This window comes from Alexandromys fortis, unplaced genomic scaffold, assembly GCF_014885135.2.
Source record: "Alexandromys fortis isolate MF-2015 unplaced genomic scaffold, M_Fortis_MF-2015_v1.1 scaffold_82, whole genome shotgun sequence".
In the NCBI taxonomy this organism is placed as follows: domain Eukaryota; kingdom Metazoa; phylum Chordata; class Mammalia; order Rodentia; family Cricetidae; genus Alexandromys; species Alexandromys fortis.
The window spans coordinates 1,119,632-1,177,382 of NW_026067963.1; the positions used below are offsets into that span (position 1 = coordinate 1,119,632).

General features: G+C 43.6%; 1 pseudogene; it reads left to right on the top strand.

Moving 5' to 3' along the window:
• The first annotated feature begins 11,716 nt into the window (after nt 1-11,716).
• On the top strand, nt 11,717-33,227 carry LOC126508388 (B box and SPRY domain-containing protein-like; annotated as a pseudogene).
• The last annotated feature ends 24,524 nt before the right edge of the window (nt 33,228-57,751 follow it).

The window sequence follows — 57,751 nt, forward strand, 5'->3', positions numbered from 1 at the left end:
ATCTCCAGATACGAGATTTGCCTAGGGCATCAGGTCCTCTCTGGACTGCTGATTGCCAGGGGGACCACCTGGGGCTTCGCTCCAAGAAGCTCTAACCCCAATCCTTCAGCAGGCAAAAGCCAGCGCAGAGGCATTTTGTCACTACACGGCAGTCACTGCTGTGGACGTGGCATAAGAAAAAAAAAGTTTTGTCTCCCATTGCACTAGAACCAATCTTAATGCATTAGTATGGAGCTTTTTAGCTCCCCCCCCCCCCCACGATCGATTAACAGACCAACAGACAGCCATCAGCACTTGTCTATGATACCCACAAAACCCAGAAGGACACACCAGGCCAAAAAGCCTTCCTCAGTCCTTAGTGATGGTCTCTGGCTCTTGGCTTGGCTTCCCACACAGGGTAGTGTGTAATCTCAAACAGCAAAGGTTTCATGAGAGGAGTCCCTGTCCCCCTGCCCCTCTTCCCTCCCCTCTCCTTTAGAAACAACAAACAGAGGAGGAGAACACGATTCAGGGGGTGTGGGGCCAGGGACATGAAGACTAGAGCAGGGTACCGGAGATGGGTGAGAGAAATAAGCTAGGAAAGCTGAAAACCTCTTTTTCTTTTTCTTTTCTTTTCTTTTTTTCCGTTTGCAATGTTTCCAGATATCTGTCTAGATCTGCGGGAGATGATGATTGTACCCATCATAGTGACCTCCAATGAGATTGTACGTTCTGAAAAGAGCTGACTCTCTTGAGTTTCTTCTGGTCCTCGGTTCTTCAAAGAACAAGGAAAGAGGGTCTGTGTCCCCTTGACATGAAGGCTTGTTTTCTACTAAAAAAGAAAAAAAAAAAAAAACAACAAAAGGTGGAAGGGCTCAAGATTCCTCTGACCCCATTGTAAGAAAGCTACTTACTGGAGAATAATTATTTTTGGCTCCCTGGCTGAGGTCCATCGTGAGATTTCGCAGGCTCCTGGGAAGAACTACATATGGCTCAAGAGGTTCCTTAACAGAATCAAAGAAGGGGGATTAAAAAAAAAAAAAAAAGTTAGCCTACTGCCCACAAAGAACATCTCTGCTGTTTTATTCCACTTAAAACACCCTGGAGAAGTTTGTCGCTGTGGGTTATATCATTCCCAGATTACAGCAGGATCATATAGAACGTTCTTTCAACAAAAAAATGGAGTAAGTATTCTACCTCTGGAATAAAATTAATCAGTGCTTGTAGAGGAGTGGGGTCATCAATGGATCAGCCAATAAAATGTCTCCCATGCATGCATGATGACTAGAAACCAGTCCTCATCACCTAGGTAGAATCCAAGTGTGGGGATGCTCCTCTGTAACCCAGTGCTGGAGGTGAGGACGGAAACAGAAGGATCCCTGGAACTCATTGGCCAACCAGTCTGGCCAAAATCGATGAGCTCTGGGTTCAGGGAGAGATCATGATGAGACAGCTGACTTCCACTTTCACATGTATGCACATGTACATGTACATACACCCCCATGCACATGTGTGCACGCCCACAGGAACACACACATTAAAAAGGAAATGAACAGTATTAGAACAGAGGAAAGTTAGAGTAACATGGTTGTGCTACTTCAATAATATGGGGTTTTCTTTTCCTTTTACAGATAAGGTTTCATATGTAGGTAAACAGCACCAAGCATTGTATATAAATAGAGTAATTTCTTCTTCAGGCAGCCATAGGATTATCTAGGCTATATTTTTGCATGCCCAGTACTTGCTTCCCATTTATCCCTGGGACCCAAGAGATGTGCAACACTTAGAGCAGGAATTATTTATCCAGTGTATTTGGTGGGTTTGAATATTCATCTGCTCTTGAATAGCAGACTGATTGTGACATTGAAATCTTGCATAATTTTTTTTTTCAAGTAACTTAGCCAACTCATGTACTCGAAGCAGAACCCGGGTGGCAGGAACTCATTGCTTCCAATCTTGCTTCCTGCTTCAGTCCAGGCCAATGCTAGATCTGGCCTCTCTCGGCCCAGACGTGTCCAAACTCAGAACAAAACTCTCAGAGGGCCAGGGAATGTCTGAGCCCCTCGGTCAGGCTTTTCACCTCTCACACCAAATAGCATAGGCAGAGGGAAGCATTCATAAGACACCGGCAGTGTGCTCGCTCTGCTCTATGCTAATATAGCTCAATCTGTTCTTTTGCATTATTGCCCTCACATGGAGCCATTTTAGACATGTTTTTTCCAGTTACTCCACTCCCTCATCAAGTTTAAGAACAAGAGATTGCCTCTATGTCTGCTTTCTCACCATGTGAACATCTGCACTTTGTCCATAAATCTAAAATCTCTTTCGCCCCCTAGTATCCCATTTGCCCATCCTTCAGGGCACTCTCACCCTCGCTGAAAGTACTAGGTCATCTACACTGTGTATTTAACTTGAGTCAAGCAACAAGGTCATGATTTAAATGTCATTATGAATCAGACAGCCTGGGTTGAATTCAGTTCCAAGCACTACTATTTCCCACAGGTTTGATCATGGACAGGTAATGCAATTTTGCCTCAGTTTCCCCATCTATAAATGGGGACAATAAGAGTAATGATGATCCTACAAAGATCACAATGACAATTTAATCAGCTAATATAAAGTGTTTAAAATAGTTCTTAGTATATAGGAATCACTATACAATGGGTTGCTCTTTTATTAGCAACTCCAGAAAAATAAACATTAAGCTAAGTATTGGAAAGTACATCTTAATAAAGAGGAAGCCTTCCTTTGGAGAGAGAGGAAATGGCTGTTCCAAGTCCACCCCATTGGTAAAAACAGAAATTGAGGCTGAAAGCCAGAGCTTTAAGATATCAAAATAAGAATTTTCTGTCTATGACACCTTCATTGTATCTTGATAATCACAGATGACACCTCTGTCCAAAGCAGCTTTACATGGAATGCCAGCCGTGGATAAAATGTTCTCATGCCTTTACGTTCAAAGAACATGAACCTCATCCTTCAAATGCCACGAGCCAGTGCCTCTCTAGACAAGTAGTAGTGCTCTGCCTAGAAAAGATCGCTGAGTTCCTTCCTTTTGTCATGGGTCTTGTTTCAAAGTGCGAATCAAAACCCGAGACCAGACCCAAGTATGTGGGACTGTGATAGGCCTATCACCCTCGACCCTGGTCCTCGGTTTCGTTTATTCTCAGAGCCAAGCCATCTTTAGAGGTGGCAGTCTCCGCAGGCATAATCCCAGGACCGTGTAAGTCTGCATCTTTCCCACCCTTCCTCCCTAACAACATGAACTCAAGAGGAGCAAGCACACACCTTGTTCCACTGCTACAAAAAGGTAGCCCTGTCCCAGTGCCTTCATCTTTTGATGAGGACAAGCCAGACCATCTAAAGAGGAACAATATGCCCCCGTGCCAGCCTCCACCAGGAGCAGGGATGGGCAAGAAAAGACCTAGTCAGTTCCTAACGTAATAGTATGTTTCCTAACTTGGAAACATTGAGTGAAAACTAATGTCCTTAGAAAATGGCAATGATGATTGTATGCGTGTTTGATGTGAGGCAAAACAGTGCTTATGGCCGACAAATGTCTTACAGTGACAGCCAGTCATGTTTTATGTGAGCATTTTATAACAGTGGAGTAATTTATTTGTGGGTATTAGACTTTGTAAATTTATTCTATTGTGAATATACTCCCTTTGTTTTAAATTAATTTTAAAACTATGATTTTAATGGATGTTTATGTCCTCTCATAAGGGCAAGCTATCATTATTTAGTAATTTCTCTCTTGATGAAGAGTTAAAATGCTTCCCATTTTCACATTATATAGAATGCTACTAGCCATCAGGCCGCCTTATAAATCCTTTCTGTGTGACTTTCTAATTTTTCATAAATAAACTCATAGAAGCAGAAATACAGAGCCATGCTGGGAAAGTGTTTTCTTCTTTTTTAATTTATGTGCATTGGTGTTTCATCTACATGACTGTTTCAGGTCCCCTGGAACTGGAGTGACAGACAGTTGTGGCTGCCATGTGGGTGCTAGGAATTGAACCTGGGTCCTCTGGAAGAACAGGCAGTGCTCTTAACCACTGAGCCATCGCTCCAGCCCTGGGAAAATGTTTTTTCAAAGCTCTTAAACATGTCATCAAATTTCAGTGAAAAGATAATATCAGTACTTTGTCCCACCATGAATACCTAAAGAGGCACTCTGCCCTCTATCTGCCTCAGTTTCCTTATGTGAAAAATGCGATAATGGCGTGTATCTAATAAGGACACTGTGAAAAATCAATTGATTCAAATGTTTTAAATGCATCTATGTTCTTGGTACCTAAATGATCAATTTTCAAACGTTTGCTGATTCGCTGCATTAAAAGGATATTGATTTGTGAGTTGAGCCTGGTGGTGCACATCTTTAATCCCAGCACTCAGGAGAAACCCAGATATCTGTGAGATCAAGACAAGCCTGATATATGTAGCAAGCTCAAGGGTAGCCAGGGCTACATAGAGATATCCTCTGCCAAAAAAAAAATAACAAAAATATTGATTTGTTATATAAAAATTAACATATTGCTGCTTTAATTTGCATATCTGTTTATTATTGGTTGATTACTTCCATGAGCATTTCTTCTTCTCTGAAGTCTCTCTTGAAATGTCCTTTGCTCATAAATGGAGAACCCCTAAATATCTCCCATAATATCCTTTTTGAATCCTTAGGTTAAAGATTTTTAAAAACAGCTGCAAGCTTTTAAACATATCTCGGAGGTTCACAGATTCTAGCACATGCTAGTCTTGCATGATTGATCAGCTATCACTTTCCTGTAAAAGGGACACAGGCATCGGTTTGATCCGTGTGATGCTTCAGTCTTAGTCTTGCCTGACTCCTCCTGCACACCCTAGGCAAGCTCAAACTGGAGATGGGGAGGCTTTGTACCCAGGATCCCAGAGCATGGGTCTTCCCTCTGAGAATTCCTGGGACAGCTTTTTCAAAAGGTAGATTCTGAGATCCTCCTCAGACCTCCTAATTTAGGGTTACAACTACTGGACCCTAGCATCTGCCCATTTAACACACTCCTCTGATGTCCTAGTCACTGTTCTGTTGCTGTGAAGAGACACCATGGCCAAGGCAACTCTTCTAAAAGGAAACATTTAATTGGGGGATTGTTTATAGTTTTAACGAGCAGGATACACTTCATCGTGGAGCCTCAGATGATCAATGGATGCGGTAGTTTAAATGAGAAGGGCCCACATAGGCTCAAGTGTCTGAATGCTTGGTTCCCAGTTAGTGGAACTGGTTGAGAAGGATTAGGAGGTGTGGCCTTGTTGGGAAAAAAAAAAGTCACCATCAAAGCAGGCTTGCAGTCTGTTTTACAAAGAATAACTTAACTAGAAGCAGACATCCTTACAAAAGTTGGGGCAGTTAATTATCGACCTTGAAGCAATATGGTTTCTATCAGGCACCATCTCCCAGCAATTCATTCACTCATCCATGTGAATTTGCTGCCATTCCCTCCGACTACCTCTCCTTTCCTAGTCGTGACTTTAAAAGTACCTTGCGTTAACACACACAGCTATTAGAAACACCTGATTTTTGGCAAAGAAGATAAAAATATAAAATGGAAAAAAAGAAAGCATCTTCAACAAATGGTGCTGGCATAACTAGATGTCGACATGTAGAAGGATGTAAATAGATCCATATCTACTGCCATGCATAAAACTCAAGTCCAAATGGATCAGAGACCTCAACATAAAGCCACCACACTGAACCTCATAGAAGAGACAAATGCATTGGCACAGAAGACCACTTCCTAAATATAACCCCAGTAGCACAGACACTGAAAGCAACCATTAAGAAATGTGGTACATTTACACAATGGAATACTATTTGGAGGGAAAAAAAAAAACAATGACATCTTTAAATTTGCAGGCAAATGGACAGAACTAGAAAAACACCATCCTGAATGAGGTAACCCAGACCTAGAAAGACAAAAATAGAATGTACTCACTCATACGTGGATGCCTGACATAAAACAAAGGATAACCAGCCTACAGTCCACAACCCCAGAAAAGAACCCTCTTCCAGAAACAGACAGAAGCAGATGCAGAGATCCTCAACTAACCACTGGACAGAGCTCCAGGAGATGAGAAAGATGAGCAATAATATGAACAAAGGGGTCAAGACCATGATGGGGAAACCCACAGAATCAGCTGACCCGATCTAGTCAGATCACTGACTCTGGACTGACAACCTGCAAAGGACAAAACTAGGCTCCTGAATACAGGTGACAATGGAGTGGCCACTGGCAGTAGGACCAGGATCTAACTCTAATGCATGAACTGACTTTGTGGAGCCCATTCTCTATGGAGAGATACCTTGCTCAGACTAGACACAGTGGGGAAGAGTGGGCTTAGTTGACTTTCTGGGTGAGGTTTTACCCTCTCTGAGGAGTGGATGGGGCATGGGGTGGGGAAGGGGGAGGAGGAAGAGGAGAAGAAACTGGGATTGGCATGTAAAAAATAAACAAACAAATAAAGTTTTAAAATAAATAAATTATTGATGCTAAAAAAAAAAAAGCACACCTTGCATGTTAGAACTCAGAGCCTCTGGGTACTGCTACTGAGAACTGGCAGTTCATACCTAACTGCCCCCCAGGCAGCCTTTCTCTACAAGAAACTCTCACACAAAGGGCCAAATCCTCCTCCGCACCCCACCTCCATGCTGCCTGGAAATCTGAGGCTGGCTGAATGCCAGGCAAGTAGCACAGCCCACATATTAACTGAGTCTACTTCCTGTCTCTCCCACCCTCAGAAACCTTGAGTTTTCCTGGCAGGACTGAACCCTCTTCCTTCAGACCCCCACACACTGTGCTGCCTGATGCAGCATTAGCAAATCTCTTAATGGATGCATCAACTAAGGGCCTTTCTCCCAGACACCCCTTCATCTTCTCCCTCCCCTCAAAACCCAAAACTGCTGATCCTCAGTTTCATCTGCATGATGCCTGCCTCAAAAGATCACACTAAGGATTAAAAGGTATACTATACTAGAATATATAATATGTTAGAATATATATCATCTAACGCAGTCTCTAGCAATGGAAAAAATAGCAGTTATTACCTCTATTAGAGGAGAACTTACACAAATGAAAGGGAGAAGACATGGATCTCTGGAAACAGCTTATCATTACATACCAGTTCACAAGGTAATTTCAATAGGTCTTGTTTGACCTTGGAAGAAAGTCCCAGAGATAGGAAAGCTGAGACATGGTGCCATTTTTTCTAGGTTCTTGTCTCTATCAGAGAGGAAACAAAAAGTAAGGAATTTGGAGAAGTTTGTTTTATAATGGAAGTACCACTCACGTGGGCTTTTCAAGGGAACTGGAGGCAAAGGATTATGGATTTTGCGCATAGGAGAAGACTGGGTCTGGGAAGATGATGGCTCAGCTGTGAAAAGCACTTCATGTTCTTCCAGAGGACCCAGGTTCTAGTCCCAACACTCACAAGGTGACTACATGGTCTATAACTCCAGTTCCATGGGATCCAGCATGCAGTCCACACACATACATGCATGGAAAACTTCCAAACACATAAAATAAAATAAAAGTGAAAAAATTTTAAAGAGGAGAGGATTCTCCATAAATTAAGGTGGGGTAAAAGTGAGAAATCCCAGAAACATCTTGGGATTCTTTTCCTTAAATGTCTTTTGGTCATTTGAGATTCTTCTGTTGAGAATTCTCTGTTTAGATCTGTACCCCATTTTTTATTGGATTATTTGTTTTTCTGATGTCTAGTTTCTTGAGTTCTTTGTATATTTTGGAGATCAGTCCTCTATGGAGTTTGTGAAGACAAGCTATGTGTGCTTCAGAGGGCAGAGCCAGAGAAGTGACCCAAGCGCTTTGGAAGAGTTCAGAAGATTGGGAATGGATCCCAGGAATTGGATGGGCAGAATAATTTTGTTTTGCTTTGATTTGATTCTGACTGTGCCCTGGTTTTTCCCTCTTGAAGTAAGAAAGTATACGGGAGTCCATAGTTGAGAGACTTGAATTTTAAAAGACTTTGGGTTTTTAAAGAGACTGACTATTTTTAAGGAACTGAAATTTTAATGTGTTTGAACTTGTAAAGGCTGTGGGACTTCTAATGTTATTTAAGATCGTGGTGATGAATAAGGAAGGAAGGGCTGTGGCTTAATGGTGATGTGTTTGTGTGCCAAGTTGACAAGGGGTCGTTTGTGCTTGGTAGTTTTGTGTGTCAACTTGACACATGATAAAGAATTATCAGAAGAAGGAGCCTCAGCTGAGGAAATGCCTCCTTGAGATCCAGCTGTAAGGCATTTTCTCATTTAGGGATTGATGGGGGAGGGTCCAGCCTATGGAGGGAGGTGTCATCCCTGAGCTGCTGGCCCTGGGTTCTATAAGAAGATGGGCTAAGCAAGCCAGGGGAAAGAAGCCAGTAAGCAGCTCCCCTCCATGGCCTCTGTCTCGGTTCCTGCTTCTGGGATCCTGCCCTGTTTGCATTCCTATCCTGACTTCTTCAGTGATGAGCAGCAGTGTAAGCCTAATATACCCTTCCCTCCCCACCATGACTCTTGGTCACGGTGTTTCGTCACAACAATAGAAACCCTAAGTCAGGAACCTACCCCAAACACCTCAACTTACTTTCAAAGTTATCTACAGTGCAAAAGGAACCCTCAAACAACCAACAGCCGTTTCAAACCCTCCAGTCTACAAATGACACTTAGCTTACTTTTAATTACATCTCTTTACTTAGTGAATAGAATGGGGGTGCACACAGAAGCGTCAAAAGACAGCTTGGGGGGGTCAGTCTTCTCCTTCCACCATGTGCACCCTAGGGATCAAACACAGGTTGTCAGGCTTGGTAGCGAGTATCATTATGCCTGAGTCTTCTTGCTGCCCCTTCGTGATACTCAACACATCCTCTTGTAGGATGGAGAGATGGCTCAGCAGGAAAACACTTGTCACACAAGCCTCAGGGCCTAAATCCAATCCACATAAAGGTTTAAGGAGACAACTGGCCCACAATGCTGTCCTCTGAACTCCGCACACATGCTGTGGCACACGAGTATGTATACACACACACACACACACACACACACACACACACACGCACACTCTTTTCAATGTCTCCCTTAGGAAGCTCACAGCCTGTCGTTTACAGAGCTTCCAATTCACTCCTGCTCTCCTTCGAGCTCCCAGGGTTTTTCTCGACTGCATTGAAAGCGTTTCCATAATATCCCCAGTAAGATTGAGATCTAAATTATTAGAATCAAAATCCTCTGTCCTGAGGCACACGCTAATGAAAACAGATATTATTTTTATTCGGTTCCCTAAATTCCTGGTGTGGAAGGTGCTCTAGTCAGGACTGTTTTCTCTCGAAGTTTCTCAACCATGAAAAATGTTATCCAAAGAATCGTAACACTGAGATTATAAAAAGTGTATCACTCTTTACAGATCAATATTTCATCTGAATACAGGCTGGTTCCGTGCTCCTAGGTTTCTGTCAGGACCATTCATAGTTCAGCACTTCATAATTACATACAATTAACAGCTCGGAGGCTGAGTGCCTAGAAGCTCTGACAGCTACAAATCCGTTTTACAGGAGTGTATGGGGTTTTTTTTTTCCTCCATTGATTTTCTTTATTGTTATTTTGCCTGTTGCCTATTAACATGCCTCTGGGGACTCTTTCCACGATGTAATGTTAGCGAGTAAACACCGTGAGAGTGCCAGCCAGCCATTCCAGACGACTTTCTTTCTTTGCAAGGCACAGAAAGAGGGAGATGAACTGACACGCTGTTATGCGGCAAAACAGAATTATGCAAAAAATGCAAAATTATGCAAAATATCTATGCAGAGCACATCCCTGAAGAATAGAAGGCGTCATTGATTAAGACTGGGAAAGAAAGGAGGAATATATCTGAATATTACTGCCTACCAAAAAGTCTTGTTCGTACAAGGGCGCCATAGGTATTTCAATGCAAAAGACAGGAGTGTCTGTCCTGGGACCAAATGAAAGGACAAGGCACTGGGGGATACAAGAAATAGAAATTTGCAAGGAATGTACGGATACAAAGATCCGTCTGGCTCAAGACTCACTACAGTCTTGTAATAATAAAGTCACAAAACCAACAACAACATGAACACAGCTAACATTTACTGAATGTACCATGGCACAGCATTGTTCTGAACACTTCTAGTTTGTTTTCTATTTCTGTGATTAAAAACACTGACCAAAGCTTGCTTGGGGAGGAAAGGTTTTATTTGCCTTATACTTCCAAATAACATTGAGGGAAGTCATGGCAGAAATTCAAGCAGGAACCTGGAAACAGGAGCCGAAGCAGAGAACATGGAGGAATGCTGCTTGCTGGCTGGCTCTCTTCGGCTTGTTCAGCCTGCTTCCTTAACACAGTCTAGGACCATCTGCCCAAAGGCGGCACTCCCCACAGTAGGACTGGTCTTCCCATATCAATCATTAGCTAAGAAAATGCCCCACATACATGACCATTGTCTGGAGACAATTCCTACTTGCCATCCTTCTTCCAGGCAACTCTAGTCTACAGCCACAAAAAAAAATTAACCAGCACAATCTTGCATACACTTGTTCATTGAATTCTCAGGACCAGTTTGTGAAGCAGCCAACATCCTCATCTCATTCACAGTCAAAGATACTAAAGCTCAGAGAAGAGAAGTTCTCTGCCTGTGGTCACACCGTGAATAAATGAGCAAGTAAGAATCGTAATTTGAGCCTTGAAGGCTGTCTCTGAAGCTCCTGCCTTTCAGCTGCTAAAGAACGGGACTCAGGCTGGTGAGACGGGTCAGTGAGTGGAAACGTTTGCCTCACCAGCTGGATGACCTGAGTTCAACCCCTGCCACACAAAGACAGAAGTGGAGAACCAAATCCACAATGTTGTCTGTTCTCTGACTGCCACATGCACCAACACAGGCATCATGCATGCACACAACAATAAATAAACTAACAACAAAAAAAAAAGGTCTCCACCATTGGGAAATTTTAGAACAAGATTCTAAATTTCTGGGCTCATCCAGTCTTTTAAGGTAAATAAAAACAATGGGCATCTCTCCTTACGGAAAATTACCTAAACTGATTTCAAACTTGGCAAATAATGTCAAAGGCACAAGGAACTCCTTGAGGTACATCCTTGGATCCCTATTCTAAATGAAACAGGGATTAAAAATGACCATTGGGACTGATTCTAGAAACTCACAGATGCAATAAATGACAACCACCCTGTTTAGGGTGTGGTGTGACACAGGACACGCACACCAGCCCACCTGCTAGCAAGAGGATCTGATAATGTGCCCTTTTTTGTTCTCTGACTTACACTAAGATTGTGAACTTAATATTACATTTCGTTCATACGTTTCTAATTCGTACAATTAGTTCTCGTTGAATGCTTCCCCTGGCTACCCAAGAGCAGTCAGTTATAGCGACCGCTATGGACAGATGGGAGACAGAAAGTTGGCTCTGTGCACACAGCCTTATTGTGGAGCTCTCCCATTCCCCTGGGCTCCCTACAAAGTGCAAGCTGCATTGTTTCGTTTTGTTCAGAAATCAGAAGAATAGGTACTCATATAAGAGAACAATGCTTGCGCTAAAAAGTGATAGTTATTTTGGCAGTTTACCAGTATTTACAATGAGGTCATACTAGTAGAGTTAGCAGATTCTACCATGACGGAATCTGAGATGCCAAGTTCAGTGTGCCAAAATTCTGCCCCTTACTCACAACCTGAAACTACCATGGGGGAAGAAGCAAGCTGTATGAAGGAATTCATCTCGCCAGGTCTGGGAACAGTTTCAGAAGATGCCGGGATGTGGTCAGGTACTGATGAAGGGTAAGTGAATAGAGAAAGAGAACTGTGTAAGAAACAGAACTATCCCTATTTCAGGCCGAAGAATTCGAACACCACCCTTTATGCCCTTGGTTCCCAAACTTCAGAGTGCACATCACTCATTTCAGTACTTGCCAAAATTCCAGCTCGCCAGAACCTTTTCAGAAACACTAAGCCAATTGACACATGCTAGCTAAGCTGGTGACATAAATGCTAGTGTGTGTACAAAGAGCATCCTTGGGCAGAGACATAACGGAAAGAGTGCCAGGCAAGCTGACGGAGGAGCGTTCTACCGGCTGCACAGAGGAGAGTGTGCACGCGGAAATCCGAGACCCATTTGACCACATCCACGGAGTTCCTGGGTGTCACAAGTCTACCCGAAGATACCCACGCATTGAGTAGGGAGACAGAAGTCAGAAACAGCCCTCACCAGCCAAGCCAAGCACACACAAGGCCTGCCCCTGGTCCACAGAAAGTGTCAGTCGTGATGCGTGGCTCAGTAGAGGCCCAGTAGACAATGTTGGCAGACCCTCCTCTCTGAGGAGCAGAGATGACGTGACACCCTCACGGTAGCAATCCAGACTTACCACGGACGGACGTAACAATGAGCAGCAACCACACTTGTTTGTAGTTTCGCTGTCAGAGGTCACCATTTCCTCTGGGGACAGGCAGGGGAATGAAAAGCCCTCTCTCGGAGGCCTTAACCTCCCTGAGGAGCAGTGGGGGAAAAGGAGGAGTGGGAGGAGAGGAGGGAGGGTGAACTGGGATTGGTATGTAAATTATCAATTAATTAATTTAAAAAAAAAAAGAAAAGTCCCCTCTAATAGACTCCATCTTTGCTCTATACAGGGAGATGAGGAGATCCTGTGGATTAAAATCTTCCAGGACATCTAACAGAGCCTCTGGCTGCTGCTGACTAACATGGGAGACACTGCTACACCTTAATACTTTGCAGCAGTGACCCAGCACTAGTGAGAGCCTAGACTGAACCCCTGGGAAGGCTTACATTTACTCTTGACTGAGCTACGAGCAGATCAGACTCATTCCCATTAACCCTTCCAGAGAGGCCCTGCGCACTTGAACTCTCTGAGGCTCCGGCAGATCTCTCTGAGCGAGCAAAGTATATTCTACTCCAAGGCTGGACGTCCATCAGAACACTTTGAGGCGTGCCTGAAGTCCTACTACCCAGAAGGCTGGGGCTGCAGGACCACATGAGTCTGGAACTGGAGTTCTAAGGCCGCCTGGGCAACACAGTGAAATACCATCTTTTTAAAAGGGGGGGGGGGTGCGGAGTAAACCTTCCATCTTTGAAAAGGGAGGCTTAAGTTCCCACCCCTCCTGAGGGGAGCCCTCCCTCGGCTGATATCTCTTGCTCCAAGCTCATAACATTCTGAGCTTGACTGTCAAGGAAGTGTGTTGTCCCTTAATCAGCTGCCCTGACCAAACAGCCTACGTGTTTACTCGGGGTCAAGCGGTTTCTGCTGAAATGGATCGGACCTCCTACAAGATGGCTGAAAAGGGTAAACGCGGTCCAGCGGAGACTCTATTCGGCGTTTGCTACACTGTAACACTCTGTTATTGCACTTAGGTAAGGAAGGGGACACGGGGAGGGCAGGATTGTGCCATGATTAAATGCAAAATAATTGTTGAAAATATTTGTATTTGTCTAAACAACACTAACTTTTTAGGACTGTCATTTGCAGCAAATTGTTGGATATGAATTTTCTGGCAGCAATAATCAGGCATTTTTTTCATAAAATGGCCTATTTTGCAAGAAAATCACCAAATAATGGCAGAAAAACACCCGGTTCTAAATACAATGAAGCATGAGGAGGCAGACTCTAGATTAAAACGGCTCTCACGCTGCGGGTACAGCCCCGAGTCCTGAAATGATGGCTTGCTGTGGGAGCGTTTGCAGGGAGCTGCTGCTGAGGTGTTAATGGGCCCCACGCGGGTCTTTAGAGTGGCTTCCTCGCGGGGCATGAGTAATATCTGGTCTGAGGGGGTACCAGAGGAAGTAAACAGGACTGAGCTCCCGGGAGAACAAAAGCGCTCTGCTCTGCGCCAGAGGAGATGTGCAGGCTTCCGCCCAGTACTGGGCTGTTCACCTCTTGAGGGAAGAGCCCTGCAAACAGCATCTGTGAAAGCGACAAGCAAGGCCTCCAACAAGAGCCCCTTCAGGGGCTCAGGGAACTCCTGAGACCCACAGCAGATTGTTCTCCGACAGCCACTGTGCCCCTGTGGCAAAGCAAGAAAATGGCACGGGGTTTCTCAACATGTATTTTGCTGAATATTTCCCTGCAACCTCATCTGCCTGAAAAAGCTCCCTCAGAAACGCCCTCTCTGGTTAACAGCTTGTGTCCACTCAAAGGCAAGGTACGGGGGAGCTTGACAGTGAAATCAGTGGGTGTGATTAATTGCTATGGTGATGGGGGTGCCTCTAAAGCTGAAGTCACTGGAAATCTGTTCAACTGTATTATCAAATACAAATTATTTTTAAAGGACCCTTCTGATTTTCAGTAACACCTGAGTTCATAGGTTCTGTCTGATCCTTGAACGTTCTCTACCCAGACCGGTGTACGTCTGTGCACTGATGTCTTAGATTTGCAATGTCTCAGCCCACCAAGTTTGTGCTAGTTTGTTACAGCAATAGTAAGAAACAGCCCCACTGACTGAACTAACCTTAATTCAAGAGCCTACTTGAATGTGAAGCTGTTGGAGCAAGTTAGAGGGTGGCCATTAGGAGCAGATTGCCTTGTCACTGCAGCTTTTCTTGGGTGTGCTCTTCAGTTACTGGTAAAGGACCTTCTAGTAGTAGAAAATTCCAAATCGATATGCAAAAAGATTGGTGTTATAATATGACAATATACTGCTTTATGTATTATGCAACTTATGAATTATTATGATCACTAAGAAATGTTGTTGGACATTGCAGTACACACCAGTCATTACAGCACTAGGTGAAAGCATCAGAAACAAGGATGCAAAACCAACCTGTGCTAAAAAACCAACAAAAAAAAAAGGAAAAGGAAGAAATATTACGCTACTGCTAAATGTGGATTGCGTTGGGTGGGCTACTCAGTCTAGGGGTTAGTAACCCACCCGCAATCAGTAATTCCAGGGTCTCGGAGGGGCGCTACCTGGAAGGGAATGAGCTAAGACAGAAGAACGAGGCCAAGCAACTTTGTCAAAGCCTCCGTTTATTAGGGTCATGGTTGGTGCTTATATATGGTAAGGAATGGGGGGCAGGGCAAGGGATCTCGCCGCTGGTTCCGGTCACGTAGGCTAGGTTACATTCAGACAGACAGGGCCAGGAAGTCACGAGTTGCCACACCTGGTTCCCTGGGTAGCTGGAATGTGAGGTGTATTCTGCTAATAGATTAACAGTTAATTGGGTGAGAAGCAGATTCTGTCAATAGAACATAATTATGGGTGTGAGGTTCCCTGCAGACTCCCCAGGGTGATGGTTCCTGTAATGATAGGGGGGAAATGGCTCCTGACAGCTAAAACAATTCCCTGCAAAACCAATCACTGTTCCTTTGCTTGGAGAAACTATGCACACAAGTAAGTAAGCTGATATTATCTTACTTAGGATGCCAAAGGATTACACGAGATCTTGGTCGACTGCAGGAGACTTGTCTGACTTCAGTTGAGCCAGGTGTGTTGTTGAACACCTATAATCCCAGCACTTGGGAGGCTAAAATACAAGAGGATCACAACAGGTTAGAAGCCAGCCTGAGCTACATGGTAGAACACCTGGTTGGGATGGCATTACAATGAAAATATGACGGATAGTCGTGTGTGACTGGTTGATCACAGGGCTCTTCCTGTTTGGGAGAGAAAGAGAGAGGGGTCAAGGTGAGATGGGGAAGATTACAAAGCCAGGAAAACAAAGTCCAGCCTCACGCATCGGTCAGTTACTGTTAATTGGACAAAAGTGTCTGGAGGCTGAGCCAATTTGTTTCTTTGAAATCATACAATGTACGATTAATATAGGCTTGAAGCTTGTTCACTTAACACTTGTGTGTGACAGATCTTCCTTTCCAGAAGTTCTTAATCAAACTATTAGCACATACTGTGAATCCCCAAAAATCGTATGCTTACGCAGTAAAGGCAAAAGCTGCCACTGTTTGCATTAGGGAAGCTTCTGCATAATTGACCCTAGAATGTGAAATTTCGTGGTTGCATTTGTTCTTTTCAAAAATCAACTGAGCTCACAGAATTGCATGTAGCGGCCTCCCTTCGGGTTCCGTGATGCAGATAAAAATGTTACCGATTTGAGGAGAATTCAATTTTTTTCCTTCAGGGAACTGTGCAGTGGTCACATTTTATTTTTCATTTTTGGCAAACTGACAGATGACAGAGCCCAGGATGACTGCAGTGAGAGACCCCCCCCCATTACCATTCCAAGTAAATTAATGCATAGCTAATCTTACTTAGCCATCTTTCATCGAGTACAGCCAAGCATTCTCATTAATCTGGGGCGAAACAGAAAGGCACCTTCTGGGAAGTTTTGTCTAAATATAATCAGAGCATGCACCAGAAGAATCAAGCCAGATGCGCATCTGGAGACTTCGGAGCCAGTGTTATGTGACTGCACACTTATTCTGTCTATCGAGGATAAAGCAGGAGCTTGGCAGCGCTTGGACTCTTTCAGTAAGCAGAATTTTTATTAAGACACAACATCAGGGCAAGTTTCTACTCAATCTGTCCACCTTCTACATAACCAAACTGAAAGAAAGTCCTACAGATGTCACTGTTCCAGGATTCAAACACTCAGGGGCCATTCCAAATTCCAAACTTTCTATCTTACTGTTCTCAATGCCAATAAAATGCCCTCCCAAACAGTAGCTGGAAACACCTAGCCCACAGCCTCACACGCCTAAAGCAACACAGAGTCTGGCTATCAGTGCTGACATTTGCAATGAAGAAAACAGCATCATCATAGTCTATATCACCTCATCCTTCAGCCCATGGGATCCCTTCAAAACAGACCTGCATCTTAAAAATGAGTTATACAACATTAGCTAAAACACCAAATTAGGTTAGCTAAAAAGTGAAAACAAAAAAAAATACAAATAGAAGTTTTCTCTACATGTCTGCTGGAAAACACTACTCTCAAATCACACAAAACCTATTCTTGAATTGTTTTAATGCTTTAAGGAAAAGCATTGCATTGCTTTAATGTGTCCCTCCAAAATACCTGTGTTGGCAACATAACCCTCAAATCAACAGTATGGTGGTAAGGTCTCTGAGGAGGCCATGCCCTCATGAATGGGTTCACTGATGATTCTCTAAAAGGGCTGTGGGATGAGTTTGCTCTTCTAGGGCATGAATCCAGAGCTTACCCCTCTTTTGTGCCTCCACCTTTCAACCTGTGTGGACATAAGAAGAAGGACTCAGCAGGGTCCAGAAAGATTACTGCCCTGCAGAGGAGCCAGGTTCGGTTACCAGCACCCATATGGAAATTGACAACCACCTGAACTCCAGTTCTAGAGCATCTAACACCCTCTTCTGACCTCTGGAGGGTCTTGTGCGCTCATGGTGCACATACATATGCTCAGGCACATATACACATAAAATAGAGGTTTTCTTAAAAGAAGAAGAAGGAAGAGGAGGAGGCCCCAGTACCTTGGTCTTGGGCTTGTCAAGTTCCAGAAATGGATGAGAATAAGCTTCTCTACTTTGTTACCCAATATCTTCATCTATTTTTAATGCCATGCAAAAAATACCTAATGCCAGATAATGTATAGAGAATAAACATTTATTTGGTTCATGGCTCTAGAGACTGAGATCTCCAAGAGCATGGTGGCAATATCTGCTCGGCATCTGGTGAGGACCTGTTTGCTGCATCACAGAAGGTGTAACATGGCTCGACAGGGCAAGCAAGCCAGCATGAGCCTGCCATCCTCATCATGCCCTTTCCATATGACTTCATGTAATCCTAACTATCCCATAGGCTCGGCCACCTTCACATACTATTAACGTATCATTGTGTTTATGGTACACAAACTTTGGAGGGAACATGTTCAAACTATAACTTCCATTCTTGACTATTCCATTACAACAGCTGAAAGTGGACTGCCCAGTCATTTAACTTGCATATATGATTTCTCTCTATGCTATATTAAAGGTATTTATCTTCATACTTCTTCTGGGCTCTTTCTGTGGAGACATCTATACCCTATAGACAATGGGAATAAAGGAACAAAAAGAATAATAATAGCCCTAGCTCAATACCAGAGATTCTTGAGGCGGGGGGATGGAACTTCAAATATGGCATAAAAATGATATGAGATTCTTTATCTGAGAGTTTAAGCACAGGAGTAATCTCAGGGCCCTCACTTGATTTTGATGCTAATAGTCCCTGGGATGTGTGCTTAACTCCCACAGCAAGATTCAAGAGTCTGGAAGCAGTATATAGAGGTGGATAAGCCTGGAATAATATAGTAACTAAAAGACTGTCAGCTAAATCTCTCCATCCTCCACTTATTAACAATTATTTCATATCTGAAATCAAAATATCACTTTCCTTATCAATAAAATTGAGATCACAATGGGACTTGTCTTGTAGCACTGTTATGAGGGTAAATGCCCTGCTTGAGTCACCCGGTGTATAAAATTAAAGCAGAATTTGTGTGAAGCATAGCTCATACTAAAAAGAGGAGGCACTCTCTTTTTGGATGATATTTGCCTTTCTGGGTTTGGTTTACCTCACTCAATATGATGTTTTCTAGCTCCACCCATTTGTCTGAAAATTTCAAGATGCTGTTTTTTTTCTGCTGTGTAGTACTCCATTGTGTAAATGTACCACATTTTCCTTATCCATTTTTTTGGTAGAGGATATCAATGGATGACTCTACAATGGCTGAGAGACACGTAAGGAAATGCTCAACATCCTCAACCATCAGAGAAATGCAAAGCAAACCAACTCTGAGATGCCATAGTACACCTGTAAGAATGGCCAAGATCAAAAACACTGATGACAACTTATGCTGGAGAGGATGCAGGATAAGGGGAACACTCCTGCATTGCTGGTGGGAGTGCAAACTGGCACAGCCCCTTTGGATATCAGTATGGTGATTTCTCAGAAAAGTAGGAAACAACCTACCTCAAGACCCAGCAATACCACTTTTGGGTATATGCTCAATCATACCATAAAGACATGTGTTCAACTATGTTCATAACAGCATTGTTTGTCATAGCCAGAACCTGGAACAACCTAAATTTGGTCCCTCTACCAAAAAAATGGATAAGGAAAATGTGGTACATTTACACAATGGAGTACTACACAGCAGAAAAAAAACAGCATCTTGAAATTTTCAGACAAATGGGTGGAGCTAGAAAACATCATATTGAGTGAGGTAAACCAAACCCAGAAAGGCAAATATCATAATGTACTCACTCATAAGTGGATTTTAGACATAAAGCAAAAAAAAAAAACCCAGCCAACAATTCACAATCCAAGAGAGCCAAGACAACAAAAAGGACATACATGTGAAGTAGACAAAGGCAAGCTCTCCTGAGTAAATTGGGAGAGTGAGGATCATGAGAGAGGGTAGAAGGGAAGGGGGAGAAAGGGAAGGGAGTGGAGAAAAATACATAGCTCAGTAAAAACAATTAAAAAGAGGAGGCAGTGGAGCTGAAAGAAAAACCTCAGTATCATCACCAGATATGAATGACCCTCAGAAGGATGCGAGGAAGAAGGAAGATGGAATGGGTGATTCCAGGGAATGTCTGAAAGACCTGCAGGCATGCCTACTGTATGGGCCCAATCAAAATGTCAATCAGAACAAATACAGAAACAATAAACTCAATCAAGTCTTGCAAACATGTGGCTCACTTACCCTCCAACTCTAAGAGGTTAGCAAGGGAAGTAAAAGGCTGATACATTGAAACAATAAAGCGTCTCCATTTAATGCTGCATGTACCAGGAATCTTGAGTTTTGATTGACAGGCGATGCTAAGATCTGAAGAGAATTCAACAGAATATTACTCTCAATGAATGAATGCAGCTGGGCCATTCATATAGGCAGGTAACTGAAAATATTCAAGTCTCACTCACCACCTAGCGTTGCCCTACTGGAATTACAGCTCCTAGGGGAGGTGGATGGGCACCAGCCTTCATCCATGCCACAGATCCTTGAGGCTCCTGTTTGCCTCATGGTTTTCACTCGTAAGACTCCTCTCTTAAAAGACTGAATTGATATAAAAATTATAACTATAAAAATTAAAATTCAAATGATGGTCAAGAAGGCACCAGTAGTGAGTGCCATCCAGGTGCATAAATCCTAATGAATAAAGTCAACCATTTCTGAGTAAAGGTGAATGAAGATGATTCATCGCTCACAGTGAATGATAAATCCTATCAGCTGTCAAGTAACGCAGCCGCTCTTCATCAAAAGATGGAGCTGAAGACATTTAAACACAAAGAATAGGTCCCTCCATAAGGTAGAGAAGACTAGGTCATACTCTTCATAATACTCTTCATAATCATAACTTGAATAGGTCACATGAGTAAGCCATTTTAATTCTCTGGATCTTAAGGGTCTTATAAGATGAAGTAGTGGAGCAAGATCATCAGTAAGACTCTGTAGGCATTTCTCACTTACAAACCAGGATTGGCGAGCATAAAGCCACTATCTCCTGATAAACACTAAATTGGAGACCATAGAAAATGTTAGGCAAAGCTGATTCTATGCCTAGAAATGGTCCTGAGTTGACCAGGGGCCCCACCAAGACAGAAGAAAATTTCCTCTAGCTTAGGGAAAGGATGGAGCCCATCTGGAAAAGAATGAAGAATGTGCATCTTTCTTCCCTGTCCAGTCCAAAGCTGCCTGAAATAGTTCCTAAAATAAGAAGAAACTGCCAAAAGCCAAAGCCACTTCAATTAAATCTGTTAGCAAGACTGGTTGAAAAAATAAATTCTGCAGTATGCTTGAACTGTAGAGTGTCGCAAGGTGACCTGGATGGTGTAGCTACATGGGTTTTTATTAGCTAGTAAAAGCTGTACCTTAAAACTCTTGGCAAGAGCCTTCATTTGACATCACAGGCTTCTTTCTCTTGGCTCAGACATAGAATCAGTGTCGTTGAAAAACTTGTTAGGCCCTTACTTTCTGTTCTTCTAGCGCTTTGTATATAACTTAACTGCTACCTGGATGAGGAAGCAACTGGTTTTTGGGTGGTGCCAATGCTAGTGGTTGTGGTGTTTTACACACACACACACACACACACAGAGAGGAGAGAGAGAGGAGAGAGAGAGAGAGAGAGAGAGAGAGAGAGAGAGAGAGAGAGAGATTAGCTAAAGAGTCAGGTTAATCCAGGATCATTATTGGTATGGGAATTTTAATTTATGATAGAAAATCATAATTGTGTTCATTTTTCTTGACTTATTCAGAAAAATGTGTGTGTGTTCGTCTGTGTATATAGTTCACCTGCTTTTAGAGAAGTAGAATCCTAAAGCAGGGTGCTTATTCTTTTTACAAGTCCCTCTTCCACCTTAATGGGATAATCTATAATACGATCTCACAAGACTGGCATTTCCATGGGGAAACACCTTGCGGGACAGTGCAGCAGAACAACACAGTCCAAAACCGAGCCCTCAGCTTTGGTTCATGTTTGAGAAATGAACAGAATCCTCTTTCTCACATTGTTATGTGTTTGTTCCTAATTTTGAAAGCTAATGGGTGCAATGCCATTAGCAGTAAAATCATGGAACATTTCTTACTTTCTATGAATATACATATATGTGTATATGCATATAACTTCTGTTTGGAATATATATATTCCAAATATATATATATAAACTTCTATTATTTTCTATGAGGGATGACCTCAAACACATGCTAAGTAAAATAAGTCACAGTTAAGAGACCACAGAGTTTGTATAAAATATTGCCTGCGGCTGGAGTTGGAGGCTGTAAATGGGTTTGAGGCTCCCTAAAGGTGCATAAGTGAAAAGCGTTAGGACAGATTTTGCTGATGGTTATAACATTTATAGTTACTAAAAATTACTGATTTTTATGTTGGAAGTGTGCTGCCTAGTTTTCATTAAAGTTGATGTCAGCTAGAGTGATTCTGGAAGAAGGAACCCCAATGGAGAAAATGCCCCCAACCAGATTGGCCTGTGCGCAAGCCTGTGATACATTCTCTTGATTGACGGTTGATGGAGGTGGGGCCATCCCTGGACTGGTGGTCGGGTGCTATAAGGAAACAGGCTGAGCAAGTCATGAGCAGCAAACCAGTAAGCAGCGCTCCGTCATGCATCTGCATCAGCTCCTGCCTCCACATTCTAACCTGGAGTTCTAAACCCGTCTCTGCCTTTGGTAATGGTGTTTTACCAGAACACTGGAAGCCCTAACTAAGATGGCCCACAAATTCCATATGTCAAAATAGTCCTCAATAAAGTTGTTTTAAAAAAGGGAATTAGAGGGAATTTGTTAATAGAGGTGAAAGGAAAATTAGAGAGGATGTGGGTTACATTACTCTATATACATACTTTATACGTGTGTGACACCGTTAAAGAACAAATTCAATAAAAGTTTAAAAATAAACAATTCCCAATGTCAGTCCAGAGGGAGGGAGGGAGGGAGGGAGGGAGGGAGGGAGGGGAGGAATGGAGGGAAGGGGAAAGGGAGAACTCAGAAAAGAAAGATTGTCGCAAAGCTCCCTGCTGGGGGAAACACAGCGCTCACAGACATTTGGGGCACTGTGTGCTACGGGCTCTTGTTACTCAGCTCATGGTGTAGGTTAAAAGGATGACAGTTGCTGGGTGTTTGTCTACAACAGCCCTGCCTGGGTGAGCCTGCAACAACCCACTGCCTCGCTCCCCGCCTGGTATTCTCCCTAGGTCTCTCCCATCTCCAAGCTGCTCTGCCTTGAACAAAACCATTCTCTAGTTGTCCAGGCTCCCAGATCCCATGGATTCTTCACTGTGAACTTTAAGTGTAGTTCTCTGTGACACTCTTCCCGCGGTGGCTTTGTGTCCCCGTGGATGCCACATGTCAGTGTTCTGTCACCATTGCTCATGGCTCTTCTCCCACGGATTGTGATTTGGAGTTACCTGTCTGGCTTCTAGCCTGGAGTGGAGACTGACCTATATTCACGGGGAGAGCCCCAGACTTGTTTTGGCTCCGTTGAGCGTCTATTCAAATGGCTAGTGTTCACTAGGCTTTCTTAGATCGGCACTGTGTCCAGATGATTTCATTTTCAGCCTCTTAAAAGTGAATCACAGAGGCTGCGTGTGGTGCAGGTTGAGTACAGGCTGTCCCAAAGCTGGCTAGAGCTACGAGGCTGCTACTCACTAGCTGTGTGATTGCTCTCTGACTCATCAGTGAAGTGGAGGTGATAACTGTGCTTACTGCAAACAGTTTAATGAGGACTGAGTTAATAATTGTACTACTATAAGTATATTTTATTTAATCAGCTAACTGATATATTTGGAAAGTGGTAACTGTTGAGCACATGGCTAGCCAGGCGATGGTGGCACGTGCCTTTAATCCCAGCACTCAGGAGGCAGACGCAGGAGGATCTTTGTGAGTTCAAGGCCGGCCAGCCTGGTCTACAGAGCTAGTTAGTTCCATGACAGCCAAGACTATGCAGAGAAACCCTGTCTCAAAAAACAAACAAACAAAAAAGAACATATGGCCATTCACATGTTAAACATGAACTCTGTTATTGAGCTACACCCCAGCTCTTACAGATATATTTTAGTTAAGTCAAATAGTTTGGGGGACTAGGAATTGCCACAACAGATAAAAGGTGGATAACTGGGGTCCAGTCCTTAGATGGTACAGATGGATCATCGTGATAGATCTGAGGTAAGTTTATGTACTAACTCACTGAAGGAGTAAAACTTCACCATCAATTGAAAAACACCATTAACCTTCAGCTTAACATAATAAAACACAATTTAATGCTCCCATTTTGGGGTTCACGTTCGTAGCTGCCCCTTGGTCATGCCACAGCCTTCTGGTTCCAAACTCTTTAATATGCCTCCTAGGGTTCCATGACCTTTCCAAGACCCATCCAACCCCTTTATCACTCCTGGTCATCATGAGGTTCCCAACAAGGACACTCCTCCGTTCCCAAGGCTGCAGGACACACTCCTGACTTTCCCTTTTTCCTGCCTGTGTAAACACACCTCCATACAGAGTTCTGGCTTTCCATTCAATTCAAGCTTCGCCTCTTGTGCAACTCCTCTGAAATACTTAAGAGGCTCTTTGCCCTCTCCTTCCTGAGCACGCCAGACTCTCCCATCCAACCACTGATTGCTCCTCGTGTGTGCTGCTCTCGGCCTGTCAGCTTTCTCTACTGGATTGCCGGCTCTAGCCAAGCAAGTCAGTTTTGCTCAGTGTTGAATCTGAAGTGCCTTGAACAAGGCCTGGCAGAAAGTAGGTACTCAATCCATACTTACTGAACGAGTGTTTACTTTTACACATCAAAACTTGTAACTTTAGCCCAATCCAAATTTCAACTGGGTGTTCCCAAGTCCTCCGCTTGTTACAATGAGAACATCCATTGAGACAGAGAGAAATTGGTTTGATTTTCCATCCCACCCAGGCAACTGAATCTCTGCAGGTCATTGGAAGGCGTTCTGTTTCTCCCGGGTGTCTCCACTGACCCTCTTGCAATTTACTCCCTGTGTCCGTTGGACCTCTGCTCCCTGCTGAATACCAGCCCAGTTTCATCCTTACCCAACAGTATCCCAGCCCGATGCCCTGTCTGTCAGGGAATGGTTACTTAGTGGAGCAGTTCAACAAGCTGCGTACATTAGGATGGAGCCAATCTTTGAAAAATTCTCTGTATTTTCTTCAACCTGGGACTTGGTCAGCTTTTAGACAGCAGCAAGTAGGTACCTAGACACATGCTACAGTCTGACTTCATCCCTACTTTGGAACTCCCAAAGTCCTGTTGATTTTGTATACAGACTCAGCTGAACTATTTCATGGCCTGCCCTTTACTCATCCCGTTTCTGTCTGTGGGTTTGTTGTTTGTTTGCTTTGCTGACCTGGATTGTTTATAGGTTCCCATGGGACCCTTTTTTCGCCTACAACACAACTAAATGTAACCCAATCCTGGTACTGGAAGCTTCAGTTGGTGACAAGAGAGGGCCCATTGGGGCTCTGACCCTGTAAAATTTGATGATTTCATGTAGATTATCTTATATATGTATATATTTTAAGAAGTTTTTGATTGGCAGGTGGTGGCACACACCTTTAATCCCAGCACTCAGGCAGCAAAGGTAGGCAGATCTCTGTGAGTTTGAGGCCAGCCTGGTCTACAAGAGCTAGTTCCAGGACTGTTACACAGAGAAACTGTCTGGAAAACCAAAAGAAAAAAATATTTCTACCGTATTAGGTTTCCATACTATCCCTCAAATGGACCGAAGTTTTAGCTGCATCTCCCCTCATTCTCTCTTTCATTTTCCTCTTCCCTCCCCATTTCCACTTGACCATCCCATTCCAGTCCCCCACCCATCCATTCATAACAATTCTATTTCCCTTTCCTAGGGGGTTCTGTGTACGCACTCCCTCCCATCCTCTACTCTATACCTAATCTCTATGGTTCTATGGGTTGTAGCTTAGTTATCATTGACTTAACAGCTAATATATACATCTAAGCCAGCACATACCATATTTGTCTTTCTGGGTCTGGGTTATGTCATTCAGGATGAATTCAATTTCATTCCCTCATTTTCTTTTCTACCAGGCTTAGTGTAGCTGGTTTTATGTTGAATTCTTCGATCCATTTGAAGTTGAATTTTGTGTAGAGTGATAAATATATGTCTATTTGCATTCTTCTACATGCCCCCTCCAGCAAAACCAATTGTTGAAGATACTATCTTTCATCCAGTATATAGTTTCTGATTCTTTATCAAAAATTATGTATCTGTAGGGTACAGATTTCTGTCTGGGTCTTCAACTCAATTCCACCGAACAACATGTTTGTTTTTGTGCCACTACCATGGTGTTTGTATTACTATAGCTCTGTAGTATAATTTGAGGTCAGTGATGGTGATAGCCCCAGCAGTTCTTTTATTATTCAGGATTGTTTTAATTATCCTGGGGTTTGCATTAACACATGAAGCTGAAAACTGTCCTTTCAAGGCCTGTGAAGAATTGTGTTGGAATTTTGATGGGGATTGCATTGGATCTGTAGATTGCTTTTGGTAGGGTGGCCATTTTTCCTGATTCATGAGCATGGGAGAGCTTTCCCTCTTCTGATATTTTCTTCAGTTTCTTTCTCCAAAGTCTTAAGGTTTTTGTCATACAGGTCTTTCATTCCCTTGGTTAGAGACACCGCCACAATATTATCCACATTATTCTGAGGACACTGTGGAAGCTATTGTCTTTCACTCCATTTGCCATTGGCATATAGGACAGCTACTGAGTTTTGGGAGTTAATTTAGTATCCAGCTCCTTTGTTGAAAGTGTTTGTCAGCTGTCGGGATTTCCTGGTGGAATTTTTAGGGACTCTAATGTATGCTATCATACCATCTGCAAATGACGATACTCTGACTTCTTCCTTTCCAACCTTGTCCTGTTCCTGATTTTAGCAGACTGGCTGTGAGTTCCTCTCCTTTTAAGCTCATGTTGGCTATGGGCTTACTGTAAACTGCCTTTATTGTATTGAGGTATATCCCTTGTTTCCCTAATTTCTCCAGGACTTTTATCACAAAGGGTATTGGATTTTGTCAAAGACTGTTTCTGCATCTAATAAGATAATACATAGATTTTGTCTTTAAGTTTGTCTATACAGTGGATTACATTTACCAATTTACATGTGTTGAATCATCCCTGAATATCTGGGATAAAACCTTCTTGATCATGGTGGATGATCTTTTTGTTATGTTCTTAATTTTGTTTGCAAGTATTTTGCAGAGAATGTATGCATCTATTATAAGGAAAATTGGCCTGCAATTCTCTTTCTTTGCTGGATCTTTGTGTGGTTTGGGTATCAGGATAACTGTGGCCTAAAAAAATTAATTGGGCAATATTCCTTCTGTTTCTATTTTGTGGAATAATTTGAGGACTGTGGGTATTAACTCTTCTTTGAAAGTCTGGTAGAATTCCGTGCTAAAACCATCTGGCCCTGGGATGCAGCAGGGGGGTAGACTTTTAATGACTGACGGTTTCTATTTCAATAATGATTATAGGTCTGTTTAAATTACTTATCTGATCTTGGTTTGACTTTGGTAAGTGGTATGTATCAAGAAAATCATCCATTTCTTTTAGATTTTTTTCTAATTTGGTGAAGTGCAGATTTTTAAAGTACGCCATGATTCTCTGGGTTTCCTCGGTGTCTGGGATAAAGTCGGTTGTTTTCATTTCTAAGCATTGTACCTAGAAAATAATTTGATAGAGCTAATTACACTCACTTTCCTACATAAATACAGAGAGAGAGAGAGAGAGAGAGAGAGAGAGAGAGAGAGAGAGAGAAAGAGAGAGAGAGAGAGAGAGCCAGATTAAAACCAGAAACAAAGAAGCATAAGATGAACTAAGATGGCTTTCTGCGGTCTTCTACTCAGTACAAAAGCTTTGTGATAACTTTTATTTTTAATGTCTCCCAGTCCCACTAGGGACAACACAGTTACTACAAATAAGAGGAGGTTCTAGATGTGACAGGGTGGCTACATTTGGCAGACAAAAGTGCTATTGAGCAAAATAAGAACAAATGTGTGTCGCAAATTCTCCATTGCATAAGTCAGCAGCAGTAAGAAAAGACCGGCAACTGAGCTGTAAGGACAAGTCCAGGAATACTTCCCCACTTTCTGATGTTTGGTGTCGGTGTCCTTCCCCATCTCTTTACTTCTCCTCTGTAGTGCACAAAGCCTCATGGAGAAAGGCCAGGAAAGGCTCAAAATTACAGCGTTAAAGCGCACAGCTTCATCAACCCAAGTACTTGAAGACTAGATGGGCCGTACAGTGATTTATGTAGCTATCATTCCTTTTTTTTAACATAAATTTAGGACAGCTTTAATGAGCTCATCACTAGATGCAATCAAAGCAAGATTTAGGGAGTTTAATGACATGCCAATATAAAAACCTCCATAACAAAACGTAAAGAGCAGGGCAAGCAAGAGGGTTCGGTGGGTAACGACACTTGCTGTCCTGCCTGACGACCAGAGTTCCACTCCTGAAACTCACCTGACTATCATTCTATTTAATAATTAAATATGTGAACAAAATCAAGGCTAGGGAAATACTTTGGTTAGTAAAGTACCTGCTTCAGACGTGGGGAAACCTAAGAACCCAGAGAATAAATGTCAGAACTGGTGGCACACTGGAACTCACCAGTCTGCCAACCTAGTGAGCCTACTGGATGAGTTCTAAGTCACTGAGAAAAAAAACTCTGTCTCAAAAAAACAGGTGGATGAAGTCTAACAATATGGCAGCCTATCGAGACCTAAACAATGATAAAAAAAAAAACAATAATTATGCTCTATATTAGTGTATCATCACTCAGCCTCATCAGAGAAGCATCTTCTTGAGGCAAATGGTAATTAGCATAACACAACAGGACAATGTGCAGAGAGTGAGAGACTTCGGAGCACTGGCCCTAAATAGGATGTCTTTACAAAGGTCCACCCCTCAAGACTCAGGATTCAATGCAGAAGAGGAGGCAGAAAGTTTGTAAGAGCCAGAGATGGAGGATGACTCCAAGGAAAATAGCATCTTCAAGACACAAGCTACAGACACTGTGGCTGTATATATCAGACCTGCACAAGTTCAAGCCAGACCAAATCTTAGCATAGAGAAGGAAAAGTAAACACAAAGTACCATCCCTAATCAAGAAGCTATTTGCAATTGATATCTGCTGTATAGGGAAAATCCATCTTCTCTGATAGAGTCTCACTGGGTATATCAACCACACTCCAGAGCAGACCCTAGAAGAAATTGGTCAACACAAAACATTATATGTTGGGGCAGGGGTTTCTTGCTATATTTTGGTATTTCTTGCTATATTTTAGTATTTCTTTGTCTTACTTGGTTTTGTTTGTTTTGATCTTTGGGTTTTTGTTTGATGTTATTTGGAGATGAGAGGGAAAGAACATGAATTTCATTGTCTGGGGAAGGAGATGGGGAAGAACTGAGGAGCTGGGAGGTAGAAAAGAATATAATCAAAATATATGGTATATAAAACATTCTAATAAAAAATACAAGTATCAGAAGGTAGAGCAAAAAGAAGACATTTTAGAGTGACTGAACTTCCAGCTGGACAAGCCAGTCTCTAGGCCCTAGGTCCAGGGTACACCCCATGTCCCTCACTCACCAATCACAGTCACACTAGCCAGTCAGCAGACAAGGCTCCTGTGGGCAGGCTGCTCCACCACCACCCCCATTGGACCCTGTAATATATATGTACCACTCTGCCTCCCAAACCCATCCATTTCCCACAAACCCCCTGATCCGCAGTCACTACCTTTCATAAATACAATTTTGCATAATACTGTATAGCTATGTATATCCACTCACAAAGTCTAGTTTGTTGGCCATGTTATTCTGTCTCTGCACTTTGCTTATTTTTTATCTGTTATATCTGTACAGTTCATGAATGTGTTACAAGACTCCCATTAAAATATATATATATATACTAATTCAGAAGAGAGAAATCTCACAGGGACCCAGCCTTAACAAATAACTCCAGGCTACTAATGGCTGTTGAAAGAGGAAGAATTAGTCTTTCCCAGTGGTGAGCCCCTTAATTGGTGATCCAGTAAAAAAGTGGCCAGTCCTGAAATCATATATACACAAGCCACAATAAATGGACTCTGCAAAGTATATTTATTTATGTATTTATACATATATATGTATGTGTTTCTGTGTGTGTGTGTAACAATCAAAAAGGAGCCATCTGTTTGAAAGGGAATAAGGGAAAATATGGGCAGGGTTGAAAGGAAGACAGGGAACGGGGAAGTTATTTAACTTTATTCTTTTAATTTGGTAAGAAAAATAAATAAATACATGTAAAATAAAAAGTGCTGAGGATGTGACTCGGGAATAGAGTACTTGTCTAGCATACATAAGACCCTGGGTTCAAAAGCAAATAAATAAATAATAAGACCCTGGGTTCAATCCCTAGCAACACATGCACACAGAGAAGGGGGATCTATATTCAAAAAGCACAGACATTAAATTTAGAAATAAAAAATCAAAATTTAATGCAGAAAATGACAATTATTCAGTGAATAGTATAAAAGAAATTATAAATTACACTGATTTATCTTGATTGTTAATCTTGACCTAAAAAAGTAAATTTAGTAGATATGTTTCTATCAATGTGCAAATAAAATAGGCAAGGCATAGTGGTCCCCATGTGTGACCCCAGCATTTCAGAGGCTAAAGGAGGAGGACTGTGATTCAGAGACCAGGCATGAGCTGCAGAGTAATATAGTGATACTTCATTTGTATTTTAATAAATAGTTTGCCTAAGATCAGAGAGTAAAACAGCCCCATTGGTCAGCCTTACACACCAGGCAGTGATGGCACACACCTTTAATCCCAATAGCCACACTAGTCTGCCATAGAAACCAGGCGGCAGTGGTGCGTGCCTCTAATCCCAGTCCTAGAGAGGAATATAAGACAGGAAGAGACAGCTCTCACACAGTCTCATTCTGAGATTCCTGGAGGCAGGATCGCCATTTCAGACTGAGGTAGAGGTAAGAGCAAGTGGCTGGCTGTTCTGCTTTTCTGACCTTCAGGTTGAACCCCAATATCTGTCTTTGGGTTCTTATTAATCGTGCTACAGAGTAAAATCCTGTCTTAAAACACACACCCACATGCATGCATGCAGGCAAATGCACACGAACGGAGAACTCCTTGCTGCTGTCACCATTCATGTTGTCAATTCTCTGGTGCATCTTTACAATAGCTGTCATGTTTTAGCTTATACCAATGCAATAAAATACCAGAAATCTGGGTGGCTATCAAATAAATTAAAAAAAGGTCCAAATACGACCTGAGTGGAAATTCAGTTTTACCATACACAAGATGAAAACATGAGCCAGTATATTTCTTCATAATAAAATTCCTGTAAACTGCATTGCTGCTTATGCTTAGCTGTGAGTTTTATCTAATATGCATGACTTTTTAAAATGAGAAATAACTTAGAGACATAAGAATCTACCCCCATTTTGTCGAGGGAAATGCTCAAATCAACCATGAAAGATTGCCTGGTGGCCTTTTCAGTTCCATATATTTACCAAGAATATATTTACAGAACACCAGACACTGCACTAAGTTGGAAGAGAAGAAAAGAGCCCCACTGTCAGGGAGTTCATTCCCAGCCGTGAAGCATCCTCCTTAGATGCTTAAATTAAGCACTGATCTGTTTTAATTAGGCAATTCGGTGACATCCTTCTGAAATATCAGCTTAAGAAAAGGGGTAAGAGAAAGGTTACCAACCAACTAAAAATAGACAGAGCCTTCTGCAGCTCACCCAGAAAATGGAATGCAAAGTCAGAGGTTTTATCCCTTCTTATCAAAAACTACATTGATTTCAGCTGCCCAAAAGCTGCCTGGTTTCTGCCCATATTCTCTGGAGAATTCTTTGTTGCTGAGTTTCATTTTTTTTTCTAACATCAGAGCATATTCACCTGTTCTAATTCTTTACTGCTGTGCATCATGCCAGAGGAAAAAAAAAATCAATTCTGTATCTTACCCAGCTGTGAACTTTGCAAGCTACAGCAGTGACTGGTCTGACAACACATGCCTATTGGTGCAAGCGTGGTAATAGTGACACAAATGTTATGGGAGTAACCAACCACTTTATGGTTGAGGCCATGGCCCACTCAGTGAAGTGGAACTGATCTAGCATTGTTAAAATGGCCAAGAATCTGTGGGTTAGATGGGTCATTGACTACCCCCAGAGCAAAACTCAATACTATTATTCTGATAAATAAATATAGTATTGATTTATCCTGTCTTAAAACACACACCCACATGCATGCATTTATTGATTTAATGATTTATTGCTGTATCTGATGTTGGAAGTCACAAAATAACCCCCACACTAGTTCATAATTATGAATAGTAGTTATTTGTTTAGGGGAGACTTACAGATCACTGTCCTAGATAATGGGGAACAGAAACAGAGTGTAACAGCAGGAAGTGAGAGTGGGATGCAAGAGAATGAGCACATGCTTTATAGCTGCATTTATAGTATATGAGACCACACCCAAGTGGACTGATATCTTAAAAGCTGAAGGAGCTGAAAGAGCTCCCACAAGTGGCTGGGAACAAACAAGTGGCTTCCCCCCAAAAGATTGGTGCACCAACATGGTGGACTAAATCCCATGTAAAACCTGAGAGGGCTTGAAAAATAATTCTAGACACAAAAATACAAAGTTTAACACAGCTTCTTGCTGTTTGCTGGCCATGTGCTACAGCTCCTTTAAAAGAGGTTTTCCTGATTCAGCCATGACCATTTTCAAATGCTGGCTTTCTGGGCCTTGCTGCCAGCGTGACCTCTGGCTCTTTCAGGAGATGGAACATTTGGATGGGGTTTGTGAGCAGACTGTTGCAGCTTGGATGGGGTTTGTGAGCAGACTGTTGCAGCTTGTTTAATGGCGACATGGACTGGCTGTGTGCCTGAGAATAGGCAGAGGTCGGTGAAGAGGAGCGGGCTCACCAGAGTATCCTGACTCAGCAAGCACATTGGACTGAGGCACTGAAAAAGCTGGACACCCTCCGTACCAGCCTGGTGGGCATGCTCACCCATCTGGATGACCTCCAGCTGACCCAGAAGGAGCACAAGATTGTTGAGAGGGCTGAGGAAGCAGAGGGCATTTTGGATCCCCAGGAGGAGGACAAATTAAGCTTTAATGAGAAGAGTGCTTGACTCAACTCTGGGCAACATCACTTCTTGGGTCTCTCTCAGGCATGGAGGAGGTGCATGTCAATTAAAGGACTGTCAGCCCCTTATTGCGTTTGTCTGAAGATCGAAGGACCCTGACCTTCAGTGCTAAGAAGTCCAAGGCCTGCTCAGATGACCCAGAGTGCTTTGACCCTTGGCTTAATGCCTTGGCTGCCACCACCTTCCAGACTGGATTCCATGCCTAGATAGTGAATGTTCAGCATAGTTGCACTTATCAAGTGGGTGTAGCCTCAGCCCAGCTGCCTCGAAAGGATTCTGGTAGTAACTGCCACCTGGGCCGCAGTGCCTTCTCCTGGGTCTTCTCCCACTATGCTCAAGAGTTCCGTTTCTCACACAATGGACAGCACAAGCCTCTGGCAATGCTTCGGTGCCCAGCACAACTGGGCATGCTGCTGGACTTCCAAGCAGGAGAGCTGGTCTTCTGTGAGCCTGCCTCAAGGACGGTGCTTCACATTCACCACTTGTCTTTCCTTCTACCGCTGCTCCCAGTCTTTGCCATAGCTGACCAGGTCATCTCCATTGTTCACCAGTGGCCACAGTGAGGCCAGGCCCATGCCTTCCATCACCCTTGCAGGCCAGGCCATGCTTCCAGCTAGTGTCCTATCCCCCAATGATGTGTGTGGTCTTCCCCGTGGGCAATTTTTGAAGAGACAGGATTTGCTTCAAACTCAGACCTTTTAATCTGATCATCTATAGGGAACCTGTTTCTCTCTTGGCCTTAGTCTCCCATACCCACCATTCCTTGTGCTCTTCTGAGGGTCTCATAAATCTGTGTTTCTGGCCAAAAAAGAAAAAGAAGCCATATAAAAATGAAAAATTCAGGGCTGGAGAGATGGCTCAGTGGTTAAGAGCATTGCCTGCTCTTCCAAAGGTCCTGAGTTCAATTCCCGGCAACCACATGGTGGCTTACAACCATCTGTAAAGAGGTCTGGTGCCCTCTTCCGGCCTGCAGGCATACACACAGACAGAATATTGTATACATAATAAATAAAAATTTTTTTTGGTTTTTCGAGACAGGGTTTCTCTGTGGTTTTGGAGCCTGTCCTGGAACTAGCTCTTGTAGACCAGGCTGGTCTCGAACTCACAGAGATCCGCCTGCCTCTGCCTCCCAAGTGCTGGGATTAAAGGCGTGCGCCACCACCGCCCGGCTAATAAATAAAATATTTAAAAAAAAAAAAAAGAAACCGGCCAGACTCTGTTCCCAGCCACCTAGAGTATAATTCTACCATTTGGAGTTTTCCTCTCTCCTGATCTGATGGGACTAAGTCTCTCGGAGCCCTCGACTTAAGTGTGAACCTGTAATTTGCTTTGCCCAAGAAATGGCATGCATCCCTGCCAGGCAGGAGCACAAACTCTGTCTAACTCCTTCTACCCTTCCTGGGGATCATGGAGGTGCACACCGAATTGGAATCCCATCAGCCCCAAGTTCTGAGGGACTGTGACAAACAGAGCTTCCCCGTTGGGTCTCACTGATAGTGTAGCATGCGCATTAACTAAATGTTCGTTGTATCAGCCAACTGATAAGGACTGTTTGTTGCCATAGCTTCAGACCTAGTCTATCCTAACAGAGTGATGTGGAATGTTGTAAAGAAGGTGACAGAATGTCACAGACTCACTCAAACCTTCCAGAAGGAGCACCCAGCATCTCAAGCGCTGAGCAGAAACCGCAGACAGGATTGATTTGGCATTGTGGTCTGTTCATCTATAAGCAGCTTCCTCTGAGCCTTGTTATTCATCCTAACGTTGGGAGCTTTCTGTTTCCTTTATGATAAATAATAGTAAAGCCTATTTTATAAACCTTGCTTGGTTTTGACAGGCTTAAAAAACCTGTCACCTTTAATTGCACCTTTAATTGTGTTTAAAGCTCTAAGACTGTCTGCAGTAGCTAATATGAGCCTAGACTGTGTGGACTGACTAAGAGCCTTTATCTCTTTGCCGCCCCAAGAAGAAATAGCTCTGATGGCACCCCACTGCTAGCCTACTTACCACAGCATCAGAAAGAGTTAAAATTCTAACGCGCACAGGCGCCTACTGAAGAGATAAGTAGATATCAGGACTTGAAAAGCTATAATGATCACAAAATAGGTCCTGGCCTGAAGATTCAAAGCAACCTTTCATAAAAAAAGCTCACCAGAGTGCAATAATGACAGGATAAGCCGTAGCTATTCTCGCCCCCTCAAAAGAGAAGCATCTCCTATTTCCTACCCAAGTCCCATGTTTGCTGGCTCAGTCCTACCTCAGCAGGAACTCCATGAGATAAACCATAATTGACCTGCTGTAAATTGCTGCAGAGTTCAGCATGAAAATCAAAAACTCTCATTGAGCCTTTTAACACAGCTAGAATGAGTTAGAAAATCCTGGGTCACAAGCAAGCTTCTCTTGATGCAAGCAAAAGGAAGTAGATGAGAGACATAGATAGATAGATAGATAGATAGATAGATAGATAGATAGATAGATGATAGATAGATAGATAGATAGATAGATAGATAGATAGATGAATAGCTAGGTAGATATATTGGTAAGTGGCAAAAGTAAATAGGTAATAAAGATAGATACAGATGATAGACAGATATATACATGATAGTTATAAAGATAGATTAAAGATAAGATAGATAATTAGGAGGTTATAGATGAGTGATAGAAACCCATTGATAGATATCTACAGGTAGAAATATTTACAGTTTTCTATTATTTGAAACCTAGGTACATAGAGACAGATACAAAGACTAAGAGCAAGTCACAGAAGTAGCAAAGACTTAGTGCCCAGTGGCTAGCTACTTTCCAAAGCTCCATCAGGATTTATACCATTCTCCCTATTTTATGAGTTTGGATAAATGTCTAGGGATCAATTACCTTAACAAAGGCTTGGAACCACCTGGTGCTTTGAACAAGTAAACATGTCAAATAAAAGCCCACTGGATCTTGAGACGATTGTTTTTCATCACTTGGTGGAGAGTGTCAACAATTGAAAAGAATGGGCTCTCGTCTCCAAATCAGACGGAGTCCCCTCTGAGGACTCATCTGGGCTCTGTATCCTGCAGGACAGGTGTCCTTAGACAAGTTCTAAAACCTCGCCAGGTTTACTTCCTTACCGGTGGGCAATGCTCAGTGTTAGATGATGGTCTACAGTCCAAATATAATCTCAAATTTGCTTCCAGATATAAAATTTCTAGTATCAAACTAACAACTGAACATCTGTTCTGACTTCAGGGGGGGCAAGAAGGAGAACTGGAAGCCCAAAGAGAATTGTGGGAGGGAAGGTTAAGAAAAAAACATGCTAAGTATTTTTCAAGTAGTTTTTATACTAGATTTTACTGGACTGAAGAAGTTTGCCGTTTTTCTTCATCTGGAGTGCCCATCCTTTATCGAGTCTTTGTAAGTGACTCTGTGTCTGTCTAGGACCCACACAAAGCAGAATTCCTCCTTTGATGCAAAAAATAAAAAAGAGTAATCCAAAACAAAAAAAAAAACAGAAATAAAAGACCCAAAAGAAAATAGACTCACCAGTAACACATGTAATTGTGTCTTGTTCTCATCTTCCCTACAAAAAGCTGGAACCTCCGCGGTAGGACTCTTTCTATACACCAGGAAAGAATTAACTATAGATGCAAACTTCAAGTAGGCAAGTGAAGAACAGCGGTTTCTATACCAGAAGGAAATCGGCAGTAGCTGACACTGAGCCCAAATTTGCTCTTGATTCATTTCTGACACATTTACTGATAGAAGACAAGAAAAATCCATGCAGCTCAAACAAAATAAAAAGGTCCCGGGATAGGAAGCAGATGGCAGTCTCACTTTGTGGAGTCCTGCGGCGTGTGGATGTCTATTTCTCTAGTCTGGCCTCGCCTTCAGCTGCTTCCCAGCATCTTTGGCTTGAGGCACTCCGGATGCATCTCTTCTCACCTCCCAGCCTTAGCACACTCTGCTCTCTAGCCTGAGGTACTATCATCCAACACCTCTGATTTCACCAAAGCAACTCATTTTTCTGCCCTTCTCTCTCCAGGACCCTCCCTCTGACATTCCAGAGCTGAGGTAAGCATTCATCCCCAGCGCACCGATGACCTTTAGTCAAGACTGTTTGCATAGGCACCTGCATGACCCAAGCATCTAGGATGCTCTTGCTGTGTCTTGTCAACTTTACATCAGTAGCAAATAACAGGTACCAGGCACACACTACTAGCCAACAGGTGATATAGCTCACTCTCCGAGACTCATAATGAAAACCTAATGCTAGAGGCTGCTAAATGATTTCTGCCGAGAGGAAGAGGAAGAAATGAGAGAGAGAGAGAGAGAGAGAGAGAGAGAGAGAGAGAGAGAGAGAGAGAGAGAGAGAGAGAGANAGAGAAAGAGAGAGAGAGAGAGAGAGAGAGAGAGAGAGAGAAGGAGAGAGGGAGGGAAGGAGGGGAGGAGGGAGGGAGGGAGGCAGGCAGGCAGGCAGGCAGGCAGGCAGGCAGGCAAGCTGAAAGCCAGAGAGCTTGCTAGGAGGTTGCATTGTCCTTAACAAATGGTGAAATGTCTGGAACCAGAACTGGAACAAGTCTTGCCATTTTCTGTCTTTCACTCCATCCTTACCGCAGCCCCTCCCTCGAACCCTCGCTCATTAAATGTAAGCTTCTAGACACTGTCCTTTAGAATCTGCAGAGCAGCTTGTTGTGGAGGGGTCAAGGATGAAGGTGAGGTTATTTCTGGAATGAACCCTGAAATACTTTTGGTCAAAGCATTAAGCACTCATCAGAAGGGAAGGAACTTAGCTCAGTAGTGGAAAGCTTGTGCAGCATGTGTGAGGACTAGAGTTCAACCCCCAGCACAGGTGAGACCCACCAGAGAAAACGAACGCTTCTCACCTGCTACCAGCAAACCATTCCTGTGCTGCCACAGCACCCCCTAGCCGCCTGCCTGTCCTTAGCGCATATCTGAAGAGTGAAGTCTGCTTATAAGATGGCCACCATGTGATACTGTTTAAATTTTAGGTCACATCACTTCCCTCTTCAGCTAAAGCTTCCCTGCAAGCAATAGCATAAACTCATTTTGAAAGAAGACTCAAATGTTCAATCAGGTGCACATTCTCAATGAGGCCACCCCGGGCATCTCATCTAAAACCTTAAATTTAACTCTTCTTACAACCTGGTTTGCTGCTCTGTTCTTAGCAGTTTTCGTGAACATAATCTATTTTTAATATTTTTATTATTGCCGGACATGGTGGTGCACACCTTTAATCCCAGCACTTGAGAGGTAGAGGCAGACAGATTTCTGACTTTGAGAGTTTCGGGACAGCCATGGTTACACAGAGAAACACTGTCTCAAAAATAAATATATAAAGAGATTATAGATTAGATAGATAGATAGATAGATAGATAGATAGATAGATAGATAGATAGTAGAGATAGACTGATTGATAGATGATAGAGATAGATGATAGATATTTTATTATCATTTTATTATTATGTATAGGTGCATGCCTGCATGCGTGTCTGTGTACCACATGTACTCCTGGTGTCCGAGGAGGCCAGAAGAGGGGTGTTGGACCCATAGAACTGAAGTCACAAATGGGTGAGCTACCATGTGAGTACTGGGAATTGACGCCTGGTCATCTGGAGAGACAGCCGGTGCTCTTTAAAAAGCCTTCTCTTTCATATCAAAGGCAGGAAATAAGCCCCACCTTATCTGCTGCATTCTCACCTAGTATTGTCAGGACATTGTTCCAAACACTAAGACACAGCAAAGGACAAAAATTGCCAATGAGCATGCATGGCCAGATGCACTACAGGAAGCCTCTGGCCCCTACAGCAAACTCCCATGTACAGAAAACACTTTAAAAAATATTTTAAAATTTAAATTTTAAAGTCTCACCCAAAAGGAGCAATGTGTATTCAAGTGGCCTCAGTACGCATACAACACAGTCTTCCAGTTGGAAAACACCACGGAGAACATCCGATTTTTACTCTATCAGTTTGTAAGTCACAATGCCATCCTGTGGGCTGTTGTCTCACCAGCATGGTTCATGTTCATGGTTCCAGGCTTTCTCTGTGACATCTTCCCAACCCAAGAAAGCATCCCTCGGGCATCCGTGTGGTTTTAGATAGACATGACAATTGACAGGAGAGCTGCACTAGCCAACATATGTATGTGTCTAGTGTGTCTCGATATTTGTGGCAAAAAAAAAATCATAAACACAAGAGCTGTTGACCAAGACAGAGGGGCCAAGTTCTGGAAGGCTCAGTCTTCCACTTCCTGCATGACTTCAGAGAGTGTCCTTAGCCTGCATTTCAGCCCCTTGAGCTAAATAATGTCACGCTGGTGCCTACCCAAAGTGGAGGCTCCTAAGACCAAAGGGCATGCCCCAATCAGAGCCACCTATGGAGCCATGGTGTATTAGAAGGTAGAGGAATTAGGCCCCTCACAGAAAAAAAAAAATATGCTCTGGGCTCTCCAGAGAGGAAAAAGGAACAAAACAAAGGAGAAAGTAAAAGGACACTGGGCAGGAGCAAAAGTCCCTTCCTTGGGAGCTACTTTTAAGAAGTGGGTCTCTCTCTAGAAACATCCATCGAAAGCGCCGGAGTTTTTAAAACACATCAGCTGGAAATGGAGTGAGAGGGGTCGTCTCCACAGACTAACGCACTATCCATAGAACAGCAGAAGTGGATGGTCTGTGTAACAGGAGCAGATGGATCTGTCAGGGCTGCCTCTCCACCGTCCTTCCCACACACACTTACAATGCTCCAGGTGAAGTCGTGGAACAAAGAGCAGAGAAGGAAGTGCCAGCCACACAGACAGCACACGGAAGCTAGCAGAAAACAAGGACCTCAGACAGCTTTGAAAAAAATGAGTGTAAATTCTCAGTTGCCTCAGCACCCGTTACAGACCACTCCTGATAGCTCACACATGGAAGATTCTTGTGTCTTTCCTCTCTAGTCTGTGGACATTTAATCCCCACATAAGAAGACTTAAAACTTTAGAGCCCAGAAAACCAAAGCCACCATACCTTCTAAGCAATGCCAAACCCAATGTTTAGAGCTCTGTCTGGTTCGCTGATTTTGAACTGAGAAGTTGAGATGCTTGAAAACCACAGGGTTTCCCTTACAGAGGGGTGTTTAGAACTCATGAAAAGTCAATTCTCAGCATCTCCTTTTTTAAGATTGGTTTGTTTGTTTATTACATAATGTTCTGTCTGCATATGTATGCTTAGATGCCAGAAGAGGGCACCAGATCTCATTATACATGGCTGTGAGCCACCATGTGGTTGCTGGGAATTGAACTCAGGGCCCCTGGAAGATCAACATCAGTGCTCTTAACCTCTGAGCCATCTCTCCAGCCCAGCTTTTCCATTTAAAGCAACAATCCTTTCCTTTATTTGACTCCTAGACGTCTGGCTTGGACTGTGCCCTCTGTCTTTTTCTTTTTAAGATTTATTTATTTTTGAATTAATGTCATTAATATTTTGCCTGCATTTGTCTGTGCACATGCTCATGCAGTGCCTACAGAGGCCAGAAGAGGGAATCAGATGCCCTGACTGGAGTTACAGATGGCTGTTAGCCCCATGTGGGTGTTGGGAATGGAATTTAGACCAGCAAAGGCTCTTGGTCACTGGGCCATCTTTCCAGGCCCTCATCCTCATTTCTATTGGACACTTTTCTCTTTACACATTGCATAATCAAGAGGGACAGGCTCCCTTCCCTGGCTAGCTTCTATGTTTCACGTCCCTGCATCCCCATTGAATCTAAACTATTCCTATCAGGCCTCTGTCAAAGCAATGATCCTATAGGTGTGGAATCAATTAGCCTGCCATCCAGTCGCTGTTTCAAATGTCCTCTTAGAAGAAATTTAATTAAGATTTGTATCTCTTCATGACTTTGGAACTATATAGTCATGATTCGTGATTCAGACATAACTTTTAAAAATCATAACTCGGTTAACTTTATTCTCTGTATGTGAAGAGGCCTCTCCAAGTTGAGTGAGCTTTTGCAAAGTAAAAAAAGTCCAGTAGTCATCAGATGAACATGTCTTTCTTCATTCAATGGAAAATCCTTTCCATAGCACCTCTGTGGCCAAGAGCTTTGCGGGGGTTTCAAAGCAAGCCTGACAAACACAATCTCTCTCTGTAAGTACAGCAAAAAGGAATGTGTCTTTGGACAATTATAGAGTTCAGAGTGCAAGCATGCGCTAGTCCAGGTGAGCCACAAGCTCTGGAAAGCTGAAATCAAATATTTTAAATTAGTTGAGAAGAAGTGATTATTAATACATATAATACTCATGGCAAATCTTTTCATGAGGTACACAATCCATTTCTAATAAAAATATATCTTTAAATTTAATGGTTTTAAGTTTGGATTTGAGGGCTTCATTTTCCAAAAGCAGGGCATGAATGTATGGATTTTTTTCCAGTACTTGAGCTTGAGGCCCTAGGCTAACAGATATGTTTGATGAAACAAATAAGAACCTTCAGATTCCAATAACAAATTCTAGTGTCTGCCACACCACCTGCACATAGTTTCTGAAGCAGGCACAGGAGCCGATGGACCAGATACCAATTCTCTCAGGGGTCTTAGGAAAAATCTCTTCTAAAACAAAATAATAAAGCAAAGTGCCCATCCTTGAAAAATCACCCTGGAGCACTGGCTCCTGGCCCTCACCTTGGATTATTCCCTATCAGATTAGAGCACCAATTTTCTACACTAGTGACTGGAGTTCTGTTCTGTGATTTTTGTTGAGAACTGTATGTTTTCTTATAGACAAGACGCCAATGGTTTTGTCTATCTGAGAAGGTAACACAAGGTTAGGGTTTTGCTGGCCTGTTGGACATCATCCAGCTTTGTTTCTAAGCTGCCAAACATATTTCAGCAAACTATCCTGTGACATCTCCCTTACTTACCCCGCTGATTACCTCAGTAATAAATTAAACGCTGGCACAAACCCATTCTTTCACAGAAGTTTAACTTCTGTGAAAATTGTTTTTGACACCTGCCTCTGTCCTCTTGCTGAGCCTCGTCTATAAGCTAAGAGAGTCATACAACATAGACATGATCAGGCAATGGGTAGGGGCTGCTGGGAAAGTTTCTGCTCCCCTGATCAAGACGTGGGTATCTGGCATCTACCTCTCTTTTCCAAGTGGTTAGTTGAGGAGATTTTTCTGGTTTGTTGAGGAGATCTTTGGAATTAGGATGATTGGTCTTGCATGCAAGAAGCAATAAAGAATGGCAAAAAAAAATGTCTAGGAGATCAACAGACAGAGATGCCAGCCTGATATCACTGAGCCAACAAAATAGGAGGAGGAGTCAGCCTCTAAGCTTATGTGAGAAAAAAAAATGTTTCTTCAACCTTCTGTGAGTCTGAGCTCTTGCCTCCAACCAAACGCATTTTCAGCCATAAAATTCTTGAAGAGCATCCTTCCTTGCTCTTAGCATTTCCAGTTTTCCTAACAGAAATACAGGTCCCTGATGCTAGATCTAAAATCAACACTGCAAAAGAGCACACGCCCAACAGGATCCGGGAACAGATTCATGGTGCTTTCTGAGTTTCCAAAAACAATTTGGCATTGTTTCCATGGGTGAAGGAGAACAAGGAAGGAGCCTCCTGGACTATCCAGCTTCTCTCTGCACACCAAAGTCAGTGAGTTATAAATGCTTCCCAAGGATGCTACTTCCTATGGCTGTGAAGACAGAGTCCCCTGATACAAGGACATCAAGTGGAAGCAGGTCTGCAGAAGCCTTTCAGCACCCTGAGGCTCAACCCGCCTCTCCACCCTCACCCCTTCCACTCCCCCACCCCTGCCCCCTGCAGGGCTGAACTGTACGGAGACCTGGCTGGTGTTTTCCATCTTCAGGTTCCCAACAAGCTGAGCCCCTAGGGACTTCACAAGCAAAACCAAGTAGATCCTTGGGAGTACTGAAGAGCGCTGAAGTCTGCTCAAGTGTGCTGGGCCAAGCTCTGCTTTCTTCTCACACTCAGCCAATCATCTTTTTCTGCAGTTCTAGCGGTGTAAGGCAGCTTCTCGGGGGGCCAATTTTAGCTAATAAATTAATAAAGTCACTAGTCTAAAAGTGAAAACTGCCAATCTCTGTTTCCTTTGGCTTGTCCCTGACATGGATCTCTCTATTAAGTGGGTAAGTGAATTCCAGACTGCTTCTAAAGGCGACCCCAACACTAACCTACTCGCAGTTTAGGGACCTGCGGGTTTTCTGGAAAGAGGATCCAGTTTGAGCACAATGCTAACCTCCTCTCCAAGGATAATTATTTTGTCTGACTCTCATTTTGCACGTCTTTCTCAGACCTGCCATCTCTCAGAGAGTGGCAAAGTCCCAGCTCAATGTCAAGTGCAGCGAAGCTTTCTATTTTTCTTAAAGCAAAAAGGTTTCAAATGTGTTTTCCCATCCTGACAGCAGTGACAAATGGGACTTTACGTCAGCTGGATCCCAGATGGGCTCTTTGAACCACAGACAGCTCGATGCAAATGAGGAGCCACTAATCCTGTTTGGTTCCTATTGTTTTCTTGTGTTTTGCTTTTTGTTTCTGTTTGTTGAACTTTGTTTTAATGTCAGAAATACTCAAAGGGTTTTTCTATATATTTGCTTATTTCTTAAGAACAGTTACCAGCTCCCCTTGGTTGCTTTTTTCATGTATAGTCAGTATTGGGGTGCTACGAGAAGCAAGGCCAGGAGGGACCAAGGGAGAAGCCAGATCGAGGAAGACAAGAAGACCACCCAACAGGTCACAGATTCTGTGTCTACAGAACCGTCTACCTGTAACTGTCTCTGCCCTGACAGTGGGCTGGGGGATGCATAAATAGACCAGTGAACTTTTACTGCAAACCAGCCAGATGATAAATAATTTAGGCTTTTTGGAAAATGGGATCTCGGCATAAATCTCAACTCCACTTTTCTAATAGTAATACATCCGTAGCGCTGCCTGAACGCAGTTGCATTCAAACAAAACTGCTATAAAAACAGGGTGGTGGGGGCCCAGATTGTCTGTAGACTCCAGGGTTGCTGCCAGTGAGACATTAAATAGCGCTGCTCAGCAAGGAAAGGCAGGGTCACAAAACACCATCCCCAAGGCTTCTACTGCCCACACACCTAGGACAGGTGGAAGGGCCCTTGAGTGCTTTAACCCTTCTATTACTGAATGTGGTTATGATGGCTTTGGAGAAAAAAAATCAGTGACCTAGTTGGGAATTTCTGGTAGTGGGTAAACCCCAGCCTGTACTGAAAGTCAGACAGGAGATCTGGCTCACTGGTTAAGAGCGGAGGCTGCTCTCCCAGAGGATGTGGGTTTGAATCCCAAGTCCCAGAGGATCTGATAACCTTTTCTGGCCTCCATAGAGACACTGCACACATGTGGTGCACAGACATACATGCATGCAAAACACCCATACGTGCAAACTATGGTTTTTGGTTTCCAACATTATAATAACTTTATCATTTAAGAATCATGATAATTAGTGCCAGCTAACAACAGCCCAATACAGCCTGGACTCCCAAATTATGGTACCACACCAAGAAATAGATTTAGAAAAAAATTAGTTTATTTTAATTGAAACATAATTATATCATATTCCCCCTCTCTTTTCCTCCCTCCAACCCCTCCTATGCCCCCAACTCCCTCTCAAATTGATGGACTCATTTTTTCTGTTGTTACGTGTGTGTGTGTGTGTAAATATATATATGTATATACTAACAGCTATATAAATACAACCTGCTGAGTCTGTGTAGTGTTGGCTGTGTATATATACATATATATATATATACTAATAACTACATAAATATAACCTGCTGAGTTTGTGTAGTGTGGTTGTGTATATATGATTTCATGGCTGACCACTCATTATTGGACAAGCAATTAGGGGACAGACACATCCCTGGAAGAGACTAATTCTTTAATCTTTCTTAAATGAGAGATTTTTTTTTCCTACCCTCATCCCCAAAAGGCTCTAAACAAGAAAATAACTGATTCATTTGCAACCAACTAAATAAATAAATAAATAAATAAATAAATAAATAAAGCAAAAATATGAAAAGCCACAAGAAGACCACACAATTAGTGACTTGAAAGGTCATTCTCAAGTACAGAGAGAGACAGGTGGAATGGAAGGCTTCCCGCTGGGGCTCGCTCTAATTAGCTGGCCACACAAGACTCAATAGAGTTGAGTAGAGAGATAAGGATGGCTTGTGGACCTTTGAGGGACTAGAGGAAAACTCCTTCAGAGGAAGAAACTTCCTTGGGAACATCCACTGGACCCAACACAGGTACCATTTGTCTGTGCACACACCAATATAAATGTTCCTTTTTCTGCTAGCCCTCAGCTAGTTACCACGCAAAACTTAGAAGCCAAACTAATTCAGCCTAAAGTGTTCATGAATACCAGTGGGTAACTGTTTGTCTTTTACCCCTCAGCAGTTCCAGAATTTTCAGCTGCTCCCTGGAAAAAGCAATTCCTTTATCAGTGCAAGAGCATACAAAACGGAGGAGAAGAAATGCCTCTCTTTAGATATTCAGAGCTTCCCTGTTGCAAAATGATGTACATAGCCGCCATCATCTTAATCAGAGCAACTTGGGTGACACAAAGTGACCCTGCAGATCCGCCGTGTTGGCTCTCCCTCCCAGGAGGAGGGTGGGAGGTGTCAAGGATTGCAGGGAGTCTGGCCTCCTCCTGCTCCCACGTCTCCCTCCCAGCCATGTGTAATTCTGTTCTAGCTGCATGTAGGTTTGTGGTCTCATGAGAAACTAGACAATTGTATACAAGATGGGAGGTTAACCAAACCCACCTCTGGAGGTGTGCTTGAGTGAGTCCTTTTGGTGATATATGGGCATTGAGGTCACCCACACTCCTGTAGGTAACCCACCATCCAAGCATCTCTGTGTAAGCCAAATGAACTCATTGGTTCACCAAGAGAAACCTAGAGACACTTTGCTCTGTCATTGGTGCCATATCCGTGCTTAGTAGACAATCTCCCCGAACAATTCATGCAACATCCCTTTTTCTCAAAACACGATACATAGGCAGCCGTTGACACTCTGCTAGAAAAAGCAGACTGGAAAAATGAGGGGCGGACAACCTGAACAGCTTTCCACCAAAAGCCTCATCATGACCCACAGAACACCGGGGGCTTTTGAGCAAATCACACCTGACCTATATCTCATTTTAAGCCTCATGGTTTTGAAAGGCCCATGTCAGGATCGCAGGCCTGGTGGGTTTGCTATACTGTGAACAAGAAGATCTGCTACAGACCAAGATTTACAGAGATACGAAGAAAAGATCTTTTCTCAGTAGCCGCTGGCCCATTGGGGCCTCTCCCAGACAGCCCCGGTCTGGTAGTCTCCCTGACAAGGATTCAGAAAGAAAGGATGCTCAGAAGAAATTGAGCTGCCTTTGAGGAGCTCAAGCTTGGGCCAACAAGCAGTTAAGCAATCTCCTTTGCAACAATTTTACATGATCTTTAAAAAAAATAACATAAAAGACAGAGTGCATGGTCTATAAATCACAGACACAAGACTGAGGCAGGACCTATGACCCCCTGTCCCCAGACCTAGAGACCTCTCTTCCTCCTGTTCTGCCCAGATGTTCTCTTTAAGCATGGGAGCTGCATCTTTAGAAATGTTTAGCCTTCAGCTACCCACTTTCAATCAGAGGAAGGGAACTGTGAGCCCTGGCTGTGCACTTCAGCAGCTGCGACCTCCGAGGCACCCAGGGAGGATGTGCTTTTGAAGGCCCTGGGTCCTGGTAAATACGATGAAAGCCTCCAAGTTCGGGCTAATAAAATCCTCGCTAAAAACCCTCTCCCTGACCTCACCTGGAGCACTGGAGAGTGGTTTTAAAGCCTTTCTCAGAACCATTTAGTTTGGCTGAAGGGATGGAGGTGGGAAGGGGGTGCTTTTCGGCTTCAAACCACGGAGCAGCAGTTAAGGAAGCCTGAACTGCGGTGGGGGTTTGATGACGGCTTTCTCCTACAAAGCACTAAAAATGGGGGGCAGCCTGAGGTCAGCACCGCGCCCCTGGATGAAGGAATGATAATCACCACCAGAGGCAAGGGATCTTTTTCCAATTAAACTCTCCCTTGCCTCCCAGGAGCAGCCTTAACCAGCCAAGAGCCTCAGGACGACTCTCAGCTGTGTGAGAGAAACCGCAAAAGAAAAATAACTTCACCAATGGGAGCTTCGGCTGGCTGGGGGAAATCAAGAGTGGAACGGCTCCAGTCGGGGAAGCCTGAAATGGGGGGCAGCCAGAGTCTGAGACGCCCTGGAGATACAGAGGCAGCTGCCCACAGCTGGAATGCCCCTGCCCCGGCTTTGTCACGGTGTCTAAACCATGAGATGGTCCACAGGAAACCTTGCAAACTGCTAATGAAAACTCTTACTGCTGGCATCCAAAGGTGGGGCCAAACCAGGTACCCAGAGGACATGGGAGAGAGCCAGAAAGCTGGGCTATGCGGAGCCCAAGCATTGCCCAGCTCTGGCCCAGAACCCAGCCAGGCAGGCTATGGATGGATGCAAAATGTCCTTGACTCCCATCAAACTCCCTGTCGGACTGACTTTACTTCCTGTGCCCCGAGGCGCCCAGAACCTTCTAAAGGTTGCCCTCTGTGTCTGCCTTCTTCCTTAGACTCTGTGCCTGGAAGATTGAACCCTCCACTGTCCGCTCTTACTGTTCAGGAGTTTGTTTTCTCCCAGAACCTGGTTCTATAACAACTAGATTCTCTGATCAACAAACTTCTGTTCATGGGTGATAATGGGGACAATTTCCTCAAGTGTGAGATTTGTATATTGACAGCATCCTCCTGATCAGTACCTTGAGCCCTGGAAGTCTCTACCCAGACTAAGAGGAGAGAAAACTGATGTCATTGCCAACACTGACCAGAACCCATAGATTAGTCAAGAACTTGGCTCACACCTTTAGAATTTCTGAATATTACCAAATCCCATTACCTCACAGAAGCCAAAAGAAAAAACCCTCCTGGAATCTTAAAATTCAAGCTTCATGAGCTGGTGACATCAAAACTCTCTATAACTTTTTTTTAAAAAAAACTTGAATTGCCTCTCATACTAAATCAGATCCTACCAGAGCAACATTATTAAAGAGACCTGAAGGCTGAGAAAGCAGCTCAGGGGTAGAGTGCTTGAACAGCATGAACAAACACACAAACACACACACACACACACGACAAACATATACACACATGCTACAAACACATACACATACTGCAAACACACACAAGCACAAACACACACTACAAACATACATATGCACACATGTGCACACACACACACTCAACGGGGCTAGTTTGATTACTTTAGGGCAGTTTCTTCTCTCTTCTACTTTAATGTGTTTAAAATATGTCACGATTCTTTCATGGCCATGAAAAACACCAGTGCCCACCCTTCTGGCTGAAGAAGGGACCCTGAGCCTCGTGTGCTGACTGAGAGGAAAGGGTGGCAGCCATGGGCAATGGGAGGGAGACGGCAAGTGGAAACGAGCATTCCTCTCCAACCCAAGACTCCAGATCCACAAATGCCTCGGCCGTAGCCCTGGTCCCGTGCAGCACTCTGCAATACACACAGCTAAACTATTCCCAAACTAGGGATGCGGCACACATTGCGAGTGAGTGGAGAGGAAACTTCCCAGACTGCATTCTTCCACCCAGACTCTCCAAACAGGGTCAGTAAAATGTGAAAGGACGAATGAGAAGGAAGAAAAAGTGTGTCTGTTTGTCTGTCTGTCTGTCTCTGTATGTGTGTTGTGTGAGTGTGTGTCTAACTGACTCTGTGGGTTTGTGGCTGTCTGACTCTATGTGTCTGTCTATCTGACTCTGTGTGTGTCTATATGTCTGTCTGTCTGAATGAATGAATGACTGACTGACTCTGTGTGTATGTCTGCCTGTCTTTCTGACTCTGTGTGTCCATGCCTGCCTGTCTGAGTCTGTGGTGTGTGTGTGTGTGTGTGTGTATGTGTGTGTGTGCAGATTCTTCTGGGTGCACATTCACGCTCTCCGTCTGTGTGGATCTGCACAGGAGAACAGACGCTAGCCTCCGGTGTCATCCCCATCTTGTGTTTTGAGACAATGTCTCCCACGGGGACCTGGGGCTGGCAGATTGCACTATAGTAGTTGGACAGGCCCCAGGAATCATCCTTTCCCCACCTGCCCAGTGCATTAGCCCACACCATGCATATCTGTGGATGCTGGGGACTGAACTCAAGGTTCCATGCCTGCACAGCATCTCAGTGTTCTCCACAAAAGAGAAAAAAAATATTTTAAACTCAGTTTTGCCCACAATCTGAAGGAAAAAATATTCTAAGCACATATGTGTGTATGCATGTCGAGCTTAAAATGTTCAGCAGGGTTGAATCCCACCCACTTCCCTCAGAGTGCCTGATGATGTCTTGTGTTCTGGGCCCAATCTACAAAATATGGTGCCCCATTAAGTCCTACATTCCTAAGGGCTCCAAGATTACTCCTTGTAATGTCTCTTTTCAAAAATCCGAATGAATCATTTCTTCTCTGTTTCTCATGCTTAGCAGGTTGAACATCTCACTACTAAATGAGAGCATCCACTTGGTGACTATGTTTTTCAAACAACAGACTGTTAGCTTCAGTAGGGAAGCCTCCGTTCACCTTACAAGAGCACCCCCTAGTGTCTGGATTTGGAACTTCATGCTTTATTTTTTTTTTTTCCTTCTGTGAGTTTGGGTAGTAACACCCAACAACCTTGCTCCATGAAATGCTAACACTGACTGACATGCCTGACCATGTGAGTTTTATATCCCAGGTACCATATGGTAGAAGGTGACAACAGACTCGCTCCAAGTTGTCCTGAATTCCACTTATGCACCACGGCATATGCATGCCAAGCATAAAGACACACACAGATAGATAGATGATAGATAGATAGATAGATAGATAGATAGATAGATAGATAGATAGATAGATAGATAGATAGATAGATAGATGATAGATAGATAGATAGATGATAGATAGATAAATAGATAAATGAATGAATGAATAAATGGTGATAGATAGATAAATGATAGATAGACAAAAATACAAATAAATAATAAAAGCAGACAAAATTCAGTCCGTTAAAATACTTTTAACAGAAAAAAATGGATTGTAAGCAAGGCATGGTGGTTCATGTCTGTAATCTCAGCATCTGGAAATCTGAGGCAAGAGAATTTTATAAAGCTCAAGGCCAGCCTGGGCTACATATTGAATTCCAAACCAGCCTAAGCTATAAGAGAATAAGGCTCTGTCTTTTTTAAAAAAATAGCTTCTAACAAAATACTGACAAAACTTTAGGTTGCTACTGAAAAACTCTGCTTTAACTACGGGACACAGCAGTGGACGCTGAAGGACAGTCTCAGCTCCTGAGAGAAATAATTCTGCCCCACCATCACCACCAGAGCCACAACTGGGGCTTGTAGGAACAATGCTAAACCGGGCGGTGGTGGCACACGCCTTTAATCCCAGCACTCAGGAGGCAGAGGCAGGCGGATCTCTGTGAGTACGAGGCCAGCCTGGTCTACAAAGTGAGTTCCAGGACAGTCAGGCTGTTACACAGAGAAAGCTGGTCTTGAAAAACAAACCAAAAAAAAATGCTAATAGTGAAGACAGAAAAGTCTAGTTTGTTTCTAGTTTGCCAAGCAACCATGAACAAGTAACTGAATTTATAAGCACTCGTTTTTTTGCCTATAAAATCAGCAAAGGTGTTATCTTATAGCAAACACATGAGGTGACGTCATAGGAATGTGAAGCACAGCCTGCTGCATAGTAACTGCTCAATAAGTGCCATATAATATAATATAATAATAATATAATATAATATAATATAATATAATATAATATAATATAAAACAACAGTGCCACCGTTGTATTGGCAAGGTGTTATAGGCACTGAGCTAAGCTTTAAAACACAGGGCCTGACCTCCTGGCACTTAGTCTAATGGGGCATATAGACCAGTCAAAAGTCAATTACAATTTCTAAGCCAATTGCCCACGGTAATTGTCCACGGTTTTATGCAAACACCTAGATGGGCTACCAGACCCAGCTCCCTGAGCTGCAAACCATGGAGTGGACTTTAGGTCTGTCTGTAGCAGTGACCACACAGTGCCCTCCTTCACAGCCTGTCACCGCAGCCCGGAAGGCTGACTCGCTGGACAGAGGTACTCAGCAGTAGGCTCTTAGCAGTAAGCTGTTAGCAGAGGGTGAGAGCAAAGAGCTCTAGGAGACCAGAACCCATGAGAGACAAAGGTTCCCATTACAAAGTCGTTTTCAGACCCAGTGCCTAAAGCCCCAATAGGAGTGTGCATAAGAGCCACAGAGGCAGATCTTCAGTGCCTTTCCTGAAAAAGCAGTCAGAGTTCAGTTTTCAGAAACTACCAAAGATCTGTGGTGCTCATTGGGGGCGGGACTTGGGATGGGTAGAAGAAGGAAGATAAGGGTGGCCAATAAAAGGGCAACAGCCTAATTTATGCCTCTAGTATCTTGACTGCAATTGAGGCCACACAAGCCTACACACGTGCTACCATTTCACAGAGCAAGAATCAGATCACGGCAATTGTCACAAAACTGTGAAATGTTGAAAACCACTCATCGTACACCCTTAAACTGTAAAAAGAATGGGGGAGCTCTGGGAACCAGATCCAAAGCCACAGCTTAGCACAGCCGAAGCAGAGCTGGGCTACCCCAAGCGAGACCAGCGGGGCTGTATCAGTGTCGATAGCCTTGCTGGGAAAGAGTGCCACTGTTCCTTGACTATGACCTTGGAGACAAACCAGACAATGTGCATACTGGGATCTCTCTGTCTTTCCTTAGACCTGCATGTCAATCTACAATTATTTCAATTCAAAGCTCAGTCATTTTCACAACAGCTGTAGTTTTTCAAGACCAGTTTTGCCATATAATTTTATAATCACACCTGGAAATGACGGGGAAAGAAGTGATTTGTTGCATTAAATGGCAGCATTTCCTAAATATAACTTTTTCCCCTTTGAGCTCCAAGAATGTGTGACACCCTAAGTGGTCCTCATTATTTACTAGGGGTCTGCAAAGCAAACGGTTCCCAAGTGGCCTCACCCAAGAGAGTTAAACTATCATCTTTCAATTGTTCAAAAATCATCCAAAAAGTTGCACTATTTGTTTTCAATTCAGATTTGATTCTAAGGTTCATTTCTCTTAGTGACTGTGGTGGTCTGACTGAGGATGCTCCTCTAGATTCATACATCTGAATGTCGGGTTCCCAGTTGGCGGATTGTTTAGTAAGGATTAGAGGGTGTGGCCTTGTTGGAAGAGGTGTGTCACTAGGGGGTTTCAAGGTTTCAAAAGGGCCACACCAGGCCCAGTCTCAAACTCCCTCCTGCTTCCTGCCTGAGGAGCAGAATGCAAGTCTTCAGTCACTGCTCCAGGACCCAGCCTGCTTGCCTGCCCACCAACACAATCCCCGCCATGACGACCATGGACTCACCCTCTGAAACTGTAAGCATGCCCCCAGTTAAATCCTTTCCTTTATAAGTTTCCTTGGTCATGGTGTCTCTTCACAGCAAAAGAACAGTGACTAAGAGAGTGACCTAGAACCTGTGTATGCATGTCACTAATTGAAATTATTCTCTGAATCAGTGTTCTTATATGGCTAAATAATCGCTTTCACTTACATCCTTCAATCAATTTTAGTATGTTCAAACAGGGACACCACACGTGCAAATTCGCTGATGTGGTCATGAGCTATCACTATCCCCAGAGCCTTAATCCTAAGGGATACTGTCTTAGTGAGGGTTTCTATTGCTGTGAAGAGAAACCATGGCCATTGCAACTCTTACAAAGGAAGCTAGGGCTGGCCAGAGGTTTGGTCCATTACTGCCGTGGCAGAAAGCCACATGACTGCATGCAGACAGATGTGCTGGAGAGCTGAGGGTTCTACATCTGGATCCACACACAACAAGAAGAGAGAATGAGATGCTGAACCCAGCTTGAGCATCTGAGACCTCAAAGCCCACCCTGTGATGCACTTCCTCTGACAAAGCCACACCTACTCCAACAAGAACATACCTCCGAATAGTGCCCCTCACTAAGAGTCTATGTGGCCATTTTCTTTCAAACCTCCACCAGTACTGTGTTTCTCCATTCCATCCTCTCTTCTCTGTCTCCCTCCTCCAAAGCCATGTTTCACTACAATCAAAGACAGAACGTCTAGCCTTTGTCCTTCCCTTCCTGGCCTTGACTCTACTGCAAGGCAACATCCCTGACTTATACACACCCCAAACCTCATTTATGGTGGACCTGTGTGCTCACATGTGTGTGTGCACGCTCGCATGTGTGCATGCATGCGTGTGTGTGTGTGTGTCTGTGTGTCTGTGTTTCTTCAAAGTAGCCCACCTGCTGATGTGCAAAAACTTGCAGAGATTCTTGCATGAAGTCACCTCCGAGGCTCTGTGCTATGTCCTTTGTCCTAAGTAGCTCCATTTTATTTTTCCTTTAAAGAATTTCGTGACTGAGAACAGCAAAATAGAATCCACAAAGGGTGTAAATAATGGGAACAGTGAAGCTTATTAAAACTACTTTCTCATCCAAATGACCATAAAGCAATGAGACTGGGTTTTTAAACACATGTAGTTCATGCTAGTTCTGCAGGCAGACTCGGAGATCCTATTATGTTTAGGCAACAACCACGAAGAATAAATGTGGACTGCCCGCTCCCTGGGGATCTCTTTAGAAGACAGGTGTTTCGATAATTTCCATCAGCTGCATATATCAGAGGTACAGGTCATAAAAAGAGGGAGCCAGGACCACAATTTACACTCTGAGGACAATGACAAGGTAATGTTTTGTCAGGCCCAAAAGAGACACATAACTTTTGGAAGAGTAAAACATACAATAGAATTCCTCCCCCAAAAAAAAGTGACAATAAATCTACAAATAGTAAAATAATGTATATAATGAAATACATTTCTGTGCAGTACAGAAAATAAAACAAGGGCCAGGGACACCGTGAGCGCCATCTTGAGGTGAAAACTGCCAATCGCAAGCACTCGAAAACCACTCTGCCTTCCCCACCTGAGTCGGGGCTAGGGATCTGGCTCATCACACCATAAACCCGGGGTGGCAGTGCACCCCTGTAATCCCAGCACTCGGGATCTAAAGTGCTCCAGCTGTGTTCAAGGTCAAGTCAACCTGGGATACGTGAGACCCTGTCTAGAAAAGGGGGGAGGGGCTAATCAGGCTTTTTTACGTTGCAAATAAAAGTCATCTTTAATATTAAAAAATGCAAACGCTTTACCTAACATTTGCAGTTATTCCCACGGGCCAAGTGGTGGATATCCAGGACCTGGCAAGCACCGAGTTCATCGAAGCCTCTGCGCCCCTCTTTCTGGCTCCAGCAGGGAGCTGGAATCGCAGGAGGCCTTTTACATTGCAGATGCCAGAGTGGCTTTTGTCATCCAGCAATTCCAATGCACCTGTTAGGCGCTGTCTCTGAGCCTGCCCTGCTCAGCACTGTGGATCACAGTGGAAGAGATCTGGGCTATAGGTCATCTTTAAAATGGATGTAAGTTTCCTAGCACAGAAACAGATGTTCATTCAACGTGGATGTTAAGATTCCATCACTTATGCTGAGCTGGGTTGAAGCAACACCTCTGTTCTCAGGATCCATTGAATGTCTGATGCAGTCAAAATGTCCACCCTAACAGTTGGGTCTGGTAAGTTCTTGAATAGCTTTCCACAGCTGGTCACTGAAAGTCAGCCGTGTGCCCTTACATCTCTCAAAGATGGGGGAGTGGAAAGTGACTGTCGGCCTTGGCATTCTCTGCAGGTCTCCCCAAGGACTACAGCAAAAAAAAATGCAAACATGGTACAGCACACTCAATCTCTGCCCTGACTGACACTGACTCTCTTCTCACTCCTCCCTCCCTCTCTTCCCTCCCTCTAACCTCCCTCCCTCTCTCTCTCTCTCTCTCTCTCTCTCTCTCTCTCTCTCTCTCTCTATCTCTCTCTATCTCTCTCTCTATCTCTCTCTCTCTCTTCCCTCCTTCCCTCCCTCTCTCCCCCCACTTCCCCCAACCCGTGAATTTCATTAGCCAATCAACTGAAAAGCTTACCAAATAAAAAACCTCACAAAACACCAAACCGCAAAACAGAAGACATGAAAATAAGAACCCTCAACTGCAGGTCTCCGTTAAAACTCCCAAGACAACTTGTGGCCCTAACAAGTTTTTCTACTCAATTCAGCTGTGCCCTCTGGATTCTGAACTCTGCCTCTGCATCGCCATGGGAGTGGCCATGTGCTGGGGACCTGGCTTCCCTGATGCGCTTGGGCTGAGTAATGTTGGTCACGTGCTTTAAACGGTCCTGTTATAAATACCAGGTGTTTGTGATTCGGCAACACCACAGCTGCGAATGCCAGGGTCAACAGGAGACCCAGTGCACAATTTCAAACCCGCTCAGGAGTCTCAGGCTCACCGACGCTCGCCGGCTCCTTCGTCCATCACTTGCTGCTGTTTTTCTGGCAGTGGCAAATGTTAATGATTTAAGCACTGGGAGGGCTTCAGACAGAGAGAATCCTCTCCATCCACTTGTTTATGGTGGCTATTATCTGTGGTCAGGGATAAAGCTCCAGGGTCTCCCAGGACCACAGCCTGGGAGCAGCTGCAGCTCATACGCCATGCTCCGTGTCCTCACTCGCTACAGTTCTCAAATGGAAACCGTGTCCGGAATGCAGTTAGGCAATGGCTGACTAATTAATCCAGGTGGGATACACCTGGGGAGGAGAAGCGACCCTGGAAAGACAATATTTGGGTACTCTGGGTAATGAATCAAGGGGTATTAGCTACATAATAAACATAACCGCTGGCTATGGATTGAGTGACTGTCCAGGAATGGGAAGAAGAGGGGGAACCCAGACCCAGAGCAGCCAGGAACAAGAGTGAGGCAGGGGGATTATTGGTTTTGTTGGTAACATTACTAGTAACTCTCACCGCCTTTGTGGTTCCTGTTTGGAAAAGGTACAATGAAGGGGGCATTCTCCATACTGTGAGCCAAATTGATTAATTCAAATGTAAATGCTAATTGGAAACAGGAAAGTTACTTCCTAGGTCCTTAGCGACTCAAAGTTGGAATCTAACTACAGCTCTAACCCTGTTCTGAATGTCAGAACCCTGCCTTGTTTGATGACAGCCAAATTAAAGAAGCCCCTTGGGAATAAAGCCAATATGCCTTGTTAAATTGCACCATCCCACACACGAGCGCGCGCACACACACACACACACACACACACACACAAAGCCTTCTCGACAGCAAAGAGCACAGGCAAAATTCAGGAATGGAGATAAAGACATCAGGTATCCTGACGCTTTCAGCAAGACATAACAGACCTCAAGGAAGAGGTCTTGAAACCCCAAAGCCCCACCCTCACCCCAGTGGCCCACACAGCCCTGAGCTAAAGGTTACCAGGCCAAGCTAGGGCCCAGATCAGCTGAGCCTACTTTGTGGTGTGGTCCTCCCCGCTGAGGCCTCCAGGCAGTGAAAAGCTAAGGGTACCAGAATCTTAAGGTGTTTGTCTTTTATTCCACAGTTAAGCAGTAAGAACTTCAGATTCAGGGTGAGAGGGTTCTGAGCCCCTCTACAATCAGAACCCTGCTGTCCTTGAATCTAAAGCAAATGGGACATTCTGAAGCTGAAGGGAGGATGCAGTATATTTCTCAGGCAGGCAAGAGACTAGGCTAGGAGGAATGCTTGCCCAGAGCCTGACCGCCCTTCTTCCATGCCCGCGACCCACATGGTAGAAGGAAATTGAGTCTCAAATTCATAGTACATTTCTCTTTAACAGAGATGTGGTGACACCCAATCCCAACACACACCCTTCAGGTTACCTCTGGGGGCTGAGGCAATTAACCAAAATCCTCTAGTCTGCCATTGTTGGTAACTCTGGCTTTACTCAAAAGTCAGAGGCCTCTGGCAACGTGAAGATCAAATCTGAGTTCCTTCTGCCAGCACATCACTGTCCAGGAAAATACAAAAGACACCCTATTGGCAGGGAGAAGATCCACATTCTTCACAAGGCTTATCTAGGACAGGAAGCCCAGTGGGAGAAGGGCTCTGAGGGCGTCGCGTGCCTGTCACACATTTATCTGTTGGAAGGTTGGTGACATCATTCGAAGGCATCAGGTCCAAATCTGTGGAACCAGTAAGTCACATCATGTACGATAAAGGCTTCGTAGACTTAGCTAAGGAGTTTGAGTGGGGGAATTCTGCTGTATCATCTGTGTGTGTGTGTGCCTTAAATGAGTGACAAGTACCCTTAGGAGGCAGGTGATCTGACGTAATACAGGACAGAAGAAAAATATGATCAAATAAAAATGAATGAGATGTGTCCATTAGCCAATGAGTGCCAAAAGCCATCTCTTCCTAGCTAGTCCTCTTTCTATTTTTAGGCATTTTTTTAAATCATATATAACCTGGTGCCGTTTGGGATGCTTAGTATAATCAGGGCTATTGCGAGATCAGAGACATCTTTAAACCTGACTGTATTTTTTAAAATAGTTTTTTTTATTTTTGAGATCAATATAATTATATTTCTTCCTTCCCTTTCCTGCCCACAAGCCCTTGCATATACCCCTCGCCACTCTCCTTCAAATTCATAACCTCTTTTTCACTCACTGTTATTGCATGCATATATGTGTATTTATGCATGGATATATTAGCCCTGCTAAGTCTATATAATGTTTATGTACATGTATTTTCAGGGCTGACCATTTGGCACAGGATAAGCATTTGGTGTGCTCTTCCCTAGGGAGGGCCACCTCTCCCACTCCCAGCTCACCTCGGTTGTCTGCACTTCCTTATACAGGGCTGAGGCCTCCTGGGCTTTTCCCTGTCCACTTTGACATATTTACTGGTGTCATCCTTGTTCAACTCACGCTTGGGCAGTCATGTTGGTGAGACAGACTTTATGGATTCACTTCTGACATCATTAGGAGACACAATCTCACAGCAAACTCCCTGTGTCTCTCTTACAGCCTCTCCTCCCCATCTTCCACGATGTTCCCTGGGCCTTAGGTGCAGGAGTGTTTTGTAGATGTGTCCATTGGAACTG